This window comes from Urocitellus parryii, chromosome 6 (assembly GCF_045843805.1).
Source record: "Urocitellus parryii isolate mUroPar1 chromosome 6, mUroPar1.hap1, whole genome shotgun sequence".
NCBI classification, from domain to species: Eukaryota; Metazoa; Chordata; class Mammalia; order Rodentia; family Sciuridae; genus Urocitellus; species Urocitellus parryii.
The window spans coordinates 157,548,790-157,620,085 of NC_135536.1; the positions used below are offsets into that span (position 1 = coordinate 157,548,790).

The window sequence follows — 71,296 nt, forward strand, 5'->3', positions numbered from 1 at the left end:
CAACCTCAGTTTCACTTCACAGAATTTTAATATGCTGTGTATCACTTAGGAGAAAAGGTAGTATCCAAAAATCAATAAGTTACATATTAATTCTTGAAAAATTGTGACTCAATTCAGAAATTCAGATTTGGCTTTCTCCTCCTGTCTTAGTAGTGATAACTTTAAAAAATTTTTTTAAATACAGAAATAGGGTCTCATTATGTTGTCCAGGCTGATCCTGAACTCCTAGGCTCAGGTGACCCTCTTGCTTCAGTCTCCTGCACCATGTCAAGGGCAATAACCTTTTTTTTAATGGTACTGAAGATAGAACCTAGGGGCACTTTATCACTGATACAGTCATGGTCCTTTTTTATTTTCAGACAGGGTCTTGCTAAGTTACTGAGATTGGCCTTGAGCTTGCAATTCTCCTGCCTCAGCCTTCTAAGTCACTGGGATTACATGTGTGTTCCACCACACCCAGGTTGTTAGCTCAACTTTTAACAGTTTCACTTGATTTTTAACTTTGAAAATTATTTGCTACAGGAATATATGCAGTATGGGAATCCATCCTCCATACTCCACATGAATACAGAAGTGTACAGAGCAAGTATAAAGGTCTCCCACAACCCTCCTCTCTCCTACCTGTACTGTATTCTCTAACAGGTGACTATGATTGAGAGCTTGCTGAGAACACCATCTTCTGTGCATTTATGTAGAACCAAGTAAGCTACTGGGTTGGTAGCAAAACTGAATTTAAAAACAAAGTCCAAACTGGGTGCACTGGCACATACCTGTAACCCTAGCAACTCAGGAGGCTGAGGCAAGAGGTTCACAAATTCAAGGCCAGCCTTAGCAACTTAATGAGAACCTGTTTCAAAAAATAAAAAGGGGATGCTGGGATTGTGGCTCAGCGGTGGAGCGCTTGCTTCCCACGTCTGAGGCACTGGGTTCGATCCTCAGCATCACATAAAAATAATAAAGATACTTAAAAAAAATAGAAATTAAACAGAAGAGAAATAGTTTAAAAAAATAAAAATAAATAAAAAGGGCTGGTGCGGTGGCACACGCCTATAATCCCACTAGCTCAGGAGGCTGAGACAGGAGATCATCGGTTCAAAGCCAGCCTCAGCAATAACAAGGTGCTAAGCAACTCAGTGAGAACCTGTCTCTAAATAAAATACAAAATAAGGCTGGGGATATGGCTCGGTGGTCGAGTGGCCCTGAGTTCAATCTCCAGCACACACACACACACACACACACACACAAAAAAAAAAAAAAAAAAAAAAAAAAAAAAGAAAGAAAGAAAAAGAATAAAAAGGGCTGGGGTTGTGGCTCAGTGGTAAAGAACCTTTGAGTTAAACCCAAACAAAACCCACAAAGTCCTGGGCATGTAGCTCCGTAGTACAGCACATGCCTAGCATGTACAAGGACCTGGGTTTGATCCCCAGCACCAGAGAAAGTAAATGAAATTTATAGCAGCCTATTATTTTAAGTCATCAACTGTAACTTAAATGCTACCAGACTTACTTCATAAAACAGAAGAACTTCCCCCAGGGCAATAACAGGCATTTATTTAACTTTCTCAAACCCAAGAACAACTAATTGTTCTTATTACTTATCAAACATAGAAAAAATTTAATGGATTTTGTTAGTGTTCCCATAGCTACAAAGTTCTAAATAAAATTTTTATGTACAGCATCAGCTGACTGACACCAGAAGCAGTTACTAAACACCTACAGTGACAATTTCCACATGTCTGGCTACTTCTAGGGGTTATGTGGTATGCCATACTGTCAATGAAATGGTAAGTGTGCTCCATCTTTACAGATAGCAATGTTTACTCCAGGTTAAATAATCACATGTCTATGCAGTTAGTGTTCAATATAAGTTTTTCCCCTTAAATGAAATATATAGAGAACCCCAATATATAAAAGCAAGCTTTAGGAAATTGCATTGGCAGTGGTGACTGGCTAATATATATCCTCATTCTACATACATGCTGGGGAAATTACAGGTTACAGGAATATATGCAGTATGGGGATGGGGGGAGAACACACACAAATACAGAATTGTACAGAACAAGTATAAAGGTCTCTCTCAACCTTTACACCGCTGGGGATATGCCCCTTCTCTCCCTGTGAACCCTGGGGAAATGCTTAGCACATCAAGCCTCAATGCCTTCCAATCTCAATTCAAAGACTGGGCATTGTACCAGAAACACAGAAGTTCTACAAATGTGGTTACCAATCCTAATTGCCCTCTTTTCAGGTAAATAATAAGAGGCAGCATAGTTGTATTTCACATGCCAATATCTAGCTTTTTAAATCTTAAAATTTTCTGGCTTTTTAGTAACAACATGTTTTCTTTCTTTTTAAAATATTTTTTTATAGTAGATGGACACAATACCTTTATTTTATTTTTATGTGGTGCTGAGGATTGAACTCAGTGCCTCACATGTGCTAGGCAATCACCCTACCAACTAAGATATAGCCCCAGCCCAACAACACATTTTCAACAAATTAATATTTCTTCTTGTGTTCAGGCCAACAACACATTTTCAACAAATTAATATTTCTTCTTGTGTTCATATAGGTTTTAAGATTCAGTGATATCTCCTCTTTTACAACAGTGACTAGCAATGAATCTGTCTAAACAATGAGAAAGTACTTAATATTCCTAAAAGGTATACTATCCTGTTTTCTTTCTTTTCCAGTACTGGGGATTGAACCCAGTGGTGCTCTACCACTGAGTTATACTCCCAGCCCTTATTTTTTATTTGGAAACAAGATTTTACTGTTACCCAAGCTATCCTTGAATTTGTGATTCTCCTGCCTCTGCCTCCCAAACAGATGGGATTACAGGTCTACACCACTGTAACCAACTCTAATCTGTTTTTTGAATATGGTGGTTCTTTTTCTTTTCTGCATATTCTTCTAGCCGAAGAAGCCACTTGGTCCAGTACTGGGAACAGAGCTCTGCATCCATGAAATGTGGGTGGGCAGGGGATCCATCTTTGTAAGCTACCACAATCAGGCCACACTGAACCTAGAAAGAAACACAGGGTGATACCAGTATTTCTATATTAGGTCCAGAATTAGGTTTATTTTCTTCTTACTCCAGGGCAAATTCAATCAGTACTAAGCATAATAATTCTAATTCAGTTTCTAAGGTGGGTTGATCAAAGACTTCACCAGGACACATGGAACACAAAGATGACAGATAAAACACTAAAGAATGGTCTGTGATCATTAAATAACTATTTAAACAAATGCCCAGAATGAAAGGAAAAACAGTGATATTTAGGTGAGACAAGGATAAGAGACAGTTAGCAGTGGGATAAAAATAGGGTAAAAACCAAAACCAGTGAAGCAGCTGTAAATAAGCATTGAGCAAATAAGTAAGTAGAGGTTCAGTGCCCTAACCTGAAAACTGTAGTTGGCATCATGGTTTATGGCACCCACATATGCCACAACTTGTAGAGGGTTGTCATATGTATTTTGGATAAAAGGCTTTGGTTTCTCTGATGTCTTCCAATCAATCACACACAACTTGCCCCTGAGGAGAAACCAAAGGAAGTCTTTGTAGGTAACAGTCCAAAGTGAGAAGCTCTGTTAGGTTAACTCTTCTGTACCATTTACTACTTAGTTTACCCAATGACCACTGTTTCTATTCACCACTTTCCAAAACTAGTTTCACTTCTTTAGGATTAGAAAGGCATGATACAGCTGGGCACATGGTTCAGTGAAGAGCACTTTCCTAAGGTGCATGAGGTCTTGGCTTTGATCCTGAGCAATATAAACAAGAACCTCAGATGTGAACTACGTGGGCAAACTGAAACAAAACAAAACAAAACAAAAACCAACTTTTCTGTAGTTTAAGTTTCTAAACTTTCTTTGTTTTTATTTATTTTTATGTGGTGCTGAGGATTGAACCCAGGGCCTTGAATGTGCTAGGCCAAGAGTGCTCTACCTCTGAGCCACAACCCTTGCCCTAAGTTTCTAAACTTTCTTGTAATTCCTTGGACTTGTTTAATAGTTGACAGATGAATTAAAATGTGATTTTGCTTCAAAATCTTCAGAATGAAACACAATATGTCAATAGTGAAGTCCCCATCATGAAAGATTATGTATCATGGCACTTCAAACATTTTCTTGCTCAAAAACCAAAGCTAGGGTTCAAATTCATTAACAATTTTTTTAATAAATTTTAATATTTATTTTTTAGTTTTCGGCGGACACAACATCTTTGTTTGTATGTGGTGCTGAGGATCGAACCTGGGCCGCACACATGCCAGGCGAGTGCCCTATCGCTTGAGCCACATCCCCAGCCCCTCATTAACAATTAATAGGCACTGATTCCTCTACTAAAAGTTTACATACAAGGAAGGGAGTCTGGGATATTGGGAAAATAAAAATTTCTTGCCATTTTTTTTTCTTTTGGTACCAGGGATTGAACTCAGGAGGACTTGACCATTGAGCCACACCTCAGCCCTATTTTGTGTTTTATTTAGAGAGAGGGTCTCACCGAGTTGCTAAGTGCCTTGCTGTTGCTGAGGCTGGCTTTGAGCTGGCAATCCTCCTGTCTCAGCCTCCTGAGTCACTGTGCCCAGCCCGCTATTTTTTTTTTTCAAGGGAGGTATCAGGTAACCAGTATACCTCTCCTCACTCCCCCAATCCTGGTGAGGGTCTTATTTATTTTTTATTTTTTGGTATTGAGGATTGAACCCAGGTATATTCACCACTGAGTTACATCCCCATTCCTTTTATTTTTTGAGACAGGGTCTTGATAAATTGCTTAGGGCCTTGCTAAATTGCTAAGGCTGGTCTCAAAATTGCTATGCTCCTTCCTGCCTCAGCCTTCCAAGTTACTGAAATTATAAGCATGCATCACTGTGCCCAGCCTGGTGGGCTCTTATATTACAATTATAGATATTAAAGGGATTGTAGTGGAGAGATATCATTGGTGCTATCTGTTCAATCTGTCTTTTAAAACTTCATTTCACAATCAGAAGTTTGGCTGGGTGCAGTGGCTCAAACCTGTAATTCTAGTAACTTGGTAGGCTGATGAAGGAAGATTGTAAATTCAAGTTCAACCTCAGCAACTTAGTGAGACCTTGTCTCAGAATGAAAAATCAAGAAGGTAGGGATGTAGCTCAGTGGTTAAATGCCCCTAGTTTAATCCCCAATACCAATAAATAAATAAATAAATAAAAATAAAACCGCAATTTGTAGAGTAATTTTGTACAAAGTATGTATGTTACTTTCGTGTCAATATAACGCTAGATAGCTACAACTTATGCAGGCTTATATAATAGAGCAGCACTTTCTTTCTTTTTGTTACCAGAGATTAAACCCAGGAGTGCTCAACCAATGAGCTACATTCCCAGCCCTTTTTATATTTTATTTTGAGACAGGGTTTCACTAGGTTGCTTGTAGCCCTGCTAAACTGCTGAGGCTGGCTTTAAACCTGCCATCTTCCTGCTCCAGCCTCTTGAGCCGCTGAGGTTATAAAGGTGTGCCACCCTGCCTAGCTAGAGCAGCACTTTCTAAAATAAAATAAAATAGGAATGGGAATATAGCTCAGTTGGTAGAGTGTTTGCCTCACATGTACAAGGCCCTGAGTTCAATCTCCAGCACCACTAAAAAATAAAATGTCAGATGCCTGAAGTCCTAGCAACTCAGAGGTGAGGAGGGAGCAAGTAAGTTCAAGGTCAGCCTCAGCAATTCATAAGCAAGACACTATTTCAAATAAAAAATAAAAAAGAATGGGGGGATAGAGCTCAGCAGTAAAGTGCCCCTTGGGTGCTGTCCCCAGCATCATTAAATAAATAAATAAAATGCAAGCCATATATGTCATTTTAAACTTTCTAGTAGCTATGATTAAAAAAAGAAAAAAATAGGTATTTAGTATTTTATTTAACCCCAGATGTCTAAAATATTATCATTTCAGGGCTGGGGGTGTGGCTCAAGCGGTAGCGCGCTCGCCTAGCGTGCGTGCGGCCCGGTCTCCATCCTCAGCACCACATACAAAAAACGAAGATGTTGTGTCTGCCGAGAACTAAGAAAAATAAATAAATGTTAAAATTCTCTCTTTCTCTCTGTCCCTCTCTCTCTCTCACTCTCTCTTTAAAAAAAAAAAAATAAAATAAAATAAAATATTATCATTTCAGCATATAATTAATGTGAAAATGTTACTAATGGGGTGTTTTGCCTTGTTGTTGTTCTAAAGCATTGAAAACTAGTTTGTATATAGTCACAGCACACCTCAGTTTGTATTGCCCACTTTCAAATTCTATATAGCCATTTATGGGTAGTGACTACTCAATATAGGTCTAGAGATAATTTTATTGTCTTTATAGTTGTTTTGTAACATTGCCAAGTCTGAGAATCTACCTAAATGAGAAGAGAGCCCCAGTAACTCCATGAGGATGGTATTTCTAATTTTCATTTGAATAAATCAAAATGCCTCAAAAAAACAAAACAAAGAAAACCCCAACTTTCTGCCATGGACCACTGTTTATAGAAATGTACTATAATTATAGAACTTAACATTGGTTGGATATATAGCCTTAACCAAAATGCTTAGGACATTAAGTATTTAAGATTTAAGCCACAGGCACATGCCTGTAATCCCAGTGACTTGGGAAACCACAAGTTCGAAGCTAGCCTTGGAGGCAACTAGGTGAGACCATCAGCAATCTGGTGAGATCCTGTCTCAAGATAAAAAGTAAGAATGGCTGGGGATGTAGCTCAGTAGTAAATTGCCCTGGGTTCAATCCCTAGTGCAAAAACAAAAATGAAAACCAAAAACTTCAGGTTTAGAATGTTTCAGATTTTAGACTATTTCACATTTCAGATGAGAGATGTTCAACCTGTAATGTGAAATATCTTAGTAGCATATCAAAGACTGTAAAACATTGATGAAAGAAGATGAAGACGACATAAATAAAATTTAAGATATCCCACGTTCATGGATCGACAAAATACTATTAAAATGTCCTCACTACCTAAAGCAACATACAGATTTAATGTAATCATTAATAAAATTCCAATGTCATATTACATAGAAATAGAAAAAAAATCCTAAAATATTAATTTGAACCTTCAATAGCCAAAGCAATTGAGCTAAAAGGACAAAGCCAGAGCATTGCACTTATTTTTTTGGTACCAGGTGTTGAACCCAGTGACGTTAACCACTGAGCCACATCTCTAGCCCCTTTTTTCATGTTTTATTTTGAAACAGGGTCTGGCTAAGTCCTTGGTGCCTTGTTAAATTTCTGAGGTTGGTCTTAAACTTGCAATCCTTTTGCCTGGGCCTCACAAGTTGCCTGGACTATATAAGCGTACCACTGTGCCCAGCACCACACTTCTTGATTTCAAATTAAAAATTATATGCTGGGCATGGTGACTAACACCTGTAATTCCAAAGACTCAGGATTGGAGTCAGGAGGATCTCAAATTCAAGGCCACTATCAGGAACTTTGTGAGACCCTTCTGAAAATAAAAAATAAAAAAGGTTGAGAATATAGCTCAGTGGTAAAGTACCATTGGGTTCAATCCCTAGTACCAAATAAAAAATAAATAAATAAAGTTTAGTAATCAAAACAGCATGGTTCCAGCAAAAAGAAGAGACACACAGACCAATGGAACAGGAAAGAGCCAGAAATAAACCCATGCATTTCAGTCAACTGATTTAAAAAAGCTGCCAAGAACACAATAGGGAAAGGACAGTATCTTCAATAAATGTTTAAAAAATGGATATCCACTTGCAGAAAAACGAATCTGCATCCTTATCTCACACCATATACAACAACTGACTGAAAATTAAACACCTAATTATAAGACCTGAAAGTATAAAACTTCTAGAAGGGGAAAAGTTCTACAACATTGGTCTGGGCAATGATTTTTTAAATATAACCCCAAAAGCACAAGTAACAAAAGCAAAAATGACAAATGGGATTATATAAAATTAAAAAGCTTCTACTCGGCACAGGAAACAATATAGTGAATAGACAAACCATAGAATCGGAGAAAATATTTATAAACAATACATGTAATAAGGAGCTATTATCCAAAATACATAAGAATTCAACTCAATAACAAGAAAACAAATAACTCCATTTAAAAATTGGGCAAAGAAGCCAGGCATGATGGTGCATGCCTCTAATCCCAGTGACTTGGGAGGCTGAGGCAGGAGAATCACAAGTTCAACGTCAGCCTCAGCAATTTAGTGAGATCCTGTTTCAAAAGAAAAAAATAAAATGGACTGGGAATGTAGCTTAGTGGTATAGCGCCCTGAGTGAAACTCCCAGTACTCCCCCTGCCAAAAGAATTTTTTTTTTAATATTTTTTTCTTGTCAATGTACCTTTATTTTGTTTATTTTTTATGTGGTGCTGAGGATTGAACCCAGTGTCTCATACATGCTAGGCAAGCACTCTACCCCTGAATCACAACCCCAAACGCTGCCAAAAGAATTAAAAAAAAAATTTTTTTTGGCGTGTGTGGTGATGCTGGAGGTTGAACCCAGGGCTTGATGCATGCATGCTAAGTATATATGCTATCACTGAGTTACATACCCAGCCCTGTCTTTTTTTTTTTTTTTAAGTTAAATTTTAACTAGAGCTCTATGGGCTATACACACAGATACCGCCCCCACTCCCCATCCTATTATCATTGCTCACATGCTTTATTTGGAATAAGGGTGCCTGCAGGTTATAGCTACTCTTGGAATCCGGACTAACTTGGAAAAAACAGTAACAGCAGAAATTTTAAAACTGCAGGAAGCTTCAGTAAGTTTAGAATTCTTCCTATCATGTCAACAACTCAACAGGAAGAGAGTTGATTTTCAGGGCCAACAGGTCATGGTACTAGGTTTAGGAAAACAGGAAAAAAGAAAAATCCCCAAAACAAAAAAAATTGAGAAAAAAGGAAATGTAAGAATCAAACTGGATCTTATGCTGGTATCCTGTTTGGAGAGAGGAGAAAAAGGAAAGGCTGGAAGGCACCATGCTGGGGATATTGAAAACTAGACTTTTTTTTTCAGCAGTTTGATTATGAAATACTGATTATCAAGGACTATGCACCTTTCCTTTCTGTATCTGTTATATCTCCTTCCCTGCACCCAATACTTTCACCTATAATATAGGTTTGACTTTAAAGAGGCAATACCACAACACCTGTAGGTATCCCTTGAAGCAGGGGTAAAGAAGAAAAAGTAAGCTGGGTGCACGCCTAAAATCCCAGTAAGTTGGGAGCCTGAGGAAAGACTGCATGTTCAAGGCCAGCCTGGGCAACTTAGCAAGATGGTCTCAAAATAAAAATGAGCTGGGAATATAGTTCAGTGGTTAAGTACCCCTGGGATCAATGCTCAGTACCAAAAAATAAAAATAAAAATAAAAAAACAGGACAAGAAGTATCTCTTGACAGGCACCATCTGTCCTACCTGACATTCACTCACCACCACACTGTGACAGAAACAATTTCATACTTACTGATACTCAGCCACACAGTCCAGTAGACCTACATACTTTAAGGTCTCATGCTGAACAGCACTTTCAAGAGCCCGCACTCCACTGACATCTTTCAGAATATGTTGGATGCTTTCGATGTAGCCACATTTGAGGAGTTTTTCATCTCTCTCTTTTATGCTCCCCTGGGGTGAAAGTATGCTTTCCAAGGCTTCATGGAACTGTTTCCCTTGTAAAAAGATGTCTGAAAGAAAAATCAAGGAAAAAGAAGGAAAAAAAAGATACAAACAAAAACAAAGCTAATACTAAAAACCAATGCTATAGACATCATAAAACTAAAAGTCACATGAAAGTTGCCAGGCATGGTGGCACAGCCCTGTAATGCCAGCAAATGGGGGAGGGCTGAGGCAGGAGGATCACAAATTGGAGGCTAGCCTCAATAATTTAGAACCTTATTCAAAACAAAAAAATAAAAATGACTGGGAATGTAGCTCAATGGTAAAGCACCCACGATATTGGTTAAATCCCCAGTACCAAAACCCAAAATCCCAAAAAACAACAACAACAAAAACACACAACCCATAAAAGTTACCTTTAAGAGGCAACCCCAGCAGGGCACAGTGGCATAGGCCTATAATCCCAGTGACTCAGGAGGCTGAGGCAGGAGGATTACAAATTTGAGGCCAACCTTAGACATTTAGTGAGGCCCTAAACTTAGCAAGACCTTGTCTTAAAAAAAAAAAAAAATTAAAAAGGACTGGGGAAGTAGTTTAGTGAAATACTCCAGTACCAATTAAAAAAAAAAGAAAGAAAGAAAAAGAGAGAAAGGGGCAACCCCTATGATACAAAATTTAGCTTCTGGTGGACCCTAAGTATGTACTTTCAAAAACCAAAGGGATCAGATCTGTTTAGAAATGAAACACATTTAAATGAAATATTTCTAGTAGAATTAAGCCAAAGCTAGAACTGAAGATCTGGGGGTGGCTTGGGGGGCTTAAGGACCACATCTAATTTATGGTACTGTCTGTGTAAGTACCCAATTTAAAGAGTTTTAACTGGTTGTAATAAAAACCATTAGAAATTTAGGGCACTATGCTTCTGGTTAGTTCTTTTTACAACTAAAACTTAAGATAGGCATAGATTAAAAATATTTGGATGTTGTGGAATTTGGATGGGGAGGTGAGAAGAATATGTGGCATTCTTCCTCTGCACTTATTTATTTTTTTGGTACCAGAATCTGCTCTTTTTAATTCACCCCAAGCAAAGAAAGAAGTTTAAACTCAGAGAACACCATTGAGATACACACAACAATTAGTAGGAGATAATACATGCTTGGAGACAGACCCTCATAAAAGGAGAAAAACAATCTCATCCAATAGGTAAAATTAAACCATATTAAGTTTTTCAAGTTTGTTTTGCACTACTGGGGATTAAACTTAGGGTCTCACATATGCTAGGCAAGTGCTCTATCCCAGCCCTTGTCAAGTATTTTTATGAAGACTTTGAAAGTTGAATTCTACCACTGGCAAAAAAATGGCACTGCTTCTAGGAAATTACTTGGAGAATTAAAGATGAATTCTACTTAGTAAATAAATTATTCTATTCTACATATACTTTGCTCAATTTGGATTATTAGCCCATAGAAGGCTTACAAAAAAATTTAAGACTGATGGAATTAAAACCCAAAGAATAGAGATATGGTATTTATCTATAGACTAGCTTAATGAATCAGAAGATAAACATGTCAAAACAGGAAGAGGGCTAAGGGGCGTAGGTCAGTGATAGAGTGCTTGCTCAGCATATGTGAAGTGGCTGGTATTCACCAGCAACATACATAAGAAAATGTTGCTTTATCTACTGTCATGCAAACAGGCAATTCATTCTTTGCTGCCAACCTGAACTGTGGCTAGATTCTTCAATATATGTAACCTCACACAAGGAAATCTAGACTTCAGAGTCCCTTAGAGTATGTGGCTCAGAACATCAAACATGACTCAGTTTATAAATTTGGTCTGAGATGAGGTCATGAATTCAATCCCTGGCACCAGGAAAAAAAAAAAAAATTCAAGAATAGATTATAGGTATCATCAAGTCAGAGTATTTATTCAATAAAGGAATGCAAGTGAGGGCTGGAGATGTGGCTCAGGGGTAGCGCGCTCGTCTGGCATGCGTGCGGCCCGGGTTCGATCCTCAGCACCACATACCAACAAAGATGTTGTGTCCGCCGAGAACTAAAAAATAAATATTAAAAATTCTCTCTCTCTCTCTCTCTCTCCTGTCTCACTCTCTCTTTAAAAAAAATAAAATAAAATAAAGGAATGCAAGTGAAATGTTTTAAGTCTCAGTACAAGTGCATTTAAAAATAAATCATGCATCGTCAATATTCTGATGCTAGAACTGGCAGGATAGTTGATATTTTAGGATTAAAAAAAAAAAAATTAGTGTTGACTGGAGGGTGTAGTTGTGGTAGAGTGCTTGCCCAGAACATGTGAAGAGTACCACTAAAACAAAACAAAAACAAATGAGTGTAACAAAAATAAATAAATTAGAATAAACTTCAGCCTTTTTCATCATGATCAACACTTAAAGCTGAGTATAACAGACTTTCTCATCCTCACCCTTCTTTTGAAAAGTGAACTTGGAAATTGCTCAAGTGTTTGGAAGAAGGTGAGCCTCTGGGCACATCCCTATGCTTTGGGCTTTGGATCGACTAAAGAGAATTTATCAATCCAGTAGTATTCAGATTGCCTCTCTAGACCCAGTAATCAATTTAGTGACTTTTCTCCTTCCTTCTTTTTTTCTCTTTCTTGACATGACACTAATCTGTATGTGATTGTTCCTATTTTCTTAAAGAGTGAATTGAAGGTTGATCTAGAGTTAACAGAAAAACACAGCAGAAAGCTCATCTAGATCAACAAAGTTGACCCTGAAATGCGCCCAGGGTTACAGGGGCACATTTGCAATCCAAAGAGAAATTCCTTTCCTTTACCTAGGGGGCCACCAGTGCATTTCCTTACTCTGTGCCAAGAGCTGCAGACCCTAGGCTCCCATGTGACCCAGCAGATTTCTCCCTTTACAATTCTTAAATTATCAGTAATTTCAGATTCCTGAAAGTTGTTTAAGGAAAATCAAAACAACTCCTCATGAGGAACATAAATTCTAGTGGTACAAATACAAAACTTAGGTCATTAGAAGAGTTTTTTGGTACTTATTTAGAAAGCGGAGAATAATTTCATGGTTATCCCTAGTTACCCATTTTAAGAAGGCAGCCCCTGAGCCTGGCATGCTGGTACATGTCTTTAATCCTAGAAACTTGGGAGGCTGAGGCAGGAGGATTACAAGTTCAAAGCCAGCCTCAGCAAAAACAAGGCGCTAAACAACTCAGTGAGACCCTGTCTTTAAATAGGGCTGGGGATGTGGCTCAGTGGTGTAGCCCTGAGTTCAATCTCCAGTTCCCCTGAAAAAAAAAAAAAAAGGTTGGGGATGTAGTTTAGTTGTAAAGCGCCCCTGGGTTCAATATCCCCAGTACCACACACCAAAAAAAAAAAAAAAAAAAAAAAGCTGGGTCATGGCAATAGCCTCTGCATATAATTCTTGCCCTATACAGCTAAGGAATATTAAAAGGGAGGTAAGGCCTTGACCATGTACTGTACATACTTAATTTTCTTTAAAATGTGTGCATGGTTACATCATATTTTCTAAAATGCTTGAGAATAAGTACACTACTTTTATTTTTATCTTTTCAGTACTAGGGACTGAACCCAGGTGTACTCCATCCCTGAGCATCTTCCCCCAGCCCTTTTTATTTGGAGACTTAGAGGTCTCCCTAAATACTGAGGTCAGTCTTGTGATCCTCCTTCTTCAGTTTCTTGAGTTGCTGGAATCACAAATGCCACTATGTTATATTATAAACACCATAGTGCCCCTATGTCTAGTAAGCACACTACTTTTAAAACAAAAAGAAAAGCGCTCATGTACCACTAGGGGAATATGTACTGATCTTAAGGAAGCATGGGCTAAGGAATGTCTATGTAAAATTTAGTTTGAACAAAACATACACGCAAATCTTGCCACTAAGCTAACTCCCTAGCCCCACTTTTTAAAAATTAATTATTTTTTTGGTGGTGCTGGGGATAAAAACCAGGATCTTATGCATACTTTTTTTTTTCATTTTATTTTGATAGGGTGTTTTATTAATTTGCTGAAGCTGGCCTTGAATTTGTAATCCTCCAGCTTCAGTTTCCGAAGTACCTGGGATCACAGTGGGTACCAAGACTGTCCTCATGGGACCAGCTAATTGGCTTAAACAAATCAAGTGTTTTTGAATGGAAGCTATTCTTACCCATCTAAGAAATTTAGGACTTGAAAGCTAAAGTTAATTTACTTTTAGTTCCTAATCAAGAATATCTGAATAATGGGCCATGTGTTCTGGCTTATTGCCAGGATCTTTAAATTTACCAGTCAGTTTACATTTGATCTACTGAACAGGTATTTATTTGATTCTGATGCCTATCAAATAAGAATTTTATTATCAAGTGACTTTTTTCCCATAATTAGGGAAAATAACCAATTCTGATACACTTTGTAGCTTATAAAACAAATTAATTTTATGTTCATGTAGTCAAATTATTGATCTCTGTGTTTCAGTTTCATCTATGAAATGGGGAACTAGTTTATGTTTCACAGGATTGTCACGAGGATTGCATTAATACATGTGAAGTGCTATTTTATGCTAATTAAATAAATAGTTCCTCACTAGTAAGGTTAAAAATGCTTAATTCTGCCAGGTAAAATCGTATATACCTCTAACCCAGTAACTTGAGAGGCTGAGATGGCAAGTTAGAGGACAGACTCAGCAACAAAGCAAGATCCTATCTCAAAATTAAAAAATAAAAATAAAAAGGGTTGAAACTGTAGCCCAGTGGTAGGGAATCCCTGGATTCAATCCTTACTACCCCCCCCCCCCCCCAACAGAAACCATCTTCGGTTCTTTTGATACCAATACTTTCTCTATATTCTAAAAATTATAGAACCAGAATTAAGAGAATTACTTGAGGTGTATTCTGCAAAGCCATCTTCTCCCAGCTCCAGAATCATTCGCTGTTTCCACCTCTCCAAATAGAAAACCTGTTGTGATGTCATGGTCTGCTGAAGTACCCGGGTCACACTTGGTATCATATTCCTTTGCAAAGGGATTTTCAAAGGCATTGAAGAATCATTTGGATCAGAAGAGTCATTTCTCTCTGGATTGAAGATGGGAAACCAGTTTCGTGGGACTCTTGCCCCCTTATCTTGCTTTGAGAGTTTATGTTTAGTCACGGGTCCATAGAGTAAACAATCTTCCTCAAACAATGATTCTGGAGTCTGGGCAAGGCCTCTGAATGACAAAACAGACCTTACTAAACTAGAGTATTTTGTTTGGTCCACTTCTTCATAAGGGTTTTTTTTCTTCCGGCCACATGAATAAAGGGAAGTGGAGAAATTCACAAGGGGAGCTGGCTCTACAGAAAATCCCTTTAAACTTCTGAGATGCCTGCAAATGGTCTGAAATGCTTTCATCTTTAATTTTTTTTCACTTCTATCTCTGCAATGTCGAGAACCTTTTTTATTTTGTATTCCTATTAAAAAGAAAAGTGGTGTTAGATACCAGACCTATAACATATTTGAACCACCAGTGAAAGCTGCATCGGAATCACGTTGCATATCTAACTGTATTCAGTAAACCTTTTCGACGTGTTTGCAGAAAGCTATTTCCCATGAAAGAATCAATCCCAGAAAGGCTAGCACTTATTAAATGCCAACTATTTGGGTAAGACGCCCCTAATCTTTAATCTTAAGAGATGCGACGCTCAGGAAGGAAGGTTTTCCTGGGAGACCGCAAAATAGAAAGATGAGAAGCGTCCTGCAAAAGCCGCGAGTCGTAATTATGGATCTCTAAATATCAGGTTTTTTGTTAAATATACGGATATTTCTTATTTAATCCTCACACACTCTAGAGTGGGCATTATAGTGATCCCGTTTTACGGACGTGAAATTCGAACTTCTGAAAGGTGGCCTTGTTACAGGTTGGAGCTAGTAAGCCGCGGTCAGCAAGGGCCCGCCGACCTATCCGGACAACGTGGTCTCCCGCTCCACAGCAGGTGCAGACCCACGGCGGGGACAGAGCGGCTGTGGGCCGTGTGGGGATAATGTGGCTCAGGGAAGAGTTACAACTGAAACAGAACGTCAGCCTACAGCAGGGTTAGTACCTTGGAAGCCACCACGCTTTGTTAACTCCCAGGGCGCCAACACCTTCTCGGGAATCCTAATTTTATCAGTCCCGCGCTTTGGCCTGGAGTCAAGCCCCGCCCCAGGCAAGACAGCCCCGTCATGCACTGCGGCGCTCACGCCCCACCCCCTGTCCTTTCTCAAGCCTCCATAGGCAAGCAACCCATAGGGAGTCCCACCCCTCGTGCTGAAGCGCGGGCATCTCCAAATCTCGTACTTTCTCTCTCACGAGATCTTGCATACGTCACCTCTCGTCGCCATCTTGGACTCGGGCTGAGCAATAAATTGCTTGGTACAGGTTCGTGATCTCTCTGTTGAAGCGTGCCTCGCAGGAAGAGAGTCAGTGGCTCCGCTCCGCGTCGCAGTCCTCGGGTCAGCGGTCTCCGCGTGGTGCGGAGCGAGGGTAGGCCCCGCATTACTTCTTTGCCCGGCTCCAAGATGGACGGCAGCCGGGACGGGGAGGCCGCTCTAGGGGAGCACGTGGCGCGCCGTTTGCCTGCTCCCGGGGCTGCTGGGATGGTGGCGGAGTCCCAAGGCCTCCTGCCGCCGTCGGGCAGGGAGGCCAGCGGAGGCGGGGCCGCGGTCGCCCCTGAGAGGCGCCCTGGCGGTGGTGGCCCAGCCTCTTCTTTCCTCGCACAGCCAGGCGGCCCCTGCTCTAGGCCCGCGTCGCCATGGCCGCGGTTCCCGAGTTGCTGCAGCAGCAGGAGGAGGACCGTAACAAGGTGAGGTCCTCCCCTCAGTCTCCAGGACGGGAGGCCCAGTCGACCTCCCGGAGCCTTGTTCCTTTCTCCACCCTCTCCCAGGGACCTGGCTGCTCTTGGACCCCAACCCCCCTCCCCCCCCAAGTACCGTAACACCTGCGAGATCTGGTGCCCCTTTTGTGCTCTGTTTCATCTGAAGACTGCCCGGGGTCATCCTGGTGGCCCCCGATTCTCCCATTGGGGAGACGACCACACATGCTGGAAGGACCCTACATAGGAAACACTCCTCCACTGCCTGATAACCGATACCGAGTAGTCTCTTGGCCAGTCTCCTTGTCTAATTCTCGAAAACCCCGGAATGTGTTTTAATATTAGAAGTTCATAAAACTTCCGTTGGTGACTGGAAGGTGGACGTGAAATTTACTCATTATGAAACAAAAGTCAGTGGTTTGTAGTCTCCAAACTGGTGCCTCTCCCAACCCCCTTTAAGAAAAGGGTCTTTTTAGCCCAAACAACTGGGGAAATTCAAATCTGTAGCATGTTCCTTGCAACTTCGTAAACGCTAAATGCGTCCTCGTGGGAGTTGTGTAATTTTTAGTAGGTCTGAAATGTTTACTGAGCTGCGCTTTTATTTTTAAATTCTGTGTATTTATGTAAGCCCCAGGCACGTTTCTTGAAGTCCAAAAGATTGCAAATGCCATAAACTGAGGTTACTATAGCCAATTAAAGATTTAGAGGTGAGTCTCCACTCTTTATTGGTCCTTTAAGTTTGAATTGTTCGGAGCCGCTATCTTAAATGCAGAATCATCATATAGTTTTCTTGACAGAAAATTTTAAAAATAAAATATAAAACAATTAGGCGCTCTCAAATTTAAGAACTTTGGATCCATGTTAAAAACAGCTCTTTCGAACTCACAGGCATCTTTGGAGAAAGTATTCTTCTAGTAAATAAATACCCGAAGTTGCAGGCTAAGCAACTGGACTGTTGGAACAAGGGCGCCATTGTATTATTGAAACAGCTTTGTACACGGGAGGGGCTTGATTTTTTTAAGTTGAAAGAGGTTCATTTAAATCAAAGTGAGAACTTGAAGTTAGTTTCTTTGAGTATTCGGGGTATTTTTCTCTTCAAAATGTAGGTTTTGGATAGAAGTTTTTATAGCCATTTGTTTTTCTTATTTTCTTTGGTGAGGGGTACCAGGGATTGGAACTAGGGCTGCTTGAATCATAGCAGCTCAGGAGGCTGAGGTAGGAGGATTTGAAGTTCAAAGCCAGCCTCAGCAACCTAGCCAGACCCTGTCCCAAAACAGCAACAACAAAAAAGATTTGATTGCTTCAGCTCACCTTATTTATTTAAATTGGTTTTTAAAATGACTTCCTCAGCACCCTGATTCTCCATCAAAATTGGAAGAGGGTTATGAACACTAAAAACTGCCTCTCAAGTTCCAGGAACTTGGTCTATCAGTAGCGAAGATACTTGTTTGGAAACTATGGGTTCTTTACCACTGAGCTACCTTTTTACTTTTAAGACAGGGTCACACTAAGTTGGTGAGGCTGGCTTTGGTGTCCCTGGGATCCTTCTGACAAAGTTACAGAAATAAATTACCCTTCATTTTGCTGCCTGATCTGTGCTGATAACTAGTATTGTGCTGTGGTGGATCAGGTCTAGATCGTTTTACAGTTTATCCAATAGGGAGTTTGTGGCCAAGTCTTGGGTAAAATCTTGATTAAAAAAACAGTTTTAGCCTGGTTCGGTGGCACACCAGCTGTTCAGAGGCTGAAACAGGAGGATCACTATTTCAAAGCCAGTCTCAGCAAGGGGCGGCAACCCAGTGAGACCCTGTCTCTAGATAAAATACAAACTGCGGCTGGGTAATGTAGCTCAGTGGCCAAGTACCCCTGGGTTTAGTCCCTGGTGCAACCCGCCACCACCACCAAAAAAAAAAAAAAATAGTTTTATAGTTTGTTAGTCAACTGAAATATTTGGGGAGGGGGATGGTACTTGGAATTGAGTCTAGGGTTGCTTTCTCACTGAGGTACATCCCTACTTAATTCTTTTTTTAAATTTTGAGACAGTCTTGCTGACTTGCCCAGTCAGGCCTAAAACTTAAAATCCTCCTGCCTTAGCTTCCCAATATGCTGGAATTTCAGGTGTATGTGCCTGCATCATACAGAAACATTTACATGTTAGCTTAATGTTTAGATGTTATTTGCTTTAGTTTGCAATTTCCACAAGGGTGGAATTCATGGATTTGCATAGATCCTACCACCCTATGGGGTTAAAACAAAAGTAGAGGGTAAAATTGATTATTGAGGATTTTGAATGCTAGTATATACTCATTTTGGAAAAGTGAGCAAAACTGAAAGTATTGAGCTGTGTCTGGTAGCTGAACACTCCAGTATTTGTAATATCCTTATGCCTAATGTGTTTGCTTGTTCCTCAAAAATCAGGGGAAAAGTTGCATGGTTAATTTGGTCTTTCCCATTAGTGTAAGGGCAAATCAAATGTAACAGCATTTTTGTGTGGGTGATAGTCTCTTTGGTTCTGAAAAGCTTCAGATTTCTCTCCTTTATTGTGAATGGACTGAAGTAAGCTGAACATTTGGAAAGAAAAAGCTGTCTAAGATTGAAATCTGTTCTTAACTGATTTGGAAACTTTTAGGGGTGAGGGCACTTAAGCTAGGATGGAGAAATGTCCTGCAGGGCCATTCCTGATTTTTGACCAGCTTTAAGTCCAAATTTACCAATTTTCGTGGTCTAATGTTTTTTGTTACACTCATGACTATTTTTTCCAGGAAGTATGACTTATCAAAGCTGCCCACGCCCTAGTTCTGGATCAGTAACTTGCACACAGTGTCTTAAGGTCCCCATTTGTGAATACTATTTTGACAATTTATGATGATCTCCTATTTTTTGGTTACAGGAAGAAATGACCAAGAGGTTATTTGAGAATTTTCTAGATTTGACTTTTTCTGAGATCTGAATTCTCATTTGGTAAGACATAGTAAGTGACAACATCTAATCTAGAAGTTTACTTTAAGCCAGGATTTTTTCCAACTTGAGCACTGTTGACATTTTGTTTTGGGAACTTGTCTTGTACATATATAGTTGGTTGTTGAACAACATTATCAGCCTCTCCTAGGTAACAGCAGCCTCCTCTCCTTCATTCGGATAGTCAGAAATATCTGTAGCCTTTGTCAAATGTCCTTTGAGGCCCAGTAGATTGACCCTTGATTGAAAATCACCATTTAAACTGACTCTAAAATGATGTGCTAAAGGCTGGAGTAAAGTTGTGTTATAGATGCCAGTCTTAGTTGGCTAGTTTGGTGCAAGTTCTTGAGGTTTATGATTGTGTAAGGAAGTAACATAAAACTTAGATAATTGATTTGATATCTTTGGTAGCTTTTCCACTAATATCGAAGAACTTTGTTGAAAAATGTTAAATGGTTGTCTTCAGCAGGTTCTGGGGCACTTAAAGGTTATAAAGGGGCAACTTTGTATATGTTATGTTTGTGAATGAAGTCCTGGGTTTGGACATTGTAAACCTGGGGTTCTTGTGCCATAACACCTGTAAAAGCTCTGTGAGCAAAAATTAAAGCTCACTGAGAATTGTGCTGTGGTGAGATGATTTTAAATCCTACTGTTTATTTAATTTTGCTTGCTATCTTTACTACCAGGGCTTTGTTTTTTGAGCAAATTAAGAACAGTATATAGATTAGAAATCTGAATATCTCAAATAGCCAGTGGTCAAAGAAGTATGCAGCAAAAGTTAGTATTTAAGGAAACTTGTAAACTTGATACCCATATTTTTAGAAAAGACTTTCAGAACTTTGTAAGTTCTGCTTTTTCTTTTTGAAACAGGAAAAGAAGATGGCTGTAGGACATCATGTGTCATGAATGTGGTAAACTTATTTAAGTACCATAATAATTAAAGTCTCTGGGTTGGGGATGTGGTTGATTGGTAGAGCAATTGCCTAGCATTCCTGGGTTTGTTCCCCTGCACCAAAAAAAGAGAAGTTTCTAAAAGAGGGACATGGGCTTTGGTTTTTTTTTTTTAATTTGTTTTTTTGTTTTTTGGTACTAGGGATTGAATCCAGAGTGCTCTACTGAGCTACATTCCCTTTTGCTTGATTGCTTATTTTTTAATGTATTTATTTGGACATGGGGTTTTGCTGAGTTGCTGAGGCTGGCTTTGAACTTGAGGTCCTCCTACCTCAGTCTTCTGGGCAGTGGGATTACAGGTGTGCACCACCGTGCCCAGCTCTTTATTTTGAGTTAGGTTCTCATGAAGTTGCTAGGCTTGCAGTCCTTGTGCCTCATTCTCTGGAATTGCTGGAATTATAGGCATGCATCACTTTGGTTGATTTTTTTTTTTTTTTTTTTAAGGAAAACCCCAAAGGCAAATCATAAATATGCAAATTTTGGGTGGAGGTGAAGGGCTTTAGCTCTGAATGAAATATTTTTTTTTCAACTATGGGAGCTTTTTCTCTTGCAGTGTTGTGGTTGTTTCCCAGTAGGATTTTTGTGCCAAGAGATACTTGCAGATCATATGGTTCACCCAACCCTTTTTGCTTTGTGAACTCATTTGAAGATAGTCCAGATATCAACTAATTAGATGGATTTCTAGACATGAACTTAATTCAGTGGAATCTTTTTCTATTTATTTCTATGTTCAGATTTGACTACTGAATGGACTTGCAGCCTTGTGAAATGATGATTCAGTTTATCCATTCGCTGAGTGTGCTGCATTGACCTTCTTCCAAGCCTCAGTTCCTGTTCTAGAAACTTTGGTGCTATGTAGCCTCCAAATGCCCTGCAGTCTGCAATGTTCTATTGCAGATTGCTTGTGTGTTGGTAGCCTACTGGTAAGAGTGGTTGATGTCAGCAGGGATGGGTCCCTCTGGGTCCTATCTTACCAAGATGAGTGGTGCAAATCTGATCACTTGCTGCAGCCCTTCCAGGTTTTTGTTAAGCCTGTGCCTAAGTAATTTTCTTGTTATTAGTAGCCTGAGGTCTAGAAATCCTAAGTTCTCTTTTAAAAAAAAATTTATACACATACATTTAGTTGTTGATAGACCTTTATTTTATTCACTTATTTATATATGGTGCTGAGAGTTGAACCCAGTTAGTGCTCCTCAGATGCGAGGCAAGTGCTGTACCATTGAGCTACAATCCCAGCCAGTTTTCTTATTCTTGAGGATAGATATATGGTTATAGGCCTCAGTCAGGGAGAACCAATGGGGGGAGAAAGAGTGAATTACCCATAAAGGCAGAGAGAATTAGTGTAGTGGTTATAATTGATTCAGTTGTTTTATGTACCAGTGCTTCAGTGGAGATTAAATTTTAGTTATTTGTTTTTTAAAAATATTTTTAGTTGTAGATGAACACAAAAACTTTTTTTGTTTATGTATTTTTTATGTGGTGCCGAGGATTGAACCCAGTGCCTCACATGTGCGAGGAAAGAGCTCTATCACTGAGCTACAACTCCAGCCCCAAATCTTAGTTATTTTTAGGGTAGGAGAAAACAGTAACAATTCAGAATACCAATACTTTGAATCATTTTTGCCTTTTAATACACTTAAACCATGAAGGAGGTATAGGGAAGGCTATGGTATTTCTTAGAGCACTTTCTTCTTGTGAGTTAAAACAGTAACAAATTAATGTTTTATAAGCATGTGTGAGACAAATCTCAAATATTTACAGAAAATAGTATAAATCTGGAGTATTTGGACAAGTTTTTCTTTTTTCTTTCTATTTTTTTGAATTGGATATTGATCTCATGAGTTACATCTCCAGTCTTAAGTTCCTGTGGCTGACCTTGAACTTGAAATCCTCCTGCCTCAAATCTCCCCAATCTATGGTAGAATGTTTTTGCATTTTATTTCATACTAATGAGTATGAGAAAGGAAGGTATTATTAGTGCCTTGCCTTGCTTTTGCTTACTGTGGGAAAAAATGAAAATCTGATCCAGAAGGCATCTTTCCCCTCTCAGTTCCTTGTACACTTATACAAAACAAATGTGTTTTCTCTGTAGTAGTTTCTTTGTAATATTCAGATACATAGGGGACTATTGGGACTGACATACAACTTTGTAACATTGTGTATAAAACTGATTAGATTAAAATAACTATTTCACTAGCTCCCACTCTGGCATATCCCTGCTTATGGAGTTTCATTTTGGCTATATGGCACTAGTATAAATCAGAATTTGAATTTGCAAGCAGCATAACATCCTGACGTTTATAATTTCATTTGTTTTTGTTTCCCCTGTGGGTTTTGAATTTGGGAACATTGCCCTTTTGTCATGAAGGTACCCTTTGCCATCTGTGATCCTTTAGATCTTTTGAAGAGGGAGCTTTGCTGATGGCATTAAGTCAGTCTTGAGCCAGAATGAGTCACAATAGAGATTTGAACCAAAAGTGAACGTCCCAAAGATCTGCCGGGTTGTCCTACCACCAGTGCCTGATTGACAAGTGGAGGAAAATGCACAGGGGAGTCACTAACAGTTTTTCTCCCTTCAGGAAAGTGCCTGGCTCTCTTACCAAAAGCATTCAGATTTCTTAAAAATGGTTTAAGGTTTGTTTCTAAACAAAGCAGTGCTTCTTTGCCCCTTGTTGGCCTTGAGGAAGGTGCTTGTAGTCTGTTGGTTTTAATACTGGGGATTGAACCCAGAAGTACTTTACCACTGAGATATTTCAGCCTCCCGTTTTTTTCCCCCTCATACTGAGGATTGAACTCAGGGGAACTTAACCACTCACATCCTATCCCTTTTTTTGTATTTTATTTAGAGACAGGGTCTCACTGAGTTATTGAGGCTGGCTTTGAACTCGTGATCCTCCTGCCTCAGCCTCCTGAGCTTCTAGGATTATAGGCATGTACCACTGTGCCTGGCTATATCTCTTATTGAAAGATGGATCTGGTAGAGAGGAACTTTATGTTGTGTGTGATGCAGTGGTTTATAGGAAAATCTATATAAGAGTCAGTTTAAAACTCAATTCCATTGTTTGGGTGTAGGTATTTGAAATTTGCTTCTCTCAATGACAAGGGGTCTGAGAGAACTGAATTCTGCATGTCAAATGTCTGGCATTGAGCCATTTTCCCAGTCCCTAATGTCCAAGGTTGAACCTGGTTCTGAAGCCTTCCTTATCCTGCTGAATGTAAATGTCTATGTAAATTCTAGGTATTTTAACATCTGTTTAAGTCATTTAATATGTGGGTCAAGTCAGATGTTCACAATATTGGCTTCACCGAATGTGAAGTAGTGCTCTGGGTGGTTTAATCAAGATAAGGGGTAGAGGTGGGTAAAAGGAGAAGAATGCTCATCCCTTCCTACCCGAGTCTGGCAATTTATGTAGCAAGTACTGGGGCATGGGACTGAAGGGTGTTGATTTTGTTAATCAAGTGTAAGAAGGAATGCTGACTTAGAAGCTCTAAGCATTTCACAGTTATTTTTTCCCCCAGTGCTGAGGATTGAACCCAGGGCCCCATACATGATAAGCAAGAATTCTGTCGCTGAGCGACATCCCCAGTACATTTACAACTTTTTATTCCATGATGATGTGTGCTTCATCTGGAGGATTGTATGCTACAGTGTGAGAAAGTTGGTGATGTCCTCCTTCCCCTGGGAATTCTGTCAGTATTCTGTTTTAGATCATTATTTAAGGCCCACATACAGACCTGCTTATTTGGTGGTTAACACTATCTTGTCAAGTTGTTGGTATTTTTGTTTGAATTCCTTCTAGTGGTGATATGAGAAGCATATCCTGCTTGGTTACTTGGTTGCCATTTTCTGGGTTTTTGATTTTTTTTTTTTTTGTGGTACCTGGGATTGAACCCAGGTTGCTTAACCACAGAGCCACATCCCCAGCCCTTCAAAACCATCTTTATAGGGCTACCTCTGGTTTGTTTTTTACAACTTGAAACCTTTTCTTTGTCACCATGCTTACAGAAAAGAGAAGTACTTACAACTTCTAAGATAGGGGAGAGAGAAGTAATTATATTTATTGTTTGTTTGTTTGGTACTGGGAATCAAACCCAGGACTTCATGCATGGTAGGCAAGCATTTTACCATACCCTAATTATATATTTTTAACGAATGTAGTCTTTTTATAGGTGATTGGGCCAGGTTTCTTATTTAAGTTCATCAGTTCCTAGACTTTACTACGACAAGAATCAAAAGGGAAACGCCTCAGGGCTGGGGATGTGGCTCAAGCGGTAGCGCGCTCGCCTGGCATGAGTGCGGCCTGGGTTCAATCCTCAGCACCACATACAAACAAAGATGTTGTGTCCACCAATAACTAAAAAATAAATATTAAAAAATTCTCTCTCTCTTCTCTCTCTCCTCTCTCTCTTAAAAAAAAAGATGTAAAAGGGAAACGCCTCAGACTTCACTGAACATTTTCTAGAGTAAGATGCTAAGCAACTCAGTGAGACCCTGTTTCTAAATAAAATACAAAATAGGGCAGAGCACGTGGCTCAGTGGTTGAGTGCCCCTGAGTTCAATCCCTGGCCTTCCCTCTCCAAAAAAAAAAAAAGAATTAAAGAATTTAACTTGATTTAAATTTAGTAATAAAACTATTTAACTGCTTTTTACTAGTAACTCAGTTTTAGTGTTTGTACTGTTTTTTTCCTTACTCTGAAAAGAAATATTTTCTTAAATCTGGCAAAATGAAGATGGGTGTGTAGGCCCCCCACCCCATTTTTCCAGATTTACAGCTCATAAAGTCAGTCACTTAGTTTCCAGGGCAGGACTCATACTTGTGCTCATGTGTAACCATAGTAGGATTCTGCTTTGGTTAGTATCTGGTTTCTGTAATTCACCCTTCTTGTCTAGATTTCTCAGCTGTTTGTAACTGTCTGAATATAATTAGGTCCATTTATTTCTCCATCTAGGACCGCGCATACCAGGGGACTGTTCTCTGTCATTTTCCAAGGTTTTTCTAGTCTTTTGGATCCTCGTGATATATAATCTTTACAGTCAATAATGCTACTGGGGATTCAACCCAGGAGTGCTTAACCGCTGAGCCTCATCCCCAGCCTTTTTTTATTTTGAGACAGTCTCACTAAGTTGCTTAGGGTTCCACTAAGTTGCTGAGACTGGCTTTGAACTCCTCCTTTCTTGGCCTGCCCCATCCCCAACTGCTGGGAGTTTTGTGCCTAACTAATAATGCTTCTTGAGGGTCTGGGTCTGTAGCTCAGTGGCACAGCACCTATCTAGCATGTATGACGCACTGGGTTTGATCCTTTGCACCACATAAAAATAAACAAAGGCATGCTGTCCATCTACAGCTAAAATTATTTAATAATAATGCTTTTTGAATGTTGTCATTAACATTTACATAAGAACTCATCTAGTTAGTGTACCGTCATAAGAAATGCAATCTCCTGTACATGATATTAGAATCATACAGTTAGTTGCTTTGTTCAGTTTATAGGAATGCTTTGGATACATGGATTGGACTTAAAGAGCAGGTTTCCCTATAATTTCAAATATCAAAACTGACTTTGTTCTAAATGATCTATATCAAGAATACTTTTTAGGGATGAAATTAATACTCAAAAAATGTGTTTCAGCTGAGGTCTGTGTCTGTGGACCTGAATGTTGATCCCTCACTTCAGATTGACATACCTGATGCACTCAGTGAGAGAGATAAGGTCAAGTTTACAGTGCACACCAAGGTAAGTGACAAAATGGCTTTGGTAATACTAACAATGCTAGGTTATAGCCTTGTTCACGTTTGGATGTGAGAAGACTGATTCCATTAACTACAATGGTTACTGTTTGCTGTGTACCAACTGCATAGTGTGAACCTCTCTCATATGTATAGCTTGCTGTTAGCAAGTGCTGTTGCTTCAGCATCCTTCTGCTAAGGTGAAGCCACAATGACAAAGTGTAGCTGGATGCTGCCTATTTATATAATTCAAACCTTGCACCTTTGGTTTTATTTGCATCTGAAGGTAGTGTTTGTGGCTTGCTTTAAATCTTATGTTTGGAAGGCCCTTTTGTTTGTGGTATTCTTCGTATACCTCAGGTATACTTCAGGGAAAGTGTCAAGACGGACAACTTGATTCTCTACTTGAGTTGACTTGATCATAGTAGATAAAATTAGCATTCACAGGAGTTCAAAGGAAGCCGAGGATAATTTCCACCACCCTAGTAGCTAAGACTTTTTTTAAAAAGATCATGATGATGATGATGATGATGATATTTTTTGGTCATAACTGGGATAAGTTCCTTTTTTTCTTTTTTTAAGATGGAAGTAGGGTTGTTTAACTTCCTGGAACTTTTTCTTTTACTAGTAGATATTTTTCTCTTTGATTTGATACCTTGGCAAACTTCCAAAAAGTGTAGTTTTGTGAAAAGTCTTCCTTAAAGATCAGATTGAGTCTTAGCTGTGGCTAAGTGGTAGTTGGAGATCATATACTGCTACTTCTTTATCATGATGTTTTATTATGCAGAATTTTCCCATAGTGCAGCCCAGGAAACCCAAACCACATTATCAGGTGATGGTTAGCAATTAACTTCTTCCTCTTTACAGACTACACTGCCCACTTTTCAGAGCCCAGAGTTTTCTGTTACAAGGCAACATGAAGACTTCGTGTGGCTACATGATACACTTATTGAAACCACAGACTATGCTGGGCTTATTGTGAGTACGTTTTAGCATACCAAATAATTAAGTTATGCTACCTTGGTATTAGATTTCACCAACATTTTATAATGGGTTGTGAAAACTCTTGGTTTTTATCTGCCTATTAGAATATTTGCTAACTCCAGATTGGTATAGTCTTTAACTGAATAGTGCTGTGAGATGAAGCATACACAGAATATAGTATATACATTATAAGTAGGTAAACAAGTTTAATGATTTAAGTCCTATCTACCTTTTCTCTGGCATCATTTTTGGGCATTAGTAAGTTGATTTCTAGGATACTTCAGTATTGTTATAGTTCCCAGAATAAAGAGGCCATTGTCATCTTTTGAGAATTAATTTTTGGCTGTGGGAACTTCTGTTCAGGGGTCTTCCCTTCATTTAAAATTAGGATCTTTTGATTGTCCTTAGAGGTTGAAAATTTTGCTTTTGTTTAATCATTTTTGTCATTGATTATCTTAATTTTAAGCTAATGTCAAACTGGTACTCTGCTAGTTCTCTATAAACTGAACAAATGATTATGTCAGAATGCCCAACTGTGGGGAACATACTTTGGGTCAAAAGATTTAAGGTTTGGGTGAAACCCAGTGACTTTAGATAGCCCCACTTGGGTGGCCAGAGTTGAATGAGGCATCAACTAGAACGTGGCGGGCAAAATGCTCATCATGTATTACCTGACTATATTGCAGATTCCCCCTGCTCCTACAAAACCAGATTTCGATGGTCCTCGAGAAAAGATGCAGAAACTGGGAGAGGGTGAAGGGTCTATGACCAAAGAAGAGTTTGCAAAGATGAAGCAAGAACTGGAAGCGTAAGTGAATTTTCTTTTTAAAGTTTGAGACTGGGTTTCACTAAGTTGCTGAGGCTGGCTTTGAACTTGTGAACTTGTAGGTGTACCACACCTGGTGGGTGGGTTCTTTTTAAACAGTGTAGCTGTTAATTGCCTAGTGTTGATTTCTAAAACTACATTTTGTAAATATAGTTTTGTGGGGTACAGTTTTTGTACTTCTGACCTTTATTCCTTGAAAGTCATTTTTTCTCCCACATAAACCATACTTTTATTAGGGCATTCTGGTCTGGCATAAGGAAGAAAGTAGACCTTTAAATCTTCATAAACAACATTTTCAAAGTGTTAAAATGTATAAAAATTTGTCCCTTGAAGTTTTGTTACAAGAAGTATTAGAAGGGGGCTGGGGATGTGGCTCAAGCGGTAGCGCGCTCGCCTGGCATGCGTGCGGACCGGGTTTTGCGTGCGGACCGGGTTCGATCCTCAGCACCACATACCAACAAAGATGTTGTGTCCGCCGAGAACTAAAAAATAAATATTAAAAATTCTCTCTCTCTGTCTCTGTCTCTGTCTCTCTCTCTCTCTCTCTCTCTCTCTCTCTCTCCTCTCCTCTCCTCTCCTCTCCTCTCCTCTCCTCTCTCACCCTCTTTAAAAAAAAAAGAAGTATTAGAAGAAACTAGGTTGTAACAAATGCTGTTACAAAGCATTCTAAATAACCATATTGATGGTTTGAAAGAGGCCAGGTACATAGGCAGCATATTTTAATCTGGTTGTAATTTTAAAGCAAAACTGTATTCTTTATTCTGTATCATAGGTGTAGGTTTGCATTACTGAGTACTGAAAAACTTATAGCAGATGTTTTTCAACTATTATTTCTTTCCTTAAATCAAATATGAATTCTAAAACCACATACCATACCATTTAAGTACTGGAAGGTTAGAGAAAAGGTATTGTGATCTCCTCACCCCCACCTTGTATTAGGGATTGAACTCCTGAGTGCTTTAGCACTTAGCTATGTACCTGGCCCTTTTTATTGAGACAGAGTCTCACTGAGATGTCAAGGCTAGCCTCAAACTTTCCATCATCTTATCTCATTTTCTCAAATCCCTGGAATTATACGTGTGTGCAACTATGTATTTCACTTTGTTAAATTGGTTACTTATAGATGATGATTATTATTTTTTTAATTTCTTGTTCCTCTACTCTGAACTTCTTTATCTTGGCTCAAAAGCATTCACCCTTTCCTCTTATCATCATCGGCAAGTTAGAATTCAGGTGCTCCTTTCAACAACTCTTCAATACTCTGTCCCAAGCCCATATTGTGTAGGGCAGGGCTCACACCTGAATAACTCTGTGCACTTTGGAGTGCCTGTGAGTCCAGCCCTGGGGATAAAGCACTCAACACAAGTTTCCAAACCCTAACATCTTGAATGCCTTAATTGAGGTAACACTGCTTTGTAATTTCTGCTGATCCCAATCCTTATTAAGGATTTGTGCTGTGTACATGACTGCCTAAAGGGGTTTCATCCTTTTTAAAGCAACAAATGTCAACGTACTTGCTAAATTTCAAGTAATTACATGTAGGCTTGGGGAGTCTTAGAAGGCAGAAAAGCACCACTTTCCTCCTCTATTGGTTCATTCTAGATTCTAAAATGCCAACTGATTAACTACCAAATCAAACCAGTATGTTGTTTTGGCCTAGTTGTAGTAAAAATGAGCAGATCATTAGATTATAGATCGTTGACCAGCAGCACATGATAGTATCCATCAGGTAGTAGAGTGATGCCAACTGAATTGTGTATGCATTTGTCTTTTCAGTGAATATCTCGCTGTCTTTAAGAAGACTGTGTCCTCTCATGAAGTATTTCTTCAGCGGCTTTCTTCTCATCCTGTTCTCAGTAAAGATCGAAACTTTCATGTTTTCCTGGAATATGATCAGGATGTAAGGCAATTTTACTCACATTTCCATGGTTCAGTTAAAATGTATGATTATGACCCAGGCATGATGGCAAATGCCTGTAATCCTAGCTACTCAGACTGAGGCAGGATTGCAAGTTTGAACCCAGCCTTGGCAACTTAGAAAGATCCTGTCTTAAGCTTTAAAAATGACTGGGAGTGTAGCCCAGTACTGGAAAAGAAAAATTTATACTTTCTGAAAAATGACTTATCACAGAAACACAATGGATGGTTTGGGGATGCTCCCCCCCCCCCAATCTATTATAGAAGTAATTTTTGTGACTCTGCCTAAGCTTTGGCTTTTTATCCATCTTCCAAAGACTAGTTTTTTCCTAGTTAAGTTTGGGATTGTTAGAAGGAAATTAAATTGATTTACATTGGTTACCCTTTCTGTTAAAGGAGAAGTGCTTGTGTCCTTATTTTTGTATTTTTTTTTACATGTTATATTTATTGTCCCTTGATGAAACAAGCCCTGATTTAGAGTTCTGAAGCTTAAAGCCTAATCAATGTAGATTGAAAAGAATGTAATTCTGCCAAGGACTGAAAATCCTCAAAGACTTGGTTCCTACATATGTGATCCTTTTAGAAAGAGGTGACTTACATTTAATATTATCCATTTATTATGTTTTTCAGTTTAGTTGGTAAAGCAGAACTAAAGATATCTATGTTTCTATATTAGTATTGTTTGGAATGTTATTATTAATTTGAGAGCCTAGAAAAAATATGTAACAAACTGTTTTGGAATTTTCTTTTAGCTAAGTGTTAGGCGGAAAAATACCAAAGAAATGTTTGGTGGCTTCTTTAAAAGTGTGGTGAAAAGTGCTGATGAAGTTCTTTTTTCTGGAGTTAAGGTAAGGGACTTGAGCTTTTTAAGAAAATTCATAACTTTATAGGAATAGATCATCTATTTGGATGAGATAATACCACAATGTACTAATTTTAAGGAATGGGCTATTTTCATTTACTTAATTCAGTTTTTGCTTATTTCTCCAAAACACCTTGTTCTCTCTCAGGAGAAGTGACGTGAACCTTTCCACACTTGAGTATTTTCTCCTTTTGTAAGGACAGAGGTTACTCAATTTTAAAAAGAAAATAAGCTAGAAGATCAGTATTTCATGCCTTTCTCCAGTATGGTGGCCGCCAGCCACAGGTGGCAGGTGAGCACTTGACATGTAGCATAGTAGGCATGGTGAAAAAAAAATAGATTTTGTTTGATTTACATACTGGATTTAAGAATTTACTACAAAGAAAAAAATATAAAATGTCTTACTACTGTTTTACATTAGTTATGCGGTTAAGTATAATATTCAAATTAATTTTACTCTTCCCGGAATACGAGTAGAGAAGTTAGCATCAGAAATTCCTTTTGGGTAGTGCTGTTCTAGAAAATAAGAATTAAAGCACAAGTCTTTGATTACCCTCATAGATGTGATTTCAAATTTCTTTACTCTTCAGGCCATTCCCCTCCTTTTAAACTGAGATACTTTAATATTTACTACCAGAATCTGACTTTGTCTTTCCAGGGTAAGGCTTAAGTGGGAAACAGTATAGGTGTATAGTAGAGAGGGTAGTTTCATAAATTTGGAAACTCTTTGGCACAGTGCTGAGATGTGTGGACTGTCCTATCAATTCATTGAATGATATTTAGCATCTTTGGCCAGTGTCTATCAGGTGTACCAGTATGGCCTCTCAAACTGAAGCCATCTAAATTTAAATAAAAAATAACCACATGCATATTCTAGTATTCAAGTCTGGGTGGCAGTACCTGACTTGGCAGAACTGCTGCAATAGTAATAAAAACATTGAGTCTTGGGTTACCAGAGATTGTTCTTCAAAATGATTCTCTGACATTTTCTTGATTATTGCTAGTCCTGGGTATTATCACTGTGTTTTAAGTTTGCAATCCTCTTATCTGTGGAGGTTAAACTTTTTACTTAGAAATTTGTCACAAAATACATTCTTGTAATTTATGCTAAAGTTCTTTTTTTTTCTTATCTCCTTTTAGGAGGTAGATGACTTCTTTGAGCAAGAGAAGAACTTCCTTATTAACTATTACAACAGGATCAAGGATTCCTGTGCTAAAGCTGACAGAATGACCAGATCTCACAAAAGTAAATATCTTTTACCCACTAGCCACTTTTGGCTTTGCTAGTGTGCCTGCTCTGCTCATATAATAAGGATTGCACTGTCTCTCCAGATGTTGCTGATGACTATATTCACACCGCGGCCTCCTTGCAGAGCCTGGCTTTAGAAGAACCCACAGTTATCAAAAAGTAAGCTATTGTTGTGAAAACATTTCCCTGACTTCCTGATTGAAGACTACTGAGTGATATAATTAAAGAATAAAGAGTACTGTCAGAGGCAGTTCTTCCCTGGAACACAAGCTTATCAAGAACACCACACTGTTCAGCACTCAAGTGTTTGGAAGGCACTAGTAAGAGAATCATAGTAGACTTTGGATTCTTCTGTATGCAGCTGAATGGATATGGTGTAGAGCCTTTATTTCTGTCACATTAAATGACTTCTTTTAAAAAAATTTTTTTTTAGTTTAGTTGGACACAATACCTTTATTTATTTTTGTGTGTGCTGAGGATGAACCCAGGATCTCGTGCATCCTAGGCAAGCACTCTACTCCTGAGCCACAACCCCAGCCCAAATGACTTCTTTTTTGTTCATTTTAATTTTGTGGTTGTCTTTGAGAGAAGTTTGCCTTGGTTTTCTTTGTTAATTGGTTCTTGCCGTTCTATCTGGTCTTTCTTGAAGAGATTTCTTTTTGTTGTTGTTGGGGTGTTTGTTTCTTTTGCACTGTAGTTTGAACAGGGATACTTTACCACTGAGTTATAACGCCAGCAGTATATCTTCGTTCCCCCACCCCCTCCGCCTTTTAAAAAATTTTTTCAGACAGGTTTTTATAAAGTTGCTTGGGGCGTCTAAGTTGCTGGGACTGGTCTCAGACTTATTATTCCTCCTGCCTCATCCTCTTTTCAGTTGCTGGGATTATAGGCGAGCACTACCACACCTGGCTCTTGCTGATTTGGGGAACAATTCAATGACTCTATCCTGATCTTGGACTTTTACATTTGCTTTCCACTCTTTCTCTGTACTGGGCATTTTGAGTATAAGACTTTAACCTAACACATCTCTACTTGGTATAATAGGTGATACAACCTCTAACTTGAAGTTGAAAGTCATGCTAATAGTAGAACCAAGATGAGATGGTAGCATATTTTTGCTTTATGATGCCCTTGGGGGAAGCTCATTAGAATCTGACCTTCTTTGAACATAGGATAGGTCTTTGATAACAGCATCCTGGACACAAGACAAGGTGACTGAAGGGCAAGGAAGAGAGGCTAATGCCAGTAGGCTGTGGCACTGGAAATGTGCTCAGTTTTATAGTCATTTGGAAGGAAAACACTACTTTTAAAAATCAAAGCACATTGTACTCATTCATGTCTTGAGTTTTGATAAGATCATTTATTTAATACCTTAAACCACAACTGTTTATTTTCAGATACCTATTGAAGGTTGCTGAACTGTTTGAAAAACTTAGGGTAAGAATTTTTGTTTCTGTCTTAATAAAATATATATTTTGTAATCTGTACATAACTGCTTTGATAGTGACCTTTATTTTTTTAAATAGAAAGTGGAGGGTCGTGTCTCATCAGATGAAGATTTAAAGCTGACAGAGCTTCTTCGATACTACATGCTTAATATAGAGGCTGCAAAGGTAAGATGAGGAACCGGGAAACCCAACACAGTGCTAGACCACCTGTTGTGACCAGAAACCTAATGCTAGAGCTATTCCTTTTTTTGGTAGAAAGGAAAGTTGCTTTATATTAGGAGGGAGATAGGAATTTTATCAGACTTCTTTGTTAAGTGATGTGCCCTTTTTTGGTATTGGATCCATAAGTAGTGTGCAGAATAAACTCCAATCTCTTGACCTGAGCATACCTTTTCTTATTCTTATATTTGGACATTTTTAATGCTTTATAGATTTTCATGGAATTAAGAGCTAACTTACAAAACTGGGTATAGTAGTTTCACTGAGCTTCAATAGTTTTTGGTGTTGAGGTGACTTCTACTTTGCTATAAGATTGCAAAGAATCATTATTTCAAATTAGGTTAGTCCCTAGTATATATTTCCAGAAGCAGGATTTGCAGTGTAGGGTTATGTGTGGTCCAGGCTGCTTTGTTGCTTAGTTGTATTCTTGCAGTATTCTGCTGACTCACCAGCAGTAACATGTGATTTGTTGTTGTCATTATTAGATTTTTCTGCTATTTGTTTTGTGATACTAGAGGTAGAACCCAAGTGCCTCATGTTTTGCTAGTCAAGTGTTCTAATTTTATTTTCTTTTGAGACTGGATTTCACTAAGTTGCTGAGGCTGGCCTCAATCCTGTGATCCTCCTGCCTCAACCTCCCAAGTATTGGAATTAGGCATGTGCCACCACAACCAACTGTGCATGTATTTTAGTACACAACATTTAATTTTGTTAATTGCTTTCAATTATTGAATCAACTAGAAAATAATCCTTATTTTTACTGTTGGATCATCCCGCCACCCCCGCCCCAGGTACTGGAGATTGAATCCAGGGGCTCTCTACCAGTGAAAAACATTCCTCTACCCTTTTAAATTTGGAACAAAATATTGCTGAATTGTCTTGGTTGACCAGGATACTGGGATTCTTTCCCTGCTGAGTTGCTGGGATTTAGGCATGCATCACCATGCCCCACTGTTGAGTTTTGTTCTGTTTTAACCTTACACATAAAGAATTCAGGGAAAGCCCTCAAATATGAGTGGCATATCCGTGCTAATCTTATGAGGGTAGATATAAGCATAAAGGTAGATTAGATTCTAGATTGTGTAAGCTATTTGGTATTCCTGTTTTGTTCTCTGGAGATTTTTATGTTTTGTTAATTTTCTTCTCAGGATCTCTTATACAGACGCACCAAAGCCCTCATTGACTATGAGAACTCAAACAAAGCTCTGGATAAGGCCCGGTTAAAAAGCAAAGATGTCAAGTTGGCTGAGGCACACCAACAGGAATGTTGCCAGAAATTTGAACAGCTTTCTGAATCTGCAAAAGAAGGTTGAGTAGGAACATTCTTTACTTATTTTCGTTTTATTTGGAAAAGGTTACAGAGAGGAAAAGTTTTTCAAAAGTGCAATAATACCCACATGTCCCACATATCTTTTATCACTTGGACACTAACACTTGCCTTCACATGGTGTAAACATGGATGTCTGGTGTTCCTAGTCCATATGAATATCCTAAAAACTTTGTTGAGTTTCCTTAGTCTCCTTTATTAGGAAGTTTTTGGTTATTTAGTTTTTGTTGTTGTTTGCAATATTTATCTTTTAAATATTTTGTAAATATCTCTTTGTAAAAAGATTTTTACAAATAGATTATAATGTTTGTGTGCATCTTCTTTCCAGTTGTGGTGTTCATTTTGGTTACTTAGTCAAGTGTCCACTTTCTCCACTGCACTTAGTATTCCCCATCACCTATCTATAGGGGAGATAACTGAAGATCACATACATGTTCTGCTTTTCACTAAACTTCCCTGGGCTAAGTGTGTATGATTCTTTCCTAACCAGCATTTATTCTGATGGTTGCAATTAGATGATGCCTCCTCCCTCAATTCTAGCATTTCATCTGCAGGTTAGCAGTTGCCTTCATACTACAAACAAGAGCCCTGCCCCTCCACCCCTTTTAAAATATCATCTTAATTCTTTTTGGGATGCTGGGGATTGAATTTAGGCTCTTGAGCATGCTAACCAGGCCCTCTACCACTGTGCTACATCCCCAGCCCTTCCTTTTCTTTTGTTACTGTCCTTAATTATTTTGGTGCTCAGAGTGTCCAAACTTTTCCAATGGGAACATCTTGAAACTAGTATGTCTTTGTGACACATTACACACACTTTTTTTTTTAAGCAGTTAATTGTTCTATGTAATCTGTAGACTTTCAACTCCAACCCTAGATTTGACCATTTTTCAAGGAGCCGAGGTTCTTTTTCTTAGGTAATAGTAGCCAAGATCTGGGTGTGCTGGGGCACTTGTTGTTTGGGGGTGTCTTTGCATCTAGGCCCTTTAGGAGACAGAATTGGGAGATGTAAGTGAATACATGTGATTGCACACTAGACAAGTTTGAGGGATCATGAGTCTATCCTGATGACTCGATTCGAGTCTGTGTCCACTATATTCTTTCTTGCCTTTACCCCATTCCAGAACAGGTTTTTTTGTTTTTTTTTTTTTTTAATCCTGGGATTGAACCCAGGGGGTCTTAACCACTGAGCTGCCACATTCCCAAACCTTTTTCATTTTATTTTTGAGACAGGGCCTTGCTTGGGGCCTTAATAAATTGCTGAGACTGGCTTTAAACTTGGGATCCTCGTGCCTCAGCCTCCTAAGTTTCTGGGATTACAGACACATGCCACCATGCCCATTCCTATCTCATTTTAAAGCATATCTGTCATGGGACTTTTTGTAGAGTATAATATCTTGCTTTGCTTCATGTCTGTGCTTTGCTTCTAATGCTTTAACTGTATGGCAAAGAGCTTTCTATTGCAAGTTGGCAATTGCATGCAAATATTTATGTTGCTGGCTGTGTTGGATTGTTTCAAAGTATCTTTTTACTGCCCTATTTCTTTAAAAATAGATTCTATTTTTGTTGTTGTTTGTTTGATTTTTAAACTGGGGATTGAACCCAGAAATGCTCTACCACTATACTACCCTGTTATCTTTTATTTGAAACAGGATTTTGGTGAGTTGCCCAGGCTGTCATCTAACTTGAAATCTTCCTGCGTCAGTCTTCTGAGTCTCTAAGATTTCAGGTGTACTCCACCGGTTTAGAATTTTGCTTTATTTATTTTTTTAAGGCTGAATAATACTCAATTGTGTCTGTAATTCATTTTTTAAAAAAATTTATTTCTTGTCCATTGATGGACACCGGTTGATTCCATGTCTTGGCTATTGTTAGTAGAGTTCAAGACGCTTTTGACTGTTGTATTTTGAGAAGAATTTTCACCTTGGGATCCTCCTGACTCACTTCTCCCCACTATCTTGAGGGCAAGAGTGAGGCAGTTCCTCACAAGTTCTTCAGTGGTGCTTGGTGATTTGAGTAGTGTGTGGCCTGCTTAGGATCACAGTAACCAGAAGACAATTAGTGTATGTCCCAGTCAGAGTGCTTAAGAAGGAGGAAATAATGGTGGTTTGATTATAATGATATTTGGAAGCTATGTGAATATGAAAACTTAACTCTTGGTTTGATAAACTTTAACTCTTTTTTCCTGTAGAACTTATAAATTTCAAACGGAAGAGAGTGGCAGCGTTTAGAAAAAACCTAATTGAGATGTCTGAACTGGAAATAAAGCATGCCAGAGTAAGTGTTTTCAAATTAAACCAATAACATTTTAGGTTCCACCTCTCTTTCCCTGTTCGTTGCCCCAGTGTCCTCAGGCAGATAGGGTTTGCCGTGTGGTTTTAATTCCATGTGGTACTTAGTAAATGGGAACCACCCATCAGAATATTTTTGTTACTGCAAATCAGAAATCAATATCTCGAAGCAGTTTAACTGGTGTGGGGGGGGTACTAGGGATTGAACTCGGGCCACTAAGCCACCCCCCACCCCCTTTTTTTTTAAAATTTAGAGACAGGGTCTTACTGAGTTGCTTAGCACCTAGCTTTTGCTGAGGCTGGCTTTGAATTTGTGATTCCCCCTGCCTCAGTCTCCCAGGCTGCTAGGGTTATAGGCATGTGCCACAGTGCCTGGCCTTGAAACAGTTTTTTGAGAATAGCATTCTTGGTTATGGCTCCCTTGGTTCCCCCTCACAGGGCTTGTGAGCCATACTGACACGCCTGCTCTATTAATTTAGCAGTAAACTCTTTAGTATCTTGGATTTCATTGGCTTTCAGTAGAAACAACTTTTTGTTTGCCAAGCTTCTTTCAGTACACTTTCTTGGTTTAGAAAGGAAGACAATCTTCTGTTGCATATATCTGTAGCTTAGCACAGAAACGAGAGGACACTGTTCTCAATGCTGGGAACATGTTAGATCTAATGGGGTCTTTTGAGAGTTTTTGGTACCTGAGGGTATCTCCTTTGGCCATTCAAGGACTTGGCTTCAGACTGCTATGGACGAGGTCAGCCTGTCAACCTTAAGGACCATAACAGGGATTCCTCCCTTGGAAGGAACTGTCACTGGCCTTCAGTTTGTGCTTTTTATCCAACCACTGAGCCACATTCCCAGTCCTCATTTTTTTTCTTAATTGGGTACAGCTTTCTGTTTATGACTTTTCATTGGAATTTAAAGCATAATTTTGCATAAATCAGCCATGTTCTGGGCACTTTTTTTTTTAAGTTGTTTTTGAGGTGGTACTAGATATTGAACCCAGTGATACTCTACCACTGAGCTACATCTCCAGTCCTTTTTGAGACAGGGTCTGGCTAAGTTACTGAGGCTGGCTTTGAACTTGCAAGCCTCCTACCTCAGCCTCCTGTGTCACTGGGATTACAAGTGTGGGCACTGATCACAGCTCTCTAATGTCTTTGAGGTGAGAACTTCGCAAAGCAATTTTTAATCTTGCCAATGACTTTTTATTTAGAGACAGGGTCTTTTATTTAGGGACAGTTTTTGAGGTGATCCTCTTACCTCAGCCTCCCTAGCCACTGGGATTATAGGTGTGCGTCACTGTGCCTGGCATCAATGACTAATTTTTAAGCAACTCTTTATCTGGTCTTTTTAAGGCCTTGTAAATCAGAACAGGCATGGTTGCATTTGGGAGCAGATAGGGTGGGAGATGCTAGAGTAGTGACCAGTAGTCCCAGACAGACTCTCTTAAGGGAGAGAAACTCCACATGAAATGGGTGGTGAGTAGTTTGTGCACTTTAATTGGGATTTAGAGGAGAAAAATGCCAACCCACTTGGGCTAGTTTTAGATCTCTATGGACATGCTATGTCAGTTGAATTTATGCTTCATTCTTGATTATATAACAATTCTTAGATTCTAGAATGATTTTTTGGTCTACTTTGACTTTGATGTTACTTGTGTTTTGTTTTTTTCCCCAGAACAATGTCTCCCTCTTGCAGAGCTGCATTGACTTATTCAAGAACAACTGATCTATCTGCCTTTTCTCTGAAGGAAACAAATGTGAAAACTGCATCACTTGCACTTAAATCATTACCATAGAATATGATTAGCTTTGACTTTAGTTTAAAATTATGTGAATAAATATTTTGATTTCTAAAAATCTTAACACTTAACCATGTTGGTTTAAAAATATTTTTATTGCATGCAGCTTGGATATAACTAATCTTTTCCTTATGCATTTAATACCTCAGAGTGGGCAGAATCTAAATACTGGATTCTCCTGTAGTTTGTCTTCAGTTACTTAAGAAAGGGTGTGGAAGACATGTGCCTTCTGGAAATATGTAGAAGCAATCACCAGGCTCATGTCTGTCATCCCGATTCATGTGCCCATGTCCCTACAGACTGATCTGTCAGGAAGGTGCCAGTTCAACAAATGATAATAGCTACTTGTTACAGCTAACAGACATTCCATTCCTTCATTAGGGTTTTTTTTTTTTCCTTGTTACTTTCATGTTTTTGAGTCGCCTAAAGTGTTTGTATAATAACAAGGGCAAAAAAGATCTCATTTATCTTTTTAAAAACCCTTTGCAGTTCCATTTTTATAGTTGGGATATAAATATTTGAGGGGAGAGAAGTATGTAGGGGTATATATAGAAATAAACAGTATGGCCTGCTTTAAAGACGGCTACACAAGAAAGGATGTAAGCTCTTTCCCTGATGTTGGGGGAATGTGTGTTTGGGCCTTTGTTTTTTTATAAAGTATGCAATAAAATAATAAATCATACTACTTATGGAGTTTTTCTGTGAAAAGATGAAATGCGTTTGCAGCTAAGCTAAGCCTTGTCTAGTTGACCACTGAGCCATCTCCAGCCCTATTTTGTATTTAGAGACAGGGTCTCACTGAGTTTTTGAGGCGGTCCGTCCTTCTATCTAATCTTAATTTTTGAGGACTTTAGGCCAGTTGTTTAGGAGGTCTCTTAATCCTGGTCTGTTTGTTCCTGTTTTTATTCAGGTTTGTATTTTTGACAGGGGCATATGTGACACTTGTGTCTTTGGGTTTATGTCATCTTTTTTGGCAATGACTCCAAAGTACCCAAGGTTGTTGTGTCTGTCAGGTTTTCTTTACTGTAAAGCTTAATTTTTACCTTTGTAATAAGATACTTTGACATTAGGTAAAATCTTATTACCCAGCATCTTTAGTATCTATTATAGTGTAATCAGTAGCTGCTACAAGGGTTACTTAGCTGATCATTTGAATATCACAGGGAGCACTTTTCTATTTTAGCAGGTGTTGATGTCTTGCCTTCCCAGCTAGGTACAGGTGACTGTCTTTATGTGCTGGCCACACTGTCCTCTACTGCCTCTGGTATTTATTTGGGAAGTGTGATTCATGTAATGGATGAATTTAAGCTCAGCTGTTACTTCTCCAGTCTAGCTCCTATCTACATTTCTCCTTCCCTGTCATTCCCATTAGTGTTCATAGTAGCATAGCCACAAGGTCCTGTATTTGGATGGGTGACAGACAGTACAGAGCTAGTACTCAGACCTTGACCATAGCTGCTGAGTACCCTTGTGATCAGACCTGGTTTACTGAGCTCTCTGGTTACTGGGCTTGGGGTCTTATACTTCTTCAGACTGGATATTTTGCTGGTTATAAGATAGTGGGATTATACAATAATTGTGTTATTCAAATATGAAATAAAACTTGATAAAAAAAGATAGTGGGATATGGGCTCTGGCTCTGCCACATTCCCAGTGGTTTAAGCAGCCTCCCCATGTGAACCAGCTGAATTTTGTGCAAGCTGGAGTTGGCATTTTAGACTAGGTGCCCCTCAAGTTACCTTAACTACCATTAGTCTCTAAATCAGCCTTTGTTTCACAATTCTGGATGTGTGTACCTTTCATGCTGCTATAATGTTCCTTCACACTTCCCAAATTTGATGGTGATGAATGAGAGCCCCAGTGGGTCGGGGGTGTTTATATATAGTCCTTTTTCTTCTACCCATGTCAGCTTACAGTTAATATTATATGCAGTGAATTAGGCTGTAATAATAGTGTCCTTATGGAAGTAAGTGAATTGGCAGGAGAGGTCACCGGTGAACGCAAGGCTGGGACTAGATGCAGACTGTATCATATCCTTTGGGGTCAGATACAGGAATGCTGGAGCTGAGATCTGGGCAAGCAGGTTCTGCACAGCTTCAGCAGGGGTAATTCAATGTGGGAAGCTTCTTATGGGAAATTGGTAGAATTACTCCTTATGGGAAATGGGAAGAGTAAAGATGATTCAAAGCTTTTGGTGTATCTTTTTAAAGTGCTTTTTAAAAAAATTTGGTTTTGGTACTGGGTATTGAACCCAGGGCACTTAACCACTGAGCCACATCCCCATCCTGTTTTGTATTTTATTTAGAGACTAGGCCTCACTAATTTGCTGAGGCTGGCTTTGAACTCAGGATTTTCCTGCCTAAGCCTCCTGATTATAAGTGTGCACCACGCCACCTGGCTAGAGTGCTTTTAGATTGAGGGTTGTCTTGAAAAATTTAGCTAGTCATCCCTCAGGAAATCTCATTTACTGGTTGTATGCACAGTTTTTATGGAACCCTTCGAGAAGGATTCTAAAAGCAAGGAATGGAATGAATGGGGAATAGTTTGGAAGATAGGCCACCTAAGGAAGTCTAGTACTAAGGATCTCATCTGCTTTGGTCACACTGAACATACAGACCCCAAATTCAGATTATACATTATTCCTAAAGATGATCAAGAGAAAAAACAACATTTGTCTAAACTTTGTAGACAAATTGAGATCCATGCTGTATGGGGTAACACTGCAAGCAATAGGCAGCTCACCTCTCCATCTATACTTGTTTCACATTTCTCTTCATGTTTTTTCCATATTTGCCTTGCTCAATGTTTTTGGAAGTTCATTTGAGGTAATGCTTGGGCTCATCTCTAAAGGGGGTATTTCCACTTTGAAGGTCTTTTCAGGTGAAGTAAGCATCTTGCACCACCAATATTTTACCTGTAGGTGGCAGACCAGACCCAACTCAGTCATAGGCCCAGGGCTGGTGGTGCAGGTGGGCCCTCCTTGGTGCAACTGAGGGAACCCAGCATTCCTGCAGAGTTCCTCAGATCAGTGTCCTGTTGCTCAGATGCTGATTGTACCAGGAAAAGGAGTGTCCTGCTACCTGGGATCTCTAGTAATTGTGGATTGTGTCTGCCCAGACTTCTGGGCATCGGGTTCTTAGTGACCCGTGAAAACCTCCCTGGCTGAAGCCTTTCTGTTCCAGGAAGAGAACCTAGCCTGTTTAGTAGTTAGTGAGGGTTAACAGGAGCTCAAAGCCTGGCCATGTCAAGTGCCTGAAAAGGAAGCAGAGGACCACAGCTGTACAAAGACCTTGTACAGTGGAACTTTAGACAGCTGGAACTATAAGGTACAGGGAGGCACTCTCCTATTCACCTACCCCCTAACACATGGGTCCTCTGCTAAGATGGCACTCCCCAAATGATTATTTATTGGAGGTTTGGTTGGCTTGAATCTTTTTTTGGGTGGGAGGCAGGTACTAGGAATTGAACCCAGGGGTGTTTAACCACTGATTCTGTGACAGGGTTTTGCCAAGTTTCTAGGGCTGGCCTTGGACTTGAGATACTTTTGTCTCAGCCCCCTGAGCTGCTGGGATTACAAGTGTGCACCACCATGCCTGGCTGTTTTGCTTAGTGGTGCTAGTGATTAGGACTATGTGCATGCTAGTGCACTACCACTGAATTACATCTGCAGTCCCTCTTCTTTATGGGCTAGGCCTCATTCAGACTTAAGGAATAAAACTTCCAGAGACTTGAAACTACTTGTGTATCTTTGTCCTTCCACTGCTAGTTTCCCATTAAAAGGGCAGATTTCCCTGCAGATGAATAAGAGAATCTTGGTCCTTTCCACAGTCCAACCAGACTCTTCCCTCCTTTCAGCAACCCCCCCTCCCCTTCTTCAAAAACCTTGTTAGCTGGAAGTTCTGAATGACTTACAAAGCTGTTTTTGGAGTATTTGATTTTTACTGGGATTTTGTTTTCTAATGCATGCTTTATAAGAATCCTTTTAAGGAATTAAAAGCATGAGGGCTGTAATAGTCAAAGCATGAAAAGAACCTATAATCCCACCCCACAGCCACTTTTGTTCTGGATCGTCACCTTTTAGTTGCAATAATTCAACTGTTGCACTAATGAAACAAAGTGATTATTGGGGAATTTTTAGCATTAGTCAAAGGGGAGAGTTTGGAGGGCTTCGAGTGTGGAGTTTCCACTGAGCTTGCTTCAAGGAAACTGGAAGGTTAGCCAGCTACTTATGTTCCTTAAACTGTTTACTGGCAATATTTTTAATTGTAACAGTAGTAGTTGTATTGGGGATTGAACCTGGGGGTGCTTAACCACTGAACTACATCCCTAGACCTCACTATGGTTAGGGCATACTGAGGCTGGCTTCAAACTTGAGATTGTTCTGCTTCAGCCTCATTAGTTGGGATTACTGGTGTGTGCTACCATGCCCAACTTGTTTGCCATTTCCTCTCCACATTGCAAAACCACAGAAGAGGACAATTCATCCTATTGTAAGTCTCAGCTCCTTCTAGTCCCACCCTGCTGAGGTCAGGGAGGTTTCTGTGAAGTTGAACGTTTTGCAGGAGGGTGGAAACTTCAAGCTACCGGCTCGCCCGGCTGCAATTCCTGGTGCCCTGGTGTTTCTTGGATTTGTTGATTTTATCATGATCCCATGATTTGGTTGTGTTGGAGACCAGTGGCCAGACATGTATCTGAAGAAGAAAAAGTGGCAGGAGTAGGAGGAAAAATACATGAAAGAATCCTAAAGGGACAGATGAAAGGCAAAAATGCAAAGCCCCATCCCTTCCTCCAGGGGAAGCTGGTCTTGGCTTCAACAAATGCCTGAGAAGACAGGAAATCCTGAGCCTGTGGCTCGTGGCTGGAGAAACACTGGAAAAGCCTGCTGTGAATCTCAACAAGCCTTGCACTACATGTTTTTTTTAAGTCTGGTTTGTGTCTGTAGTGCTTTGTGACCCCTTCTGCACTGTTAAAATGTTTGTTGCACAGTGAGGAGGCAGGACCAATGAAACTGACCACACATAAATTGCTTCAGAGTTGGGACAAGAGAAAGCTGATGTGAGGTGTCTCTTGCTCATGAGGGATGTGGGGTCTGGAGACCAGGATCCTCATGCTGACTCAATCACAAAGGATTTGGCTGGGGTCTGATTTGAGCCTTGTCAAGGCTGAGCTTGACTTAAAATACAGTCCCAGGCCCTGCCATCACACACTTATATCTTAAGGCAATCAAAGGGATCTTTTTAGGCTGGGTGTAGTGGCTCATGCCTGTAATCCCAGTCACTCAAGATGCTGAGACAGGAGGTTCAAAAGTTTGAGGCCACCCTTGGCAACTTAGACCCTATCTCTAAAAAATAAAAAAGTTGGGCTAATGGCGTGATTTATTTAGTGGTAGAGCATTTACCTGGCATGTATGAGGCCCTGGGTTTGATTCTCAGCTCTTCAAAAAAATTAAAAAGGTCTGGGGATGTAACTCAATGGTAGAATGCCCTTGTGTTCAGTCCTTATAACTGCAAATAAACAAAAGGGATTTTTGTGTGTGTATGTGTGGTGCTGGGATTGAACCCATGGCTTTGTGCATTTGAGGCAAGCACCTCTACCGACAGCTATATCCCCAGCCCCAAAAGATATCTGTAGAATGTATGTCAGATTATGACCTTTTTTTGCCACCCAGTAAAGAGGTTTTTAGGAGCAACAAGGCAGCATGGTGGAAAACGGTTGGCTCTTGCCTCCAATGTCCTTACCCTAAGGGAGACACTTTGATATGATTTTTCAGGGGAAGGTATGTGGGTCCTAGACAATTGGGCGCCTCAGTTGTCCAGTGTTTTTTAAAGTAGCTTTTTTTTTTTTAAAAGAGAGAGTGAGAGAGGAGAGAGAGAGAGAGAGAGAATTTTTAATATTTATTTTTTAGTTCTCGGCGGACACAACATCTTTGTTGGTATGTGGTGCTGAGGATCGAACCCGGGCCGCACGCATGCCAGGAGAGCGCGCTACCGCTTGAGCCACATCCCCAGCCCTAAAGTAGCTTTTTTTGACATGTGGGCTGTGTACTTATCTCATTCACGTAGTCCGCAGAGACTTCCAGTGCAGCGGATCTAAAGACACAAATGATCAAAGTTTCTGTGCTTATCAAAGTGACCTGTGTCTGGTTTTTGTTGTAGTCAATGTTTCTGGCAAGCACTCTTCCAGGTGTGACCTTCTTTTGTAACTTGGGACCAGGGAGTGTGGGAAGGGAGGATTTTGTGCCTTCCTAGCTAACTTTAGTATGCAGTTTATCTATAAAAGATAGGCTTCAGTGGGCAGCTAGTCCTTATGATATAGAACAGGCAGAAGCAGAACTTCTGAACTTCTGAGAATTGGATCTGGATGGGGGGGGGTCTATGTGCACTCTCATCAATACCCCCCATGACTCCACTTTTGACTCAAAAGCCCAAATCTTTCCAATGACTACAAGGCCTTACCTAATTTGATGCCTGCTACTCCAAGATTATACTTTCCAAAAGTGTCCACAGCAATAGTTCCAATCCCACTTGCTCTTTGGAAATGGAATTTTGTTGCTTTTCCAGAAAAAGGAATCTAATTGCCCTCTTCCTGAATCTGAGGTGGTTTTAATGACTTATGAGGTAACCCAGAGAATGGGACAGAAGCAACATTGAAGGGCAACTTTCATGTATAGGGCAGAGGAAGTTTTGGAACTCGGCTACCTTGCAGTGAGTATCCAAGCCACATGTATGAGAGGCCTGGTGTCCCAGTGAAGTCTGTGGAGCTTCCCAGTCATTCCAGCCCAGAATGCAGATGAGTGACGATGTCTTCCCATCAGCAGTGTCCCATAGAACTTTTTGCATGAAGGAAATGCTGTGTTTGTGCCGTCCAGGATGGTGGCCATTAGTCCCGTGTTAGTTAGGGTTTGGATAAAACACAGGAGGCCCTGTCAGATAAATCTAATTTTCAGATAACATATATGGTACTTCTTTAGTGTCAGATAAATCTAATTTTCAGATAACATATACGCTACTTCTTTAGTGTAATACATCCCATATAATATCACACTGTGTGTTTTTTATCCGAGATTCAAATTTTCACAAGGTGTCTTGCATTTTTATTTGCCAAGCCTTGCAATTCTGTCTGGGTCACCCAGAATGGGACTAGTACAATTAAGGAACTGAATTTTAATGACTAGTAGCTAAGTATTAGACAGTGAGTTCTAGATAATGCCAATAGGCATTCTTTTTTCTTTTTCCTTTTTTTTGGGGGGGGTGGTCGGTGAAGGGTATATGTGCTGGATGTGGAACCCAGGGTCTCTCAGTGCTAGGTGAATACTCTAATTACATCCCTTCCCACAGATGGGGCATTCTTGTCACCTTGAGACTTCTTTTTGGGGAGGTACAAGGAATTGAGAACCCAGGGCACTTAGCCACTGAGCCTTTTTTATTTTGAGATAGTCTCACTGAGTCACTTAGGATCTTCCCAAGTTGCTGAGGCTGGCCTTGAACTTGTGATCTTCCTGCCTCAGTCTTCTGAGTCCCTGGAATTGCATCACCACTCTTGGCTGAGACGTTCAGGTCTTCCTAGCCAAAGTCCCCAACATTGTGTAACAAGGACAAGTCATTCGTCCTAAGCTCTGCCTGGACTCTTGACCACAACTGTCCAAATGGTAATAAAATGTTGGTTATTTCAGGCACTCAGTATGGGTGTTTCTTTCTCAATAAATGTAACTGGAAATCCCCTAGCCTCTTGGACCTTTCCATGTGCTGTCCCCTCCTTCATTCTACTCCAGCTGGTGCCTCCTTGAAGCTCCTGAACACTCCAGGCTCCCTCCTGCCTCAGGGCCTTTGCATCAATGGCCACCTTGTCTGGAATGTTCCCCCTCCACCTCCACCAGATTTCAATGGCACAGGGTACAGCCCAGATCTTGGTAGTTTAACAGATATATCTGGCAATTCTGATATACAACCAAGGTTGAGACCACTTGGTTGTTCAGTCTCGGTCATATCCTGTGAGCTGGGGATTCTCATCAGCTTCACCTTACAGAGGAAGAGAATAAGGTGCAGGGAGGCCAGGCCAGGTGCCCAGGATCAACGTGTGAGAAACAGTGCACCTGGGCCTCCCTGGGGTCCTCTACGTTCAGTGAAAGGCAGAGTCTGATCAGAAGGCAGAGGCCTATGACTAGGGCCCCTAGACTTTAGACACCCTGTCCTTTACCTCCCACCCCAAGGGTAGATAACAACTTGTCTTTGTTCCCTTTGGCTGGGTCTGTTTGATAATCAGGTTAATGAAAGCCTCTCTCATCTTGCCCATTCTCCCGCTGTAATTTTTTTTTTCACAATTAGCCTAATGTGTATTTATGTACTAACATAAAACATTTATTAAAGATAGCACTTAAACAAAATAAAACAATTCCATAATTAGCAATCAAAATGTACACAAATAGTTGAAATAAAATCAGAAATTGTTAGATTCCAATTCTGTAGAGCAATAATATGAGCATTCTAGATAGAATAGGAAAGATACATTATGAAAGGTTTTTATTATTAGTCAAACTTAACATTTTTTTAAAAACTGTATACTTCATGATTTAACTTTTAGGCAAGTTAGAATGGCATCAACAATGTCTACTTCTTGAGAATAGATTTGAACTAATGAAAAACTGCTTCTTGATCATACTATTCAGTATCATGTGAGTACCACATACAAGATTTTTTTAAAATGTTATAAATACTAAAAAGAAAGGATTAGAAATGCTGACCCACACATTATACTAGTCAATAAGTTTTGTAATTTTATCTGATGAGTTTTTTTGTTTTGGGTTGATAATAAAATGAAACTCATGCTCTTTGTGTCCCGCTGTAATTTGCTCACAGTGCTTCCCTCTCATTTTATTGCTCCTTCAGCAACTCCAAGGACCTGGGGAGGTCCCTCCCTGGCATAAGGAAGAGGCAGCTGGCTAGCTGAAGGGAGAGGTTCATTTGCAGAGCCCATGAGATGGGAAAATGTGTTGGCCAATGTTTAGAACAGGAGGTGACAACCCCTTGTGTCCACCAGCTCCACCAAATGCCATTCTAAATACTTTTTTTTGGTGATGGTTGTATTGGCCCCTGCACATGCTCGGCAAGCATTGAGCTACATCTCCAGCCCTTCTAAGTACTTTTTTGGGGTCTTTTTCTTCTTCTTTTCTAGTACTGAGGATTTAACCCAGCGATGCTTTACCACTGAGCTACATCCCCAGCCTTTTTATTTTTATTTTGAGACAGGGTCTCTCAAGTTGTCCAGGCTGGCCTTGAACTTGCAGTCTTCTTGCTTCCACCTTCTGAGTCTCTGGGATTACAGGTGTTTGCAATTCTGCCTGGATAGATACTTCTTGAGAAACTCCACAGAGCTCTAAAGAGTAGGAGGCAGGGCATCCTAGGAGTGAATAAAAGGCAATGGGATCCAACACCTGAATGTGCACAACTGGCTCTAGGTTGAGACTCTCTTGTCCTTTTTTTCCTGTCTCTATTGTTCTTTTGCCTCCAATCCAGTTTAATGTCTCTTACTGATTTTCCACAAGGTCTTGTTTTCCCTGGTGGCTCCTTTAAAGTAAGAAATCTGGGGCTGGAGATGTGGCTCAGCGGTAGCGCGCTCGCCTGGCATGCGTGCGACCCGGGTTCGATCCTCAGCACCACATACCAACAAAGATGTTGTGTCTGCCGAGAACTAAAAAATAAATGTTAAAAATTCTCTCTCTCTCTCTCTCTCTCTCTCTCCTCTCTCACTCTCTCTTTGAAAAAAAAAAAAAAAGAAATCTGATGTGTTTGAATTATCCAGACTTCCTGTGGTTTCTACTCTCTGGCAGTGATGATATGGAATTCAAACCTTCCCACACTTATTTAAAAAATAAAAAAACTTTTTTTTTTTAAATGAAGGAAAGTACTCTGGGCAAAGAAGGGGGATTCAGTTTGTGCCCCCCACCTCCCTGAGAGGCATTTGGAATATTGGCCCCATCTCAGATGAGGATAGTAACTCTGTCTGGCAAGAGGAGCTGGGAGGACAGAGGGACGTAACTGATATGAAGCCTTAGCAAGTTCTTCATAAATATGATATGGCTTTATATTACTGTTTCCTGCTCATTTTCTGGTGTGGGTATGCACACAGTAGGTTCTTGATCAGGGTTACCTGTACCTTTGCATGTAATGCCATTGGTTTGGGGGCTAATTCTAGGAGTTCCATCTCTGCAGAAGAGTCTTAATCTCTGGACTTCAAGGGTGTGACCAGAGGTGATTGTTGTGGCTTTTCTAAGGCTGAGTAGTGCTCCAGTAGTGGCTCAGAGCCCTCTCTGAAAGTGCTGACCCTTTGCTCAGGTGCCTCAGTGGGCACCTTTAGCCAGGTGGGCTTGGGAAATTTAATATCCAGCCTGAAGGTGGAGGGTCCTCCTGCTCCTAGTTGGTCTGCTCTGCTGAAAAGCACTCCCAACCCCAGTTATCTTTTGTGCTCTGTGCCCTGGGGCCTTGCAGGTCCCCTGAAGTCAGGAATGCTGTTCCCAGTGTTCTACAGGTACCTGGCCCACTTAGGCCACCTGCAGCACCTTCCTGAACACACATCTGCATCCCACTTCAAGACCTACCTTCCTCTGTCCAGTGGCATCCCTGACCACAGCACATGCTCTGCCAGGCAGTGAATGCCCAGAATTGATGCCCTAGGAGTGTTCCTTACCCAGTGAGGGGCAGCAACACGTGGGCTATTGCCCCCAGTTGCAATAAATCAGAGGCAAGCTCTACAGAATCCCAAGGAAGCCCCAGAATGGGTGGCCAAGCCCCATGGGTCCGTAGCAGTGGTCTGTTAGAAGACCCTGTTTGACTTGCCTAGTTTCCTACCAGAGCTTCCTGGGGCTACCTCCCTATCAAATGCTTTGCCTGTATTTTCCTCTTGGTGGACATCAGGGAAAGCCTGAACTAAGGCAACATTACGAAGCAGTTACAAGGGAAATCAAGAGACTCTCTGTGGTTTTCCTCTCAAATTCCTTTGGATTCCCCCCTAAGGTGCCCAGGATGGAGGGTGGGCTACTAAGCTGCAGCCATTTTCAGCTGGGCCATGAGGTGCTGTGGGACGTACTTGGTGGGCCTGTTCCCCTTTGATCCACCATGCAGTATGCCCATCCCTGAAGTGAGCAGTTTGCAAAAGAGAGGTTATTCACAAGGTGACTAAATGAGGCAGCCCTGAGACTCCAGTCTGCTTCCCTGAGGACAGGGTTTATGGCTATTTATGAGGTAAAGAAGCAGGGTGAGGGCTGGGGTTGTGGCCCAGAGGTACAGCATTCTCCTAGCATGTGTGAGGCACTGGGTTTGATCCTTAGCACAACATATAAATGAATAGAATAAAGGTATTATATCCATCTACAGCTAAAAAAAAAAAAAGGAAGCAGGGTGGACTGAGGCATAGGGAAAGGTGATTTGAGGCAGAAAAAATGAGGTAATTAGCCCTCTGCCCTGCCCATACATGGTCAAAGTACATGGCTCTTCTAGGATTCATGCTTAGAAAATGGTGGTGTGAGCATGCCTTGAGGGTGGACTTTCAGCCCTCTGACCTCAAAAGGTCATCCTGGATACCTGCATAGGGCCAAGTGAGGGATAGGTAGTTTCAATGGTTTTGAGCTATACAAGTTTACCTCCAAATTCCTGAAAAACAACTGAAGCAATCATTTCCACAGGGGCCATATATCAGAGGTGTTATCTATAGCAAAGTTAATGGGAGTATACTGCAAAGCTAGGTGACCTCTAAGATTGGTGCCCAAAACAAGTAGCTTGAAAGCAAGTGAAGGTTTATTCAGGTTTCCCTGCTTATTTCTTACTTTTTGTCTTTCCATACTAAGGACAATTCAGGCCTCAATGCAGTTTGAGGAAAGAAAAGGCTAGTACCTGGGTGTCTTCAGTGGGGGGCCTGGGCGGACCTTTGGCAGAAGGAGGAGGCACCTCTGTCCAGTGGTCCAGAGAGCTGTGGGCAAGGTATACCTCAAAATACCCTTACTTTCTTGTACAAGTTGTTTAGTCTTGGTTTTCTCATCTGAAAAATAGGGGTAGGAAGCAGGGCCTTCAGACTCCACTGGCAGATTGAGCAAAAAGATCAAATAAATAAAGTGTGGAAGTCCCTTTTTACACTCTAAAGGGTTATTCAAATGGAGTCACTACTGTGACTGATGAGATGAGGGCCCAGAGCAAGGCGGCAGATGGAGAAGGCCCAGAATGTCTCAGTGGTAGTTCATGGCCAACTGGATTGGAATCACTAGGGTGTAGGAAGAGCTCATTCATTCCACCTGCACAGAGGCCTCCAGAGCAGTGCCCCTCACCTGGGGCAGTGAGGGAGGGAGGCAGTTGGAATTTGTAGGAAGAGAGTTTTTTTTTTTTTTTTTTTTTTTTTTTAAAGAGAGAGTGAGAGAGGAGAGAGAGAGAGAGAATTTTTTTAAAATATTTATTTATTTATTTTTTAGTTCTCGGCGGACACAACATCTTTGTTGGTATGTGGTGCTGAGGATCGAACCCGGGCCGCACGCATTCCAGGCGAGCGCGCTACCACTTGAGCCACATCCCCAGCCCCAGGAAGAGAGTTTTGGATAGAGTAAGGGCAAAAGCCTTGAGATAGAGATGTATTAGTTAGCTATTGTTTTAAAGGAGAGAAAAATAATTTTTCCTCAATCCTCATGAATTGGGACAAACTCCTACAGTGTTTTAGTTTAGATCTGGACTGTCCTCCACTCCAAAGGCTTGGTTCCCAATTCAGCAATGGGAACAGATGGGGCTTTTAGGAAATGATTGGATCATGAGAGCTCTGGTCTTATCAATGGATTAATCTGTCAGCTGATGAATTCATAATGGACTATTAGGAGGTGGTAGAAGCTGTAAGAGGTAGGAACTTGGTTGAAGGGAGTGAGTTCTTGGGGGAATGCCCTTGGGGACCGTATCTCGTCCTAAACCCCTTAAGCTTGCTCTCTACCCTCCCTCACTTTCTTTCTGTCTCTGCTTCCCAGCTGCCATGAGCTGAGAAGCTTTTCTTGGCCATGCCCTTCCACCATGATGTTATACCTCACCCTAGGCCTAAGACACTGGAACCAGATAAACATAAAATGAGACCTCCAAAACCATGAACCAAGATAAATCTTTCCTCCTTTATGTTGTCTTTCTCAGGTGTTTTGTTACTGTGATGAAAATCTGATTAAAACAGACAGGTTAACAAGAGAGAAACAAGCAAATTTATTAATTCATGCCCTGCATGCCAGGCAGAAAAGTAACTCAAGGCAATGGTTTAGAAGTCCGGCCATTTTAGACAAGTGACAAGACAAAGGAAAGCAGTGCCAGGCTTCCAGTGGCAGGAAACCGTGGAAAGCACTGTGTATGGAAAACATTAATGGAGTAAAGTCTGCTGAGTCCTCTGCCATCATCTCTAAGCTGCTAAGGGTTGTAAAGGAGGATTTAGATCCTGTCTTTAGGCTGGAGATGCAGGGAGGATAAAAATATCTTTTATCTTTATGAATCTCTGTCCTGCTTGTAAGCAGAGAGCTCCCTATGTTCTGTCTTCAACTTAACAACCTTTCACATTTTGGGGAAGCATGTTTCTGTTTAGTTAATTTGATACAATTACAAACTACCCCAAAACTTAGGGGCTTACCATAGCAGCCACTTATGTTTAATGGCTCTACTCAGTGGGGCAGTTCCTCTGGTAGGTAGGTGATTGTACTCAGTTGTAGAAGATCAACTGGTAGGTCTTCTGGGGCTGGCTAGGTTGACTGGCCTCCATGGTCATGGGTGGACTTTGCTCCATGTGTGCTCTCATCCTCCATCTGGCTAGCTCAGGCTTGTCCTCATGGCGGCTGGGCGGGGGATCCAAGAGCACAAGGGAAGCTGCAGGGCCCATCAGGTGGACTCTGAACAGGCACCATCCCTCTGCTTCCTTCTGTTGGCCAAAACAATTCACAAGAGCAGCCTATGTTCAAGCTGGAAAAATAAATTCCATATTTTGATGGGAGAAGTTGTAAAGATCATAACCATTTCTGCTATTTTCAGTTGAGAAACCAGGGCTAAGAGGGCTAAAGGCACAAGCTGCTCATCTGAGGTGATACAAATATGGCAAAACCCAATCTTATTTAACTTCAAGTTTTTTGTCTTTTCCAGTACAGTCTGCTGCTTTTCCTCTCCTCCCCGCCCCTCGACCCTTTTCTTTTTTTTTTGAGACCAGATCTTACTATGTTGTCCAGGTTGTCCTCAAGCCCCTAGACTCAAGTGATCCTTTGACCACAGCCTCTGGGACTACAGGTGTATGCCACCTCTGCCCAGCTTAATTTTCTTAAATTGATCTTTTAATTTCCCCCCAATTCCATACTAAAGTACAAAACACAGAAAAGGAAATAAAGTCACTGCAATGGCAGGACCCTGAGGTGATAATTCCAAATATCCTTCTAGCCTCTTCTACACACCACATGTAAATCCATACCTCCCACACCAAATGCGCACACACACACATATTCTCACACACTCACAGACAAATAAGTTTTCAGGAGGTTGCTTCCCTGCCATGAAGTGAACAGACATACACTTCCAACACTGATGTACTTGCCTTGCCAAAAACTACGGGGCCAGCAAACCATGGACTGAAATTGCCAAAATTTTGAATCAAAAGAAGCTTTTCCTCTTTTTTATTATCTCAGGTATTTTGTTTTAATTACAGAAAGCTAACTAATCAGGAACCAGAGTGATTTTGGTGTGGTGGTGGCAGATAATGTGGAACCATTTGAGGGACTGAGAAGTGGGCAATCCATGCTTAGGGAATGACAGGATTCTGTGGCAGGCCATCAGCACAGGGTGGGTCTATAATCCATGAACTGAAGTGGTGGCACATGAAGAAGTAAGAGCGCAGGACCAAGGATGCACCTAGGTAAGCAGGGTGGGGTTTGGTGGGGGTCATGAGGACTTCCAGTAAACCTTTCAACACTCTCAGGTGAACAGTGAGGCAGAACCAGATGTGGCAAGTAGAAGAGATGGGGAGACAGGATTTGACTCAATTCCAAAGAAATTTATGGTCATCAGAGCAGCTCCCTTGTGAGGTCAGGAAAGGTGTGATAAGCTAGAGTGGATAGGCGTTGAGTTTTGTCTACCTAGCTGTTAAAGATGCTTTTGAGGAGAAAAACCCCACTTCCCAATTTTTCCATGGGGTGCCTCTTCCCCATTCCTGTTTCCATCCTTCAGGTGGTGATGACTCAATGTTCTGCCTGCAGGTGTGGCTAGAACACTAGCTCTGGCCAGTAGAGCTACAGAGACTGGTTCACACACAGGAATATGGCCCCCAACAGGACAAGGAGAGATAGCCTTAGAGCTCCAGGGTGGGAATGGGTTGGTATGGTCCTGTAAGGGCCAAAGAGGACAGGGCTGAGATGCTGGGAGGAATTCCTGATGGTATTGCCCAGACATCTGCATCTAACTCTGCCTGCTGTATACTGGTCACCAAGTTGGTATGGGATGGCCAGTTGGTGGTTAATCACACTCCAGGGTGTCCAGTGCTAGAGAGTGGGAAGCCAGGGGACAGGGGACCCAGGAACAGGCAGGGGCCAGGAGAGAAAAGGGAAGAAGAACTGTTTAAATCAGCTTTTTCATCTCTGTGACCAAAAGACCTGAAAAGAACAACATAGAGGAGGGAGAGTTTATTTGGGACTCACAGGTTCATAGATGGCTGACTCCATAGCCCTGGGCCTGAGGTGAGGCAGAATATCTTAGTAGAAAGATGTGGTAGAGAAAAGCAGTTCAGGATATGGCCACCAGCTGAGCTCTGCTCACCAGGGACAAAATATAAATCCTAAAGGCACGACCCCAGTGAGCTGTTTCCTCAGCCACACCCTACCTGCCTATGGTCACCACCCAGGTAATTCCCATCATCTAATCATTTCACCTCTGAACCTTGGTGCATTGTCTCACATATGAGCTTTTGGGGACAGCTCATGAAAACCATAACAAGAGCATTTCCCGTCAAAGCAACAGAAGCACATCTGAGGTCAGGTAGAAGCCAGGAAACCTGGACTCTCCCCTCTTGCTGCCCTTCATTCCTTAGGTGGCAATGGAGAGTTATGTCCCCTCTTTGGGTCCTGGCTTTCTCTTACATTAAATGGCTCTAATGGCCTTCTACCTGAACAGAATCACCTGAGAAGGTTGTAAAACTATCCCTGAGCACCTTGGTATAGAGGCAGGATGGATGAGGCTCAGGCTGTACCTTTTACCCAGCACCTTGTACCCCAGGGGCCTCTAGTGAGAGTCTTGAGCCCACATTCAAGAAGCTTCAACCCGGGGCTCGGTTTGTGGCTTAATGGTAGAGCACTTGCCTAGCATGTGTGTGACACTGGGTTCAATTCTCAGCACCACATATAAATAAATAAATAATAATAAAGGTCTATTGACAACTAAAAAAAAAAACATTAGAAAAAAAGGAGCTTCAACCCTAGAATGTCAGCAGATCTTTGAACTGTGGGACCCATAGGACAGGTGTTTCCCAGGGTCTTCCAGCTGAAGGATCCTTCAGAGATTCTGGGTAGCTCCTCTGAGCCACATCTTTGTCCAACAAGAGCAGTTGAGCCTCTAGAGGCCTGACTCAAGTCCCCAGGGTCCTATAGGTCTTCACAGAGGCACTGAGGACTTTTGTAAGAGAGGCTTCTCCGGGGGCCCCTAGGGAGGGCAGCTCAGACCTGGGGTTTCCTCAGAACTCTCCTGGGAGCCCTTTCTAGGACATGCTCTCGCTGGGGCTGGCCACCAGGTCTTGTTGCTTCTCACCTTTGTCAATATTTATTTCTTCCTGGCCTCAAATAGCCTGATATTTGCTTAAAGGGCAGGGACAGATGAGGCTGTCTTTCCTCTTTGCCTTGTACCCTGCGTGCCATTTCTGGGGAGTTGCCTCTTCCCTGCAGAGGCTCCCAAGACAGGCCTGCCTCTGTCTCTGGCCCACTGCCAGGGCCTGAGGTCTTGTGAGAGCTTTCTCACTTCATTCTTGAATCCATTTCCCCTGTAAGACCCTGACTTGATTTTATGGCTCACATACACTGTGTCTAGTTGATGAGCCTATCTAGTTGATGAGCCTCTAACAGAGGTGCTCAGAACATTCGTAATATCCCTCAAATACTCCTGGCTCCAGCACTGGCCCTGGATCCAAATTTGAACAGGCCACAAAGAGGCTGGCAAACGGTCATGTGGTTTGAAACATATATGCACATCATTTTTTGTGGAATCAGAACTTGGTGTAGACTGAGGCCAGGGCATGGGTCTGAGAGACCTGAACTGGAAATATATAGAGTCACTCACACTATTGATAAGTGTGTGACAGACCCAGGACAGGTCACAACATCTTTTCTCCTAAATCTATTCAGCTGGGACCTTGTAATTGTTGCCTCCTCCCAACCTCAGGGGAAGGTTTCCAAGAGAAAATGCATCAGACTTTACCACTCCATTTCCACATTTCAAAATATTTTATGATGCGTGGTCCCAGTTTTAAGCATTGTTCATATGCAATTGTCCCTTTTCTCATACAGATACTGCTGAAACACTAGGCTTTTTTAAATTGATTATTTAAAAAAATTAATAACAGCGGAATGCATTACAATTGTTATTACACATATTCAGCACAATTTCTCATATCTCTGGTTGTATAGAAAGTATGTTGATACCAATTTGTGTCTTCATACATGTACTTTGTTTTTTATTTTTAAAGAGAGAGTGAGAGAGGAGAGAGAGAGAGAGAATTTCAATATTAATTTTTAGTTTTTGGCTTACACAGCATCTTTGTTTGTATGTGGTGCTGAGAATTGAACACGGGCCATAAGCATGCCAGGCGAGCGCGCTATCCCTTGAGCCACATCCCCAGCCCCATACATGTACTTTGGATAATGATGACCATCATATTCCACCTCCTTTGCTACTGTTTTTTGTTTGTTTGTTTTGAACTGGGGAATGAATCCAGGAGCACTCTACCTCTGAGCATATCCCCTGCTCTGCTACTGCTGTGTGTGTGTGTGTGTGTGTGTGTGTGTGTGTGTGTGTGTGTTTTAACTTTCTACTTTGTACTAGTTTTAGACAAGTAGAATTAAAGAGAAATAGTAATAGGGTTGGGAGTGTAGCTCAGCGTTAGAGTGCTTGCCTAGTATTTGTAAAGTCCTAGGTTTGGTCCTCAGCCCTGAAAAAAAAAAAAGTAGTAGAAAAGTTTTAAGAATAGTTGGGTTTTACTGTATCCCTCCCTCAGTCTCCTCCAACCTTATAAAACCATAGCACATTTTACAGAACCTTAACCCAAAGACAAGAACTGGGAAATCAACCTTGCTATAACACCCTTCATCAATTAAAGGCCCTATGCCACCCTAACCAATTTTTCTGCTAACATATTTTTCTTGCTTCAGGATCCCAGTCAGAATAACATTTGCACTTAGTTGGCTTTTTAAAAGCCAATGGTCTTCTGCCCTCTGCAATCATTGTTCTGTTATTCCTTACCTTTCAGGACTCAGATATCCCTAAAGAATATCGATAGTCACTTTGCTGAAGTCCCTCAGTTCGGGTCTGTTTGGGTCTTCTCATGATTGTCTGCAGGCCATGTATTCTGGTGATGTAGTGACAGAGGTGGGGCTCAGTGCACTGGGCTTCAAGGCCCATGGCATTGATGGTGTCTCATTTCCGGTCAGGCGGTCCTATGGGGTGTTGCATCTACCTCTTGTCTGCTGTCCTTGTCAGCACATCTTCTCTGAGAGATACCTTGAGGATTTGCAAATCCTTTTTCTTGTCAAACTTTTCATTGATTCTAGCATCTATCAGCAGATTTTGTCTGCAGGAGTCTCCACAGTTGTGTTGGCCTAATGCTCATTTTCTTCTTCCTTCCTTCCACATTGGTTGATTGGATTTCCATTGCAAAGAAGAACAGCCACTTCTCTATTGATTTATTTAATCAAATATTTATTTATATCAGTATGAACTCATGGTTATTAATTTTATTCCATGGGTTACGGTCTGATGCTATTCATTGTTCAGTTATTGGCCATTGGGAGCTCATCTATGGCTTCTGTATTCTTTCCACAAACTATCTTTTCCTGGTTCCATACGATGTGCCAAGATTTACTGTAGATGTTTGCTAAGCTCATTGTTAGATATTCTCTTTGAGTTTTGCATAGATGGTAAGCTACTGAGGCCATAGATCAATCATCTGCTTGAAGCTGGGCGTAGTGGCGCTTGCCTGTAATCCCAGCCTCTTGGGAGGCTGAGGCAGGCTCTTGAGTGTTCAAAGCCAGCTTCAGCAACAGCGAGGTGCTAAGCAACTCAGTGAGTTCCTGTCTCTAAAGAAAATACAAAAAAGGGATGGGGATGTGGTTCAGTGGTTGAGTGCTCTTGAGTTCAATCACTGGTACCAAAAAAAAAAAAAAAATCATCTGCTTCACATCATTTGATGAACTTAGTTGATTTTGCTCAACATTGTACTTAGTTCATTATTATATTGGAAGAGATGATTCTTTGATAGTTGGGGAGGTTGGGAGTTGTGTTGGGGGCAGTTAGAACTGCTCAGGCAGGACTCAGTGGGCTCCAACTCCACTATCTTTTTAATTTTTTCTCAGTGCTGGTTCACTCATACTAGACAAGAGCTCTCCCCTGAGTGGCGTCCTCTGGTCTTTACTTTCTTTTATGGCTTATGTTCTTCCTGCTTTAAAGTCTCCACATGAGCATCTAGAATTCAAAAGCCCCAGAATACCCACTCAGATTGACTTGACATACTGAATAATGCCAAGATTTCATGACCATAACATTGATTTCAACTTTTTTTTCTGTTTCTTTTTTGGTACCTGGGGCTGTTTTACTACTGAGTTATATCCCCAGCCTTTTAATTTTTTTTTTTTAAGTTTGAGTCAGTTTTTTGCTAAATTGCTGAGAGTCTCACTAAGTTCCCTTGGCTGGCCTGGAATTTTGTTATACTCCTGTCTCACCTATGTCCTGTACAGGTGATGGAAATGGGGTTCCCCTCGGTGGAATGGGCTGGCTGAGAAATAAAAGCTAAGAAAAACAGAACTATGAAAAAAAACCCCACAGGATACAGAAAGTAGTTTCAAAAGTGGGGGCAGGACAGGCAAGCCGATCAGATGGATGGAGCTTCTAAACTGTGGCAAAGTAGAGCCTGCTTGCTTTATTTATATTGGGGAACATCAAAGACAGGGATAAAGTTTCAAGGGTGGACTCTTGCTTCCGGAATCTGGCAGTCAGCAGGCTGACTGACATCTTGGCAGGTCACACCCATCTCAGGTGCTATGTGGGATCTCTGGCAGAGCTTGAGGGGGAAGTTCACCTGCATCAGGAGGGTCGATCCCTGTGGAGGTGCCATGGGAGGTTCCCAATGCCAGACTTATACCCTCATTAGGCTCCCATGCGCAACAGTCCACACACAGCCCAAAGACAGCTCGTGACACTTCTGTCTTAACCTCCCAAGTTGCTGGGATTACAGGTGTGTGCCTCTGCTCTTGAACTTTGTTCAAGGACTTTGCCTGAATTTACACCTTGAGAAAGTCAGGAAGTCTGGGATCCTTCAGAAGTTGACCCTGTTACAACTTCAAGTGCAAATACTGTCTCTGTCAGGTGATCCCAAGGGGCCATGGGGAAGTGAAACAGAGAAGGGAAAGCAGCCAGGGTAGGCTATATTATCAGGCTCCTCACCACTGTGGGCAACTGCTGCTCTGTCTCACTGGAGAATTCTGGGAGACAAGTAGAACATGTACTTCAGGATTATCCTTCTTGGGAGCTGGATTTTTTAATACCCACCTATTGATCTCTGGTTGAGGGTTTCTCCTGTGCATGTTAATTTTTACACACTTGTTAGTATCAAGCTAAGTTGTGCATGTGGTGGTAAGGGCTGCAGAACACTGGGAGGTACCAATGACATCTAGCATAGCAGATCCCCCTTCCAAACAAAGACATTAGGTTCAGAGAAGCCAAGTCACTTATCTGGGATCTAGTACTTGACCCTATGTATTTGCATAAGGATCAGGTTAGAAAGTTCTAGTCTCCACCCAACTTTCAAATCTCTACTGCTTAGGGTGTATTCTTCCTGTGCTTGCTTGCCACCAGGTGGACTGGTCATTATCACCATTATTCCTGGAAATAGCCTCCTGGACTTGGCAGGGTGAGTGTTTGCACAAAGGCACACCCAAGCACAATGAGTGATGGTTTGGCTTAATATCTTGGTGGTTGTGAGTTCATTCTTTGTGTTGGATAAGGACAAGTCCCTGTATTATTTCAGGAGGCTTGAGTTACATCAGCCCTACCAATAAGCACTATTAAAGGATTAGGCGAATAGACAGAAGAAACTCCTAGCTTTTGCTTAGACTGTTGGCTGACGTTGAATCTGTTAATCTCTCTGGCCCCAAGTCCTTCTGACACCTCTAGGAGATAGACATTTCCAGTGCTGAGATAGGCTGTGGTATGTCCTGCTTTTTCACTGTTCCCCCTTTCCCTTCCCAACTGCCCACCTCTAGTTCTTGGTGCTTATTCAGCTGCCCCCTTCTCCTGTGCCATCACATAGTTCCAACCTGTTCTAGTGACTTTGGAACCTAGGCTACCTTTATGGAAAGAATTCTGGGCTAGGAGACCTGGGCTTAGACTGGCCCTGCCAATAGATATGTTCCTGTTTTTCACAGGAAGAATTGGCATGCTTAAAGAGTAAATTACCCCTGCCTGGTCCACATACTAGGATTGCCCCCAAATTCAAATCAGATACAGTTACGAAATAGTTTCACAACCCAGGGCTTGGCTGGCTTCCTGGGTTTGAAGCAGGGTGTAAGACACATGTAAAATAAACATAGAAACTCTACCTCACTGGATTCAGGAGCAAGAGAATTACAAGATACCAGTGATGTTGGGGGACCAGCCTTTGGTGAACATGTGGATACCATCCATTACAATAAAAGACATCTATATTCTACATCCCAGAGAATCATTGTTTTATTTAGTGTGTTGCTGGGGATTGTGCTAGGTGATGAAGTTTTGCATATGCTAGGTGAGTGCTCTGTCACTAAGCTGTACCCCAATCTAGACTTACTTCTTTTTATCTATAGGAGAGATGCTTGACATTGAAGAAGGAGGTAGGTTTGCATAAACAAGCCTGTTCACAAAAGCAATGCTTCTCAGCAAGCTGGGGGCAAGCTCCCGTTTATCTCCAATCTGTTGTAAATGTGTACATTTTTGCTTTTGCAATAAAAATGAATTACTAGAGAAAGAAAGATTTTAAAAATCAAAGACTTAGAAAATACAGGCCTCTTTTTTTTTTTTTTGGTTCTAGGGGCACTTTACAACTGAGCTATATTCTCAGCCCTTTTTATTTTTTATTTTGAGATAGGGTCTCACTAAGTTGCTTAGGGCCTTGTTAAATTGTTGAGACTGCCTTGAATTTAGGATCCTCTGGCCTTATTCTCCTGAGTTGCTAGGATTACAAGTATGCATAATCCACAAGCAGCCCTCCAATTTTTATTGTGAGACTCAACATAACATTGCTCTGCCAAAATGCCATCAAAGTTTTTCAATGCTTACCTTCAATTTATTTTCATTCTTTCTTTTTTCTTTTGGTGCTGGGAGTAGAACCCAGAGCTTCACATATGCTAGATAAGTGCTCTACCACTGAGCTACAACATCCCCACACTCTCAATTTTTATTATTATTATTTTTTGGTACTGGGGATTCGACCCACAAGGGTTTAACCACTGAACCACATCGACAGCCCTTTTAAAATATTTTAATTACAGTACAGAGTCTCATTAAGTTTAAGTGCTTTACTAAGTTGCTGAGGCTGGCTTTGAACTTGTGATCCTCCTGCCTCAGCCTCCCAAGCCACTGGGATTTACAGGCATGCTCCACAGTGCTCCACTCAATTTTTATTCTTACCAGAGACTGTTAATAAATAGCTTATGTGGTTGTGGGAGTTGTAGACTTTGAGTATCCCTGCATAGTGCTTCGCTTGTAAATAAATAAATAAAACAACTTAGAAACTACCTAAACATCAATCACCAGAAGAATGGCTATATGAGTGTGTGTCCATGCCATAAATTCCATGTACTGGTAAGAGATAAAGGAGGGGAGACTTTACAGGGAAAAATGGCTAAAACACATTATTGAGTGAAAAAAAAAAAAAAGCAAGGTGAAAAATGATGCATAGTTTTTTTGGATGACAAAACCAGGCCTGGATGTAAAATAAACTATAAAAACACTGTCGTGAAAAACTAGTGTCCAGGACAGGGAGAGTTTGCTTCCCACTTAGTCACCCTTCTTCAGGAACCCTCTACCTTTTGGATTGGAAATAACTACCACTAGGAATCTAACTACGCCCCTTTGAAGTGTAAACATCCTCCTGGAGGCTTTGGGCCCAAGGCTATTGATTTATCTAAGGCCTTGTGAGAAGAGCCTGTTCTTCCTCTTATCACTCTCTGCTTCAGTAAACATTCTTCCCTCTAAACCAACCCCTGCCCCCACCCTGGAGCACGGGCTTTCTATCGTGTAGATAGAAATTTTATGGAACCAGATAACCTATAAATGTTGTGAGAAACTGGAGATGGGGGCTCAGAATTTGGATTCTGATCTCCTCTGGGCCCACCAGCTTAAAATAAAGTTTGAGTTCTCCCACCCTCCGAGTGCCAAGTGCCGTTTGTGGCTTCTTGACCTGTCTGATTCCCTCAACTTTCTTATATAGTAAATGTAAAAAAAAAAAAAAATCCATGATGACCAACACTGCACATTTCCTGTGGGTACATGAATACTTGTGAAAATATGAAGAAAAAGGACTGGAAGTGGATACCACCACATCCCTGGCCCTTTATAAAAAAGTTTTTATTATGAAACAGGATCTCACTAAGTTGCCAAGGTTGGCCTTGAGCTGACTATCCTCCTGCCTCAGTCTCCTGAGTCACTGGGATTACAAGCATGAGACACTGGACCCAGCTGCTTGTACAATTTTTAAAAAGTCAAGGTAGATCTAAGGCAAGCAGAAGCTCTCCCTCGCCCCTAAGTTACACTGGGAACCCATTTTCCCAGCACCTCCATTCCTCCCCAGAGGACTGCACCACCCCCTTTGAGATGCAGGTGACATATGAATTGCCTAAATAATAAATACCAAAGTGAACGATATGTGTGGAGCATGGAGTTGGTTACAAGAGCCACCTGGGCCCCAGCTACAGCCTAGAGGGCTGGAAGAGGAATGGACTGATGGATTCAGTTGCCTCTGAGCCCATGTGAGGCAGCCAGGGGCAGAAGAAAGAATTTGGATTTCAGATTCTAGTGTAGGATAAAACTCTAGCTGGACTTCTGAGTTAAGAGGGGGAGTGCAGGTACTAGTTCCCTCCTGAATTCTAGCTGAAGTGACAGACAAAAGCAAAGTTGAACGAAGCTGGAAGACAGAGAGGCTTGCTACTGATGTAGTGAACAAGAGCCAGGCGAATCCTCAGTGAGTAGTGGGGTGTGGACAGGCCCCACGTTATCCCACAAAGCTCCCAGGAGGTTCTTTGATACTTTTCTCTTTTCCTCTAGAGTTCTTTGATCCTAGAATTCTGAAATGAGATGATTTGCTTTTCAGAAAGTTTTATTCTGCTACTTCTTTTCAGTTCTTTTAAAAATTAAAAAAATTTTTTTTGTTGTTGTAAATGGACACAATACCTTCATATTATTTGTTTATTTTTATGTGGTGCTAAGGATCGAACCCAGTGCCTCACAGGTGCTGGGCAAGTGCTCTACCACTAAGCCACAACCCCAGCCCCTCATTGTATTTTTTTTTTTTGGTACTGGGAATTGAACTCAGGAGCACTTGACCACTGAGCCACATCCCCAGCCCTATTTTGTATTTTATTTAGAGACAGGATCTCACTGAGTTGCTTAGCACCTCGCTGTTGCTGAGGCTGGCTTTGAACTCACAATCCTCCTGACTCAGCCTCCCGCGCCACTGGGATTATAGGTGTGTGCCATCACACCCGGCTCTATATCTATTTTTTTCCTGAGAGTTTTTTAAAAATTGTGAATGGATGTTGAATTTTGTCAAATGCTTTTTCTTCATGGATGTAAGCATGTGGTTTTCTTCTTTAGACTTACTACACTGATAGATTTTTTGAATGTTGAACCAGCCTTGCATCCCAGAAATAAACCCCACTTGTTTGTTCATTGTGTATGACTTGTTTTATAGTTACTGAATTTTTTGCTAATATTTTGTTAAGGATCTTTGCATCTATATTCATGAAGAGTATTAATCTGTAGTTTCTTTTTTTTATACCATTTCGTCTGGTTTTGTACCAGGGACCCTATCTTCATAAAGTGAAGTGAAAAGTACTGCCTCCTCTTCTATTTTCTTAAAGAACTTGTGTAGAATTGGTGTTAATTCTTCCTTAAATGCTTCGTAAAATTCTTTAATGAAACCACATAGACCTGGTGTTTTATTCTTTTTTGAGAGTTTTCAATTTGCAAATTCCATTTCCTTAATAGTTACAAAACTGTCATATTATCTACTTCATATTGAACTCACAATCCTCCTGCCTCAGCCTCCTGAGCCACTGGGATTATAGGTGTGTGCCACTGTGCCTGGGCCATACCTTATTCTTGATATTGGTCATTTGTGTCTTATTTTATTATTTGTCAGTCTTAGTAAAGATTTGGTGATTTTGTTCACCTTTTCAAAGAAACAACTTTTTTGCTTCATTGATTTTTTTTTCTCTATTAGTTTTTATTTTCATTTTTATTGATTTCTGTTTTTATTATTTTCTTCTTTAAATTTTCTTTGAGGGGGCTGGGGATGTGGCTCAAGCGGTAGCACGCTCGCCTGGCATGCGTGCGGCCTCAGCACCACATACCAACAAAGATGTTGTGTCCGCCGAGAACTAAAAAATAAATATTAAAAATTCTCTCTCTCTCTCTCTCTCACTCTCTCTCTCTCTCTCTCACTCTCTCTCCTCTCTCACTCTCTCTTTAAAAAAAATTTTTTCTTTGAGTTTCATTGTTTGCTCTTTTTTTCCCCTAAATTTATGAATTGGGATCTTAGATTATTGATTTGAAACTTTTGATTTTTTTTCTAATATATATGTTTTGGGGCTGGGGATGTGGCTCAAGCGGTAGCGCGCTCGCCTGGCATGCGTGCAGCACAGGTTCGATCCTCAGCACCACATACCAACAAAGATGTTGTGTCCGCCGAGAACTAAAAAATAAATATTAAAAAAAAATTCTCTCTCTCTAATGTATATGTTTTATTGCTGTGAATTTTTCTCTCCATATTGCTTTAGCTGTGTTCCAGAAGTTTGGGTGTGTTTTCATGTTTGTTCAATTCAATATATTTCATTTAACTTTTAATTTTTATTTAATTAATAGTTAATTTATGGTGCCAGGAATTGACCCTAAAGCGTGGTACACATTAGGGCATATGTTCTAACACTGAGCTACATCTCCAGTCCTCATTTCAGCATATTATAAATTTCCCTTGGGTCTTCCTCTTTCACTCATGGATTATTTAGAAGTATGTTGTATAATTTCTAAATTTTTGGAGATTATCCTATTTTCTTCCTTTCTTTTCGTTTTCCTTCTCTCCCTTCCTCCCTTCTTTTCGTTCGTCTGTTCGGTCCTTCCTTCTTTCTCCTGGGGACCGAATGTAGGGATATGCTATTACTGAGCTACACCCCCAACCCTTTTTATTTTTATTTTGAGACAAGATCTTGCTAAGTTGCTGAGAGTCTCACTAAGTTGCTGAGGCTGACTTCAAATTTGCAATCTTCCTGCCTCAGTCTCCAAAATTGGTGGGATTATAGGTCTGTGTCACTGCAGCTAACTGATTTCTAATTTGATTCCATTTTAGTTGGAGAACACTCCTTTTATGATTTCAGTTCTTTTAAGTTTGTTGGTTTGTTTTATGGCTCAGGATAGCTTGGCTTATGTTCTGTGGTTACTTGAAGAGAAAGCACATTATGTTGTTGCTGGGTTAGGAGTTCTATAAATGCTAATTAGATTCTCTTGTTTTTTTTTTTAATTTTTTAATATTTATTTTTCAGTTTTCAGCGAACACAACATCTTTGTTTGTAGTGGTGCTGAGGATCGAATTCAGGCCTCACGTATGCCAGGCGAGCGCGCTACCGCTTGAGCCACATCCCTAGCCCAGATTCTCTTGTTTGATATTATTTTTGAATTATTTTACATCCTTGTGATTGTTCAGATCCTCTATCAACTGTTGTGGGAGGGATGTTGAATTTTCCCGTATAACTGTGGATTAGTCTATATTTTCAGTTCTGTCAGTTTTGCTTTATACATTTTATAGCTCTGTTATTTGGTGCATGCACATTTAAGATTGTTGTCTTCCTGGTAAATTGAGTCTTTTATCATTATATAATGTCCCTCCCTGTTTCTGGTAATATTCTTTGCACTGAAGTCTACTTTATCTGATACTAATACAGTCACTTCTCTTTCTTCTGCTTTAACAAATGCTTAGCATATATTTTATAGTGTTTTTGAGTGTTTCTCTTGGCATATTTTTTTTCATGGTTTCCTCTATTGTTGTGGCATATATATGTAAGGCATCTCATTCTACTTACTTCCCTTCATCTTCCTGCATTTATAATATGATTGTAACTCAATATTTACTCCACGTACCCTTTGAACCACATCAACCACTGTTATAATATTTGCTGCAACTTTCAAACATTATTTTGAAGAGGAAATGAGGAGTCTATCATATTTTTCCAGATGTATTTTGTTTATTCTCCTCATCCTGATGTTCCAATATTCCTTATTTTATAGATTTCTTTCTGTTTAGAAAAAGTCCTTTAACAATTCTGCTAGGATAGTTGTGCAGGTGACAAATTCCAAGTTTTCTTTCATCTGAGAATGTCTTGACTTCTTCTAATGGTCTTGAAGGATATTTTTGTTGGATGTAGGACTCCAGGTTGGTAGTTCTTTTCTTTAAACCCTTGAAAAAATGTTGTGCTGGGCTGGGGATGTGGCTCAAGCGGGTGTGCTCGCCTGGCATGCGTGCGGCCCGGGTTCGATCCTCAGCACCACATACAAACAAAGATGTTGTGTCCGCCTAAAAACCAAAAAACTAAATATTAAAAAAATCTCTCTCTCTCTCTCTCTCTCTCTCTCTCTCTCTCTCTCTCTCTCTGAAAAAAAAATGTTGTGCTACTTTCTTCTATCTTCTATGGTTTCTGGTGAGAAATTTTGACCTATATTGTTTCTAGTTCTCTAAAATAATTTAACATTTCTACAGGATAGTTCTACTGTCAACAAATCCTCTCAATTTGGGTGTCTAAGAAAGACTGTTCTTCTCTTCCCTTTTGAAGAATACAGGATACAGAATTTTAAGCTAGTAGTTTGTGTCTTTCTTTCCTTTTTTTCTTTTACCAATTTAAATATTTCACTCACTCTCATCTTGCTTGCATGACTTCTGAGAAGTCAAATGGAATTCTTTGCTCATGTATTGGTAAAATGATTTTGCTCAATTTTTTTCTTTGATTTCCTGCAATCTGAATATTGTATGCTTAGGTGTAATTTTCTGAACATTTATTTTGTTTGGTGTTTTCTGAATTTCTTGGATCTGTGGTTTGGTGTCTGCCATTAATTTGGGGAAATTTTCAGTGAGGGGAAAGCAAGGAACGAGACAGGTAAGTGAGAAATGAAAGACAGAGACCAGGCAGAGATACACACGAGAGTTTATTTGTCAGAGCTGACAAATAAAGGCTATCTCTCTATAGTGGAGAGAAGCAAAACAGGCTTTGGTTCCAGGACTTTTTTGGGGCAGGCTCAGGAATCAGAGCGGGGTGGGTCCTAGTGTAGGCGGTTAGGGGTTGAGTTGGTATGAGCCCTGGTGAGCCTTTCTCAGAAATGCCCTTGGGTGGGAAAGTGAAACTTTTTTCTTAAAACAGCAGCTGTCACTTAAGCTGGCTATACAGATGCTTAGCAAGGACCTTATACTCAGTGATTATTGTTTCAAAAATTCTTATTTATTTCTCTCTCTTCTTCTGTTTTTATCACTGTTATGCACCAGTTACATCTTTTATAAATCCACAGCTTTTGTATGCTCTTTTTTTCAGTCTTCTCTCTTTTTTAAGTTTTGGAAGTTTCTATTATCATGACTTGGCATATTTTGTTTATTTTTCTTTGAATTTTCATGTCTTTGCATATAGTACCCTCCTAAAGCATGTTGTCTACTTTTTTTCCATTAAATCTCTTACTATGTTAATCATAGATTTTTTGTTTTAACAATCCTGGTCTAAAAATTGTAGCATTCCTGCCACATCTGATTCTGATTCTGGTCTTTGCTCAGCATCTTCAAACTCTGTGTTTTACGTTTTAGCATGCCTGGTCATTTTTGTGTTGGAAGCCAGATATGATATACTAGGTAAAAGGAAGCAGTGGTGCATGCCTGTAATTCCAGCAGCTCGGGAGGCTGAGGCAGGAGGATTGAGAGTTCAAAGCCAGCCTCAGCAACTTAATCACTAAATAGAAACAAAACAAAACCCCAAACCACCAAACCAGAATCTCCATGGCATACAAAAATAATGTTTATTTTTAGTCATAAGTCTAGCAGTTGGTGTTGGTTCTGCTCATTTGGGTTGGGTTCTGCTGACTTTGCCTGGGGTCTTTCATATGCACAAAGGCAGCTGGTGGTTGGTAGGGGCTGGCTGATCTTCTATGGTCTCAGCTGGTATGACTCTGCTCTCCCTCATGTGATCCCTTGTCCTCTAGCAGGCAGCTCAGGCTGTTCGCAGAGTGGCTGGGCAGGGTTCTGCAGCACCTCCTGAGACTTATGATCAGAACCTTGTAACGCTTCTGTTTTTGTTGAAAAAAGCATGTCATAAGACTATCTTGGATTCTAGTGATAGAAGGGACAGAGCCTATTTTATCAATCACTCTCCCAGAGTTTATTTTATTTTAGAGGTTTTGTTCAAATATTCACTGTTTTTTTTTTTGTTATTTCTTCATTTGAGTTTTAAAACCCATATGCATAGTATACTTTGGTAAAAATATAAATTTAAAAATATTTATAGCTTGTTTCTGGAATCTATGCTAAGGATAAAAAATCTATATGCAAGGATATTTTCTGCAGTTATTTGACACAATGAAAAAAAAAAGGAAAATCTTAAGTGTTCAATAAAGAGAATGTTAAATAAATTATGGTGTATTTATTAAATGGGATATTCAGCAGCCATTAAGAATATTATCTTTGGGTGTGGTGGCACACACCTGTAATCCCAGATTCTCTTACAGAAATTTTAGAACATGATGTAGGCATTTGTCAGATGCTCACCAGTTTACATGCAAAGCCCAAATAATAATCCTGACATCTGATTTAGGGGAAGGTTCCCATCATCCTGTGAGTCTTGGGCTCCACCCTCAGCCACTCCATACTCTCTGCAGCTGTTTTTTTTTTTTTTTTTTTTCCTGGAGACTGAAGAAAGAATGCTGAGAGAGGAGTCTTGGGATTGACAGTGGCAATGTGCTCTTAGTGCCCCTCCCAGCAAAGTGGGAAGGGCCACCTGACCCTGTTTCATAATCTACCCCAGTAGGAATTGTAGCAATGTCGATAAAGATGATAATAAAGTCCTCTGCACCACCCTCAGGGCTGAAACCCATTAGACCTTGCTAATGAGGTAAAATCCATCTTCTGTTAATAGGGAGAAACCCTCTCCTTAAATAGATTACAAACACACTGAGCACTTAGATTTTTTTTTTTGAATGGGCAATGAATTCATAGCTTTCTAAATTTTAATGAAGACAGAAAAGTATATCCAAAAAGTCTTCTTAGTCCCTGTTCCCATCCACTTCCATCTCCTACAAATGCATGACCATTGGGCTGATGGCGTCACTCAACCGCAGAGCACATGCTTAGCATGCACAAGGTCCTGGATTCAGTCCCCAGTACTACTAATAATAATGACAACAACAATAATAATAATTAAAAAAAACAAACTTTATTGAGGTATAATGTTCATACAATAAAATTTATGCATACATTGTTGGCATTTAATTTGATGACTTTTGAGAAATATGAGCACTTAATAAGATATAGAACTCATCCATCACCCCAGAAAGTTTTAGTCTCCCTTGCAGTCCCCAGTCAACCACTGATCTGCTTCCTGTCACTATGAATTAGTTCTGCTTGTTTAAATGTTTTCTATAAATGGAATTATATGGTAGGCTCTCTTTTGCATCCAGTTTCTTTCATTCCACATAGTGGTTTTGAGATGATTTATGTTGTGGCATCTATTAGTGATGTTAACTTTTTGATTACTGTTCCTTTTTATGGATGGACCAAATTTTGTTTAGCCATTCCTTAATTGATGAAGATTTGGATCATTTCCAGTCATAAGCAACCGTGAATAAAGATGCTATGCACATTTGTGTACAAGACATTTTTTAAAGATAATTTGTTCTTTTCATGCAGATTTTCACAAGCTTTTGAGCATCCAGAGTTTATGGAGTTATGGTCACTAGCTTCCTGTGGCTGTTTGCTTATGTGTATGAGATTTCTTTTTTTTTTCAGATGTGTGTTTTCATTGCCCTTCAGTAAATAAATACTTAAGAGTAGAATTATGGGTCATATGGTAGGTATGTGTTTTGCTTTAAAAGATATTCCAGTATTTCTCCAAAGTGGTTGTACTTTTTAAAATTCCTGCTGGAAAATGAAAAGAGCTCTTGTTGTTTTCTATCCTAACCAGCACTTGATATTACAAGTCTTTTTGATTTTAAAACTCTGGTGGGAGTTAAGTGGTATCTTGCTGTGGTTTGTTTTGCATTTCTCTGATGACTACTGATATTGAGCCTTGTTTCATATACCTGTCCTTTTGCATATCTTTTGTGAAGTGTTGGTTCATGTCTTTCCTTCATTTTTTTCATTGTTCAGCTTCCTATTAGTGAACTCACTAATAGTACAAGTTCTTTTTGTTTGTTTTTGTTTTGGTCCTGGGGATTGGACCCAGGTGTTCTACCACTGATCTATATCATGTATCCTCCTTGCTTTTTTTAAAAAATTTTGAGACTAGATCTCACTAAGCTGCTGAGGCTGGCCTCAAACTTATGATCCTTCTGCCTCAGCTTCCTGAGTGGCTGGGATTATAGGCCTGTGCCAGTGTGTGCTGCTCTCTAGGTTGTCTTGCTGGAGCCAACTCTCAGGGTTGGACACCTAGAAAGGGGATTCTGTCACACCAGTAACCTCAAAGTGTAAATTTTGTTGGAATGAAGAGGCCCCAGAAAGGTTAAACTGAGGTAATTTTCTTCTTCTTTTACTTCTATGGATTTTCTTCTCCAGATTTGGGCCTCCTGTCAGATTAGAGGCT

At 40.4% G+C, this 71,296-nt stretch overlaps 2 protein-coding genes and 1 non-coding gene across 6 annotated transcripts; 2 read left to right on the forward strand and 1 right to left on the reverse strand.

Moving 5' to 3' along the window:
- Positions 1–1,530: 1,530 nt before the first annotated feature.
- On the reverse strand, positions 1,531–16,038 carry Mgme1 (mitochondrial genome maintenance exonuclease 1). 3 transcript variants are annotated; one of them, XM_077799853.1, is made up of 5 exons: positions 15,962–16,038; positions 14,498–15,064; positions 9,471–9,690; positions 3,402–3,534; positions 1,531–3,024 (listed from the first exon to the last, which is right to left on the reverse strand). In XM_077799853.1, the coding sequence occupies exons 1-5, from the start codon at positions 15,972–15,974 to the stop codon at positions 2,863–2,865; spliced, it is 1,095 nt and encodes a 364-aa protein (XP_077655979.1). In that variant the 5' UTR covers positions 15,975–16,038; the 3' UTR covers positions 1,531–2,862. The 3 variants fall into 3 exon arrangements, with proteins under 3 accessions (XP_077655979.1, XP_026256497.1, XP_026256496.1); XM_026400712.2 differs by having other exon boundaries at positions 15,931–15,999; XM_026400711.2 differs by lacking the exon at positions 15,962–16,038 and adding an exon at positions 15,695–15,764.
- Snx5 (sorting nexin 5) lies at positions 16,035–39,061 on the forward strand. Of its 2 annotated transcripts, XM_077799419.1 has the most exons (14): positions 16,035–16,116; positions 16,353–16,435; positions 25,985–26,089; positions 26,950–27,060; positions 27,753–27,874; positions 29,669–29,792; positions 30,562–30,657; positions 31,812–31,917; positions 32,004–32,079; positions 33,318–33,357; positions 33,447–33,533; positions 34,736–34,895; positions 37,103–37,188; positions 38,874–39,061. In XM_077799419.1, the coding sequence occupies exons 2-14, from the start codon at positions 16,385–16,387 to the stop codon at positions 38,922–38,924; spliced, it is 1,215 nt and encodes a 404-aa protein (XP_077655545.1). In that variant the 5' UTR covers positions 16,035–16,116; positions 16,353–16,384; the 3' UTR covers positions 38,925–39,061. The 2 variants fall into 2 exon arrangements, with proteins under 2 accessions (XP_077655545.1, XP_077655544.1); XM_077799418.1 differs by lacking the exon at positions 16,035–16,116 and having other exon boundaries at positions 16,211–16,435.
- LOC113191091 (small nucleolar RNA SNORD17) lies at positions 21,117–21,354 on the forward strand. Its single transcript, XR_003301860.1, has one exon. It is a non-coding gene; the product is annotated as a small nucleolar RNA SNORD17 (small nucleolar RNA).
- Positions 39,062–71,296: the final 32,235 nt, after the last annotated feature.

Excerpts from the sequence above, each read along its gene's own strand:
- Mgme1 (XM_077799853.1), bottom strand. Across the intron at positions 9,691-14,497 it reads CTTTGCAGAATACACCTCAA|ACATCTTTTTACAAGGGAAA; the intron begins GTAATTCTCTTA and ends TTTTTCTTTCAG. Across the intron at positions 3,535-9,470 it reads GACTGTGTGGCTGAGTATCA|GGGCAAGTTGTGTGTGATTG; the intron begins GTAAGTATGAAA and ends GTTTCTCCTCAG.
- Snx5 (XM_077799419.1), top strand. The coding sequence starts at position 16,385 with ATGGCCGCGGTTCCCGAGTTGCTGCAGCAGCAGGAGGAGGACCGTAAC. Across the intron at positions 27,061-27,752 it reads CAGACTATGCTGGGCTTATT|ATTCCCCCTGCTCCTACAAA; the intron begins GTGAGTACGTTT and ends ACTATATTGCAG. Across the intron at positions 31,918-32,003 it reads AATGACCAGATCTCACAAAA|ATGTTGCTGATGACTATATT; the intron begins GTAAATATCTTT and ends CTGTCTCTCCAG.